Raw genomic sequence first — 72,089 nt, 5'->3', positions numbered from 1 at the left:
TGGGGAGGGGAAGTGGTTTGATGAAAATGTCATTTCTACCCCTTGTACTCTCCCAAAGTAAATTCAATGTTAACATTTTGTTTTTTCTTTTCCTCTTCTTTGATATGTTATTATTATTTTTTTTTCCTTTTATGGGTTCTTTGTCTAACGTTGAACCTTGTTTCTTTTTTCTTTTTCTTTTTTTAATCTTTTTTTGGCTCTTTTTCTTTGGTTTTGTTGAATTTTTTTTTTTTCCTGGGTTCTTTGCTAGTTGCTACTTACATTTAAACTTTCTTTTATCTTCTTCTTTTTTTCTTTTTTTTTTCCTTTATAAAATATTTATATAAAATAAGTTATGTAATAAGGGTATGGAGTAACTTTATACAAACTCTATTTTATATCCCTCCACTTTGCCACCCTCCAACCGAATACAAATAAGGGAAATTAAAATCTCTTCTATCTCTCAACTTTTCTATCCCCTCTCAATTTTCTATCATCTCACTTTTCCATTCGTCCAATAAAACGGACTCTAAGGGTGTTAGGGATTAAGTTGCCTTTTAGAGACCTAATTAGTTAATTTTAAAATGTTTTGGACCTGAGTGGCATTTGCCCAAACTTCGGGGGAGTTTAATGGAATTTATCCTTTTTTTTTTTTATAGAGTTTCAACCTATGGCATCCGCTTTTGATAGTTTTGCTCTTTATTATTAGATCAGGACACCAATCGGTTTTTGGTATAAGCTAAGATTGAACCTCAGATGTTTTATTCAACTATCAGAGATTTTTTCAGTTAAATTAACTGGAACCCACCCTTTATAAAGTACTTTTTTTAGAAAGTTTTATAAAGTATTTAGAAAAAATTAAAGCACAACAAAACATAAATAAATTATTGTTTCTCCATGTAGTTACTAATTACTATAGTATCAAAAATGGAAAGTGACGAAAATGAGGGTAGGGTGGTGTGGTGAAATGCATTTGGCAAAGTATGGGAGAGAATTGATTGAAAAATAAATAGCTTGACCGATTTGTGTATAAGTTATTCAATGGGAGATAATAGGCCATGTTGTTTAGAAATATAATTAAGAAGTAAGGATACTTCAAGAAATCTGGTTTTAAAAACATAGATTATAATTGAGAGTTGAGACTTTGATAGTGTGAATATCAATAAGAAGCAAGGATACGTCATGAAATTTATTAGAAAATATAATAAGTAAAATTCAAGAAATTTAATTGAAATATCCTATTCCCTCTTACAAACTTTCAACATTTCCTTGTTCTAACTTTCAACATTTCCTTCTTTTATTTATTTATTTATTTTTTTTTATATCTATCATTTTCTTCAAAAAGAAGAGAATATGAGTTATAAGCAACTTCTAAACTAGGGTTAGTCAGATATAAACAAACAACTTCAAGACTAGGATAAATGAGATATAAACAACTTTTAGCATGGAGGATGAAATCCTTTAATTTTTTATGACATAAAAAGTATTTTCTGGAATGTAAGACATTTGATAGTCTAGAGTAGCCTCTTTCCTAGATAACTACCAACGAAAGTTGTAATTAGAGATGAACATTCCAACACGATTGGTGGCTTAGTGATTGAGGCCTTAGGTCAACAAGACTCTATTATGCAGCGTGTCTTAACTCTTGGATTCGAGTCACCCTTCCCTCACTAACAGTGTATTAGTTCTTTTATACTTCACGAAAATGAGGTCTTAACCCAAGAGCGATTTGAGACTACTATGGTTGCGTCCAAGTAGAGAAGCCATAAATGTAATGGCAAAGTGAGGAGGTCACATGGATGGGACTTTGGAATGGGAAAAGTGATTTGAAAGGAAAGCTCTTGAAGGTTGTTAGTTTTCATATACCCTAGCATGTTAGTGTATTTATAGAATAACTAATGCTTTTCTTTTTTTAAAAAAAAATTAATAATAATAATATGACCACTTATTTTGAGTATTATATTTAATTCATTATTTTTTATATTTTATTTATCTATAATATTAGTAAATAATAATAATATTTTTATTAATTATATATGTGTGTGTGTCTGGTGCATAATTCCAAAATGATTCACCGATATTAGAATGTTTTGTTTCAATAGTCAATTCGAAATAGAAATCAAAACCTTGATTTTGATAACAAGAAGGAGGAGAAGAAATTGGTTATTCAAATAATTTTCTTGCATTTTTTTTTTTTTGGGAGATAAAGAAAATAAAGTAAGAGTTAATAGCATGTGCTCATCCAAATTATAATGAATAAAAACTATTAACTTAAAAAAAAAAAAATATATATATATATATATATATATATATATATATATATATTTATAGAAGAGCCTCTATACACGCGCGTGCTCAGTGGCTAGTTTAATTCATTGGATTAGATGCACCAATTAGATTTTCCACATTTTAATACATTAGGGTTAATTTTAATTGTTTCAAAATGTGAAATATTTGAGTCCATTACTGTCACGTGACAACATCATTTTAAGCCTCGTGTTTTGTTTTTTATTAACCATTGGGTCCTTAGGCCTACTTCAAACACCCTTGAACCCAACACGCTCGAGGCTCAACCCACCACTCCCATCGTGACTAGAGACTACAAGCCCAACCAATGATTGTTCATATTACTATCATAGTATGGGCCTTAGACTCATCCAAACATTGGACCCTATATATCCAGGATCCTAAACAATCACAACACCAAATTGAAACAAAATGATGTTGCTAAGCAATTTAGCCCATTGTACTTTAGTGTGCATATTTGTTATTATTTAATCAATGCATTGTCTTGTTAATTGTTATCAAAGGATGTTATGGGATGCTTAATACTTTTACCATTAGTAAATGAACACTCAAACCTACTTTAATATGAGTTCCGATTAGCTTAACTAGTAAAGTCTTTTGTCATAGCATAAGAGATTTGGAGTTTGATATACGTCTATACTAAAAAACCAATTGATATCTTGGTCTCATAATAAAGATAAATTATTAAAAGTAGATGTCATAAGTTGAAATTCTCTTTAAAAAAAAGGGGGAAAAAAACTCTACTTCAATAATTCTTCAAATCTTTATTACCCAATTTAGGATAAAATGAGGCCTTAGGCTAATATTAGGATGAATTACGCGTTAGGTAGCAAATCACATTGGAAAGATCCTATTATTGGTGGCGATTCCATTCATTTCTTCAAACTCGAGACTCACTAGGGATTGGCCTAGGATCAAATATCGATATTGGTAATGTCATTTTTATTTTAGAAATTAATAAAAATAAAAATAGGTGGATTAAATTTATAAAAAGTAACAGTATCCACAACATTTAAGAGGTCAATAGAAAAAATTAAAGCATAATAAGCATAAATAAATATTGTGCTTTCATGTTGTTATTGTTAGTATTAGAAATGGAAAGCAACAAAAATGAGGGTGGGGGTTGTGAGAATTTTTTTTTTGAAAACCATTTCATTCAACCAAAGCAAGCTTGTAAGAGCTGGTTTACATCTGAAGAAATCTCAGAGTTTATAATGGGTGGAGTTTCCTCCATCCATGTTACAAAGTCATCAACAAATTGCGCATACTTGGCTAACCCATCTGCTGCCTTGTTTCCTTCCCTTCTTGTGTGGCGAGTTTCAAACTGGCTCAACATTTGCATGTGGTGTATGGTTCTTGCAATAATATTGGCAATAGCTGGGGAGGGATTTGATTCCCCCCGTATAGCTGAGCAAACCGACAGGCTGTCGCTTTCAAAAATTACCTTCTGGAGACTAATATCTTTGGCAAATATGGCAGCTTGCTCCATTGCTTTCGCTTCAATTTCCAAAGGTTTCAATGGGAGCTCCAACTTCTTACTTATGGCAGCAACCACAAGGCCTTGGTCATCTCTTGCTATCACACCAATTCCGCTCCATTTGTGTTTCGAAAAAATAGCCCCATCCACATTCACCTTATACCATCCATTTGGAGGAGGGACCTATCGGTGTTGAGCTGGTTGTGTATTCTGCAGCTGTTGTGGCATCTCTTGGGCTAGTGTATACTCATGTAGTAGTTTGGCTGCCACCCCATAGATTTCCGCAGCTAACATCTTCTTTCCCCCATGTCTCACTTCATTTCTGTTACGCCAAATACTCCAAGCAATCATCAGTATGATGTCCATTAGGCTTGAGGCAGTACCTTGGTTCAGCACACATTGCCACAAAATGTCCATAAAATCCCCTTGACCTTCTACCATATTGCTCAGATTGCAATAGGACTAGACTGCTTTTGCCTTTGTGCAGTGACATAGGGCATGTAGTATAGTTTCTGGACTCAAACCACATTCTTCACAGGTTGGATTGTCAATGACCTTTCTATGGAAAAGGTTCATTTTTGTTGGCAAAATGTTTTGACATGCTCTCCATCCAAAGTTTCTCACCTTACTTGGAATTCTTGCTTTCCACAGCCTTTGCTAGAAACGGTGCATGCCTGAAGGGTCCGAGCTTTCACCACCACCATTTCTATCTCTACTTCTCGCTAAATGGTAAGCACTCTTAACACTGAATTTCCTATTAGCAACTGCTATCCATACCAGTCTGTCAGCTAGTAGTGTTGTGCTTAAGGGGATGCTTAATATGGAGTCTGCTTCATGTTCAAGGAAGACATCCTGAATCATGTTGGTTTTCCATGCTACATTTTCTGTATCGATGACTGACCTTTGTCTCCACGGGTAGGATTCTTTGTGGTGAGGATATACGAAATGTGGTTGGGTTGTTTGTCCATTTGTCCTTCCAAATGTTGATATCTTGCCCATTGCCAACTTGCCATTTGACCCCATCACTAATTAGAGATTGGGCTATCCAAATACTCCTCCAAGCAAAGGATGGATGGTGGCCTTTCCTAGCATGTATAAAATCTTCATCAGGGAAGTATTTGTTTTTAAAAACTCTATAAAAAAAGTGAGTTACCACCTTGCTGCAACCGCCAGCCTTTTTTAGCCAAGAGAGCAATATTGAAGGCCCTTAAGTCTCTAAAGCCCATGCCACCTTCAATCTTCGGTTCACATAGTTTGTCCCACTTCATCCATGCCATTTTTTGTTCATTACCCTTCTGCCCCCACCAGAAATTTCGTACCATGCTTGTCATGTCGTCACATAGGTTCTTTGGCAATAGAAAACAGCTCATGGTGTGTGCTGGAACAGCCTGTGCTACTGCTTTTATAAGTATCTCCTTGCTTGCACTGGATAAGAGCTTCTCCTTCCAACCCAATAATTTGTTAGCCAATCTTTCTTTCAACTGTTGGAATGTGTTCTGCTTCGATCTCCCCACCAATGATGGCAACCCAAGATATTTCTCATGTTGCTTAATAATTTCTACTCCAAACATTTGTTTTATGCTCTCTTGTGTATCCATAGGAGTGTTTCGGCTAAAGAACAGTGAGGTCTTCTCCTTATTGAGTTGTTGGCCTGTAGAAGATTCATATACTTGAATAAGTCGCATGAGTTCATCACAATCATCAGATGTTGCTTGGCAAAACATCAAGCTATCGTCCGCAAAGAACAAGTGAGATAGCTGTGGTCCCCTACGACAAATTGATATGCCAGTAATTTTTTCCTCCAAGGCCGCCTTCCGAATTAGAGATGATAGTCCCTTTGCACACAACAAAAAAAAATAGGGAGAGAGTGGGTCACCTTGGCGTAAGCCTCTTGTTGGAGTTATATGCCCATGGGGGACCCCATTAATCCAAATAGAATAGGTTACAGAAGTGAGGCAATGCATGATAGTGTTAACCCACTTAGAATGAAACCCCATTCTTAACATAATCTGCTTTAAACCTCCCCATTCCACCAGGTCATATGCTTTGCTCATATCCAATTTCAGTGCCATCTCGCCTACCCTACCACCCCGCTTTTGGTTGATGTGGTTCATGACCTCAAAATCCACAAGAATATTATTCGTGATGAGTCTATTGGTCATAAACGCACTCTGGTTCTCGCTTATTATGGATGGTAACACTACTTTGAGTCTGTTGGCTAGGAATTTTGTTACAATTCTAGAGACAACATTACTTAGACTAATGGGGCAGTATTCAAAAATTTTCTTGGGACTTTTTACTTTGGGAATGAGTATGATATGAGAATTGAGTGAAAAATAAATAGCCCAACGATTGGTGTATTAAGATATTCAATGGGAGTCAAGATAATAGGTTTGAGTCTCCATGATGTTCAGGAATATAATTACAAAGTAAGGATACTTCTGGAAATCAGGTTTTTTTTTTTTTTTTTTTTTTTAATTGATTATAATTAAGACTTAGATCATGTGAATATAACTAAGAAGGTATCCTATAATAAGGACAATTCAAGAAAATTAATTGAAGTATCCTATTCCCTCCTTAGTTTCAACATTAGTCCTTGATCTGACATTTTATCTATCTTTATGTTCAAAAGAAGAGACTATTGAGAAACTTCTAGATTGGGGTCAAATGAGATATAAACAACTTCAAGACCTAGCCAAAAAAGAACAACAACTACTAGTCTACTACTACTTCAAGACTAAGGTCAAGGAAATATATGCAACTTCTTGACTAGGGGCAATGAATTATTCAATGAGATATAAACAACTTCTGGCATAGGGAATGAAATCCTTTGAATTTTTATGACTTTAAATGCATTTTCTGGCGATGTGCATGGATCAAGTAATCAGTGACAAAACCAGGATTTTAGTTTAGGGGGCAAAATTTACAAAATCTATCTCAATAAATGTTTGTTTAGAATTTGATACAGACTCATTATCATGCTCACAATTTTCCATAATTTTTATTATGAATTAATTACAAGTATATTTGTTATATCATTAAAATAAAGAAAAAGAAATTATCAATTTATAGTTACTAACAATCAAAGTAAGAGATTAATCTAAATACATTAAATTTAAATATCTAATTTGATTATTTTAAACAAACTGACAAAATAAATCAATCTAAAAGCACTACAATAATGACAATATACCTATGAAGTTGTATACATGCCTCATTGTTTTGATTGCTTTAAAAAATAGCTAGAACTCAACATTTTTTTTTTATTATCTATTTTAAAAAGTATTTTAAATTTAAGTTTATAGCAAAATCCCAAAGTTTAAAATTGAAAAGTTAGAGACAGAGGAGTAAAAAAAGATGTGGATTTAAAAATAAGAAATACTGCTAAAAAAAAAAGATAGTTGGAATTTTATATTTTTCAATAAGGTTGTTAATTATTTTTGTAGAGGTCTTTTTAATATTAAAAGCATGAGATGGAATTTAAGTGATTTACGAGTAATTCTTAAGGACTCTTATTATCTATTTCAAAAAAGGTATTTATTTTAAAAAATATATATTTTTGAAGTACAGAGAATGATGCTTATTTTTTTTACATTTATAATAAGATTCACTTATTAAATTTATAGTAAGACCTATCATAAATATGAAAGGAGAGAGCATCATTTCTTCATATTTACATGATTTATGTGACGACAAATAGGTGAGATGATAAAATTTCTTCCCAAGATATTTTTGTGTTGACTGACAAGTGGTCCATAATCTCCAGTACATCACCGAGTAAGTCTAGTATCCCATCAATTCACTATTTTTGTCACAACAATTTATTTACACGATGAGTTGTAAGTAACGGTGGGTTTGTGGGTTTCTGATTCTACTACTCATGGATCATTACGAGGCAAAGTACCAGAATTACTCTACATCACCCTCTTTCCTTCAGCCGCCTCTCTCTTCCACCCCCTCTCTTCTTCATTCCCAATGATGACCGAACCACCAAGCTCCCATATCTCCTTCCTCATTTCTTTCTTTCTCTCTCTAGGCGAGATCTTCCTGTTAGGGAGGATTATGTCTCCATTGATTCTCCTAGTAGCCAAAACTCCATGAGATTTTGAAGTGGATTAAACCCAAGGTAAAAACCTAAGCTTTTATCTGAATTTCTTCTATGAATTCCTTTGGGTTTTGCTATTTTATGATGATTATGGTGAATAATGGAAGATTAGAGGTAGCAATGGTTTTGTTATAAGTCCGAAAATTTCATTTCATTTGGGAGTTTTTGCTTTGATAAAAGGATTTGGTTGTTTAGTTTTCCAATGGGTATATGAGGGTTGGTTTCCTAGAGCAACCATATGGGTTTTGTTGTTACGTGTGTTGATTTTAAAGTGTGTTTCCTTTGCATTTTGAGTGACTTTGACATATGTGAATGTGAGCATGTGTTTGTTACTTGCCATGTGTTTGGTAAATTGTCTCTGTGAGGTTATGGGTTGCAATCTCAGTTGTTAATGTGTGCTAACACATGTAGCTTTAAGGTTAATGAAGTCTCAAAGCTTCAGGCGTAGTGTTAATATTATAGTAATCTTCTTTGGGGACTCTAAATCTGCGAGGGACAGATTTGAGTCAGCTACACTACAGCACACTTCGTGATTTTTAATAAATTATAGAAAATTTATCTTGAGAGATTGAAACTAATGAGTTCTCTTTCCAGTGAGGGTCATTGTTGCAAAATTTCAGGAAGGTTCCTTTGAGTGTCAAAGGTTCTGGTTTAAGCGAACAAGAAGTTAATGGAGAAAATCATTGTAGAAATATTTAAGGGGTTCTAGAGGGCCTAGGTTATGTAGGTTCTGACCAATTGTAGCTTCTCCTTGATAGTAAATTTTCTAAATCATTGTTTGTGTCCCTGGACTGGCTTTTCCATTGAAGAGGTTTATTCTTTGATTTTCCACTTCCTTACCAAATCTGTGTTAGATTATTTATTGCTTTGATTGATTTGGTTTTTGAAAAACTGTGGTGGAATTATATATCTGGGTGGATTGTTTTACAACTGGTGTGATAGACCTTCAAATTTAATAATTCTGCAGAATTAATCACATTGGGGTCTGAACATAAATTTTTAGTCTACTTAATTTCCATCCCAGCCCTGGTCTACATTCAATCTATCTTTTTTGTCAAATGTAGAAACTCTAGACTAGGGAAGGAACCCCTTCGATATATAATTTTATATAACAATGTGTTTTCTGGGATGTAAGAGTACTCTTCAAAGTCTCTAGAGTGAACTCTATTCTAGAAAACTACCGACCAAAATTGTTCTCACACACAAGCAGGCCAGAACAAGTTATGGGACTTCTTAGCAAGACAAACTTGTCTGTCCTTCGTTGCTTTTGTTTAAACTTAGGTTTTGCCATAGACACCATTAGTTCAATCTTCTCAATCCATCAAAGACCCTGAATACATAATATCCAATGGAGAGTGCTTTCAGACAGGGATTCTTCAGTTCAGCCCTGTAAATTCTACCAATGAGTTACTTGGAATATGGTATAATAACATTTCTGTATTCACTGTCATATGGGTAGCTAACAGATAGAAACCTTAGATGGGTTCTTACTATATCTGACAATGGCAGTCTTGTGGTACTACCTGTTCGTGTTTGGAGAGGAGGGAAGAGAGAGAAGGTTTGGGAATGTCAATTGGGCAGAGAAAGGAAAGGAAAGGATTTTGGAGAGAGTGGGAAAGGAAAGGAAAGGATTTTGGAGAGAGTGGAAGAGTACTCCACTCTGTGTGTGTGTGTGTTTGGAGTTGCGTGGAGGAATTTTACTTAGTGTGTGTTTGGATATCGTTGAAAATTGAAAATTGAAAATTGAAAACACTATAGCAAAATAATTTTTAAATATGTGAATAGTATCGTGAGACCCATTTTAATGAAAAAGTTGCTTAAAAAAGAGGTTTATGGGTCCCATGAACATTGCACGGGACCCACTGAACAGCCAACAACCACAAAAAATCACGGTTCAAAAAAAAAAAAAAAAAGGGAAATGCAGACGCAAAATGCGCTGCTTTTCATCGGTACCCAAACGGTACCTTAATCCTTTTTCTTGTATGGTACTTGATTTTAATCAAGTACTTTGTAAATGTTTTATTTTTATTTTTTAAACAAATTTGATATTATTAGATGGAATTGAGAGACCGAATTGGACCAAATAGACTAAATTAAGCTGAAATGGACCGATGTGAACTAAGGAAATTTTTTATTTATTTTAATTATTGGTTTAATGAGCCATCTCCCCTTTTGGATTTTCTTTTTTGGGTACACTATTTTTTGAGGATTATTATTATTATTATTATTATTATTATTATTATTATTATTATTATGCACATGATAATTACCAAGTGGCATTATTGAAGGAAATTAATGCATTTATATATATAATAATAGGTGATTCTAAATGAAACTCAAATTAGAATTCCAATTTTGCACCATGTGTTTTAAATTATTTATTTTTAAAGAGTTTTATTTCTTAATTTTAGAATCAAATGTGAGACCACATCATAAATATTCATCCAAATGAGTTATTAAGTACAAAAATTAAAGAGTCTAGAATAAATGAATTGTAAAAAAAAAAAAAATTTGTTGCACAATAATAATAAAAATGGACAATTTACATTTTATACCTAATAATATCCTTACAAATTTTTTTAAAAAATGAACAAAATATTAAAATGACTATCAATAGTATTTAAAATGACAATTTATATTTTATTGTATATCTTTAAGTTTATCCATGTATATGTATGGGGTTACAAGTTAGTGTATTATAATGACACTAAATTATTTTTGGTAGTTTTTTTTTTTTAGTTCAATCTCAATTAGTGCATTTTCAACAAAATTATTGAATAAATGTTGGAATGGGAATGGTTAGAAAAATTAATAAGATGCAGATGGTAATCATTTTGGTAAGTTATAAGTGTGCTTTAAACCTCTTCGTTGTCTTACTGAAATTGAAATATTAACCCTACACCAGTACCCTTCCTCCTCATTTATCAACCGGTGCCCACCACAATTCTAAACCAAAAACTGAAATCTCCATGAAAATTAAACCTCGCCTTTCAAACGCTTAAAAGACCAACACTTCAACTCCTCCAACCTCACCATCAAAGTCATTCTTTCACACTAGAAACTTTCTAATTTCAAAAACCACAAAACCAATACTCCAACTAACCCCCCCTAAACGTGGTCTCAAAGAGAAAAGGTGAAAAATCATTGTTTAGCTTTAGACAACCACCTAACGTATGAATTCCTATACAACTAAAATTTTAAGAATGACTTTTTTGAAACATAGATTGAATTTGTCACGAGTCAAAATTCATCATTTTTTTCCCTTCATCTAGCATCTTGTATACACGACACAAAACAAAGAAAGGAAACTATTGATACCCAAAAGTTTTCCCTATTTTCCATAGAAAGCATATTTTAATTTATTGGATTAATTATTCGTAGCAATTAGATTTTCCATATTTTAATACGTTAGGGTTAAATTTTAATTTTTTTTTAAATGTAGAAAGTTTTTTGCTGTCACGTGACAGCAATACAGCATCATTTTATGCCTCGTGTTTTAATCATGGGTCCATATACCTACTTCGAACACCCTTGAACCCAGCACCTTCGAGGCCCAACCCACCGCTCCCATTGAGACTTGAGAATACAAGCCCAGCCCATGATTCTTCAAGTTCAAGTACAGTGTAAGTCCAGTAATATATATACCATTTATCTAATATTTTAGCAATTTACTATCATGGTATGGGCCTTTGACCAATCCAAATATTGGACCCTAGTCTCTGTATATTCAGGCACCGAACAATCAAAAAATCAAACTGATGTGAAAATGATGTTACTAAGCAATTTTGCCCTTTGTACTTTAGTGTGCTTATCTATTATTAGTATTATTTAATCAATAAATTGTCTTACGAATTGTTAAAACTCAGGGATAACTAAAATGTTTTAGCTTTGTTTAAAGAATGTTATGTGATGCTTAATATCTTTACCATTAGTAAATGAACACTCAAACTAATTAGTAAACTAATTATTATTTCAATAAGGGTTTAAGTTAGTTTAATTGGTAAAATCTCTTTCTTCAACTGGTAAAATCTCTTGTCATTGAAAGAGATTTTACCAATTATTCGAGATAATAGGTGAAGAGATTTTACTTAATAAATAGCCCTGTGGTTGTTGTATAAGTTATTCAATTGGCAATAATAGGTTTGAGTCTCCATGTTGTTCAGGAATATGATTAAGAAGTTAAGGATATTTTGGAAGAGAATAAATTCAATAAAGACGTGGGGTAAACATAGGTGTTTATGCCCTCCAATAAAATGATGCCACATCAATTTTTTTTAAATGATTTCATGTAAAAGAGTATTGACTAACACACATGATCACAATCCCCTTGAATATATTCATATATTAATAATAAATCAAAAATGAAAAAATCAAACAAACAAAAATAACTCCGTGCGTAAATTGGCAGCCGACACTGCAAGACTAAAAGACAAGTGGGGTCATCATTGATGATGGTAGAAAAGTTGAATCAAATTTCAGAACCAAAAAAACATGTATAAATTCTCACACATACACATTGAAAGAAACGGAAATATAATAAGGACAGTCCAAGAAATTTCATTGAAATTTCCTATTTGCTCTTTAGTTTCAACATTATTCCTTAACCTAACATTAAGACTTTTGAAAGTCTACAGTGGCGTCTTTCCAAGACGGCTACCAATTTTTTGATAAGAAGACTACCAATTACCAAAGTTGTAATGCGATAGATGAACATGGCCTCCTTGTTCTGCATCCTTACACTCCCACACAAGTTGGTCTGAACAAGTAGTCATGGGATTTCTTAGCAAGAGAAGCTTGTTGGCTGTCTTTTGTTGCTATTGTTTAAACTTAGGCGTTGCATTAGACACCATTAAATCTTCTCAATCCCTCAGAGACCCTGATTTCATAATCTCTCGTGGGAGTTCTTTCAGAATGGGATTTTTCAGCCCTGTAAATTCTACCAACCGCTACCTTGGGATATGGTACAATAAGATTTCGGTAGTCACTTATTTGAGTGTAGTTTGGGTAGCTAACAGAGAGAAACCCCTTAAGGATTCTTCTGGGGTTCTTACTATAGATGAGGATGGAAATCTTGTGGTACTAAATGGACAAGCAGAGATTCTATGGTCATCAAATGTTTCAAATTCTGTACCCAATTCAAGTGCCACTCTGTTGGATTCCGGTAACCTTGTCTTGCAAGGCGACACAACAGGAGCAATAGTATGGGAGAGTTTTCAACATCCTTGTGATACATTCTTGCCAAGGATGAAACTTACTACTAATTTAAGGACAAATCAGAGAGTACAACTGACATCATGGAAGAGCCCTTCTGATCCATCCACTGGAAGATTCTCGATAGGCATTAATCCACAAAACATTCCCCAAGGTTTTGTTTGGAAAGACGGTCATCCATATTGGCGGTATGGTCCATGGAATGGTCAGGTCTTTACTGGAGCACAGAGCTGGGTTCTAGATTATCATAATGGATACACTTTAGTATATGATAAAGAAGAGACAATTTATGAAACCTACGCTTACATGAACGTGTTAGGTTTGTCAAAGCATTTTTTGGATTCACAAGGAAATTCAATGCAGATACATTGGAATGATGAGAAGGAGGATTGGGAGGTTGTTGGGTTCGCTCCGGCAAATGAATGTGATGTTTATGGCACCTGTGGTGCATTTGGAAGCTGTTATGCGCTGAGTTCACCAATCTGCAGTTGTTTGAAAGGGTTTGAGCCAAAGATTGTTGAGGAATGGAATAGAGGTAATTGGATGAGTGGATGTGTGAGGAGGACACCATTGCAGTGTGAAAGGGTGAACAATAGAAGTGAAGGAGCAGGAAAAGCAGATGGGTTTTTGAAATTGGAGATGGTCAAAGTGCCAGACTTTGCAGAGTGGTCATATCGAACTAAAGATGATTGTCGAAAGCAGTGCTTGGAGAACTATTCCTGTGTAGCTTATGCATATGATACTGGCATTGGTTGTATGTCATGGAGTGGAAACCTAATTGACCTGCAAAAATTCTCCATTGGTGGGTTGGATATATATATTCGTTTGTCTTATTTGGAATTTGGTAAGTTCAAATTTTTTCTCTCCCAGTTTTGTATTCTCTTATGCTTATGATCATCCATTAGACTAGAGAGAAGCTTTATTTCATATGATGATAAGTGTTGATCTTTACTGTTTCAACTGCTTTTGAGTGGAGTTGTGGTGTGTCTTTGTGTTAGAACCCCTTTCCCTCTCCCTTATGTGTGTGTTTTTCTAAAAAAAAAAACTCCTCTTTGACTTACCCCCCTTCCCCCCCTCCCCCACTTTTCCCTTATTTATATATATCCTTGTCTGGGTAACACATTGGTCAGATGTTTAGGTATTATAAATTGACAAAACATAAAATCCAACAAGTTTCACGGCCTTTTTTTGTCAAATAGCATTTAAGGAAATATTTAGGAGAAACGTATTTGGCCAAACTTATATATTTATGTTGTACTTTTTTGGAACTTGACTTTGGAACTAAAGTTTGACAAACTTGAGTTTTAAGTAGGGACGAACCCAGGTGGGGGCCCAAAGGGGGTCCCTTGGGTCCAATTTTTATTTTTATTTTTATAGTTATTATATATATATATATATATATATATATTTTTTTTTTTGGTAGTTGGACCCCCTTCTAAAACCTTAGGCCTCTTTCTCCTCATAAGTCTAAAAGCCTCATCGAAATAGCAACTATCCAACTCAAAAACTTAATAAAAACAAAAAATATTCACAATGGTGATTGTATTTTAGCAACAAAAAAAAAAAAAAAAAAACTATTTTACTGCCAAAGAACCAAAAAATCATGTGTTATTGAAGAAGTTAAAGCTAAATTTTTTACAACTATAGTAAACTGGTATAAATACCAGTTGACTGTAGTAATTTATTAAAAATAAAATACAATATTTTATTAAATTATATATCTTCCTTATATTAAAAAAAAAACTCAAATTCTCTTGTTTACTTTATTAATTTAATGAGTTATTTATATTATTTTAAATGAAGTGATAAAAGAATAAAACATTTGATATTGGGTGAATTGTAAAATGAGGTGATAAAATAGATAAAGTAGATTTTTGAGGTATTATAAGCTAAAAATTTTAGCACCACCGCTATGAATGCTCTAAACTCTTAGCCAGCCTAGTATTAAAAAAAGACATTGTTATTATTATTATTATAATAATTATTATTATTATATGTTTTTGTTTTTGTTAGTAAATGATTGCATCTTAATGTATTTAGAAATAATGATTTTTTTAATATTATATGATGCTTATTTGGAGTTTTTTTATTTATTTATACTCTAACCCTTGCTAGCTTAAAATCTTATGTCTGTCCCTAGTTCGAAGTTGTTGGAGGCCTAGTATCAGAGCCAGGTCATGGGTTTCACTCCCTGTTGCACATGTGTAGGTGTTGGTGGTGGGACTGTAGGCGGAGGCCTAGTGGGCTAATTCCAACATCCTACTAGAGGAAGAGGCCAAGTTGGGCAAAGTCTCAGTCAAACTATTGGTGCTAGGATACCACCCTTTAAGGGAATAAATTTGCGCCATTACCTTCAGCTATGGCTTTTAGTGTAGTGGGTAAGCACTTGATTCTAACACAAGTGAAACTCGAGTTTACCAAACTTGAATTCCAAGCATTATATGTTACTTAAGCTTGGCACTTGAGTTTGGTAAACTCGAGTTCCAAAGTGCTACACATGGCCGGATGTGTTTATGTTAAATTTTTTCTAAAATTATGCCATTTGGCAAAATTAGCCCAAGTTTCACACATTAGATTAAACTAGTTGCAACTTCACGCATCAATTGCTTCAAGTATTGTGTGTTTTGTTTTTTAAAGACTTCTACAAGTATTTTTTTTTAATCTTTTTATCTTTATAAATATATCATTATATTATTTTTTGGTGTGTTTGATTAATATTTTTTTAAGGTGTTTCACATTCTTCTAACTTCTATTATAGTGTGTTATATTAGCCTAATATACAACTAAAATTTATAATTTTAAATTTATTATTCAAATTTCTCATCTCTTAAAGAATATGAAGATTATCATGATATTAAAACCCATCACAAAATTACAATGCTATCTTAACTAAAATAAAAATGAAACCAAAGGAATAAAAGATAGACTTTATAATAATTTTTTACTCAAACAATTGGTAGACACATTCAAATTCATAGCTATGTAGGTTGTATTTTGATATAAACTCAAATTCTTATTTCCCAAAAAAACTAAGTATTAACTCAAATCAAAATCCAACCAAAGCCATAAGAGGGAGAAAGAAGACTTATGGATATTTAGAAAAAAAAAAAAAAAAAAACCATCAACCTAAATTAGAGCAATAAGAAAGAACAAAAATCCACCAAGAGAGAGAGTACTCACATTTTTTGTGTGAGAAAAGTATAAATTGAATGGGGGAAATGATATCAAATTTATACAAAATAAGATGGAGAGAAGAAAAGTCAAAATATAAAAAAGAAGAAACGATGAAGGAAGTGTAATGGTAAAGTAAAGAGTAGTAGAGAGATAAAGAAGCAAAATGGGAGAGGAAAAGTTGGAAGAAGTGTAACAATAGTTGTGGACTAACAGGGAGAAGAAATGTTTTAGATTTTGTTTTTGTTTTTTTTTTTTTTTTAAATAATTGGGAGAAGAAAAGTTAAATAAGAGAAAGAAGATGTTGAAAATAAGTGGATGATATGACACAATGATAGAGTAGCAAAATTTATTGCATACATTGAGATTTTTATATTTTTTGATATGATGTGACTCAACAAAAGCTTAGCATTAGTTTTAACTCTTAAATATTATATAGATTTATTTTCAAAAATTTGATAGAATTAGTTGAAACTTGTTCTGATACACAGAAAATGAGAGAAATTTGAAAGTAATCATCACAATTACAATGATTATTGGAGCAATGGCCATTCCTAGCACTGCATACTTCTTATGGAGTTGGATGACCAAAAAAAGAGGTAATATGCCCTATCATTAGCAACGGGAACTAGAAATTGCAAGATGCATAGCTTACTATTAGAATTTGCCACAGAAAAGAAAAATAAAAGCAGGGAGACTGTACCATCCAAAAACCTGAACAATGTTAAACTCCACGAGTTGCCAACTTTTAGTTTGGAAGAATTGGCAACTGCAACAAACAACTTTCATGTAGCTAATGTGCTTGGCCGAGGTGGCTTTGGTACAGTCTATAAGGTAATGGTTGCTCTAGTAGCCTTCATTAGTTCCTCTTTAAATCATACAGATAAGTACTTATATTCATTGTTTTCTTTTGCCAGGGAAAGTTGCGTGATGGACAGGAAATAGCAGTGAAAAGACTGTCAAGATCCTCTGGACAAGGGCTTGAAGAATTTATGAATGAGGTGTTTGTGATCTCTAAGCTGCAACATCGAAATCTTGTAAGACTTCTTGGCTGCTGCATTGAGGGAGAAGAGAATATGTTGGTCTATGAGTACATGTCAAACAAAAGTTTGGACGCAATTGTTTTTGGTCAGTACATTTAAATTCCCTACCTTTTAGGCTCATCAATAGAATAACTCTGAAATCTAGAAATCTGGTTTCTATATACTCAATGTGTTGAACCCATGACCTCTATATACAAATTTACTCTTATCTCTTTGTTATTTCTTTTGGTCACTATTCATTTAGATCCACTCAACCAAAAACACCTTGATTGGAAAAACCGCTTCAACATTATTGAAGGAATTAGTAGAGGCCTGCTCTACCTTCATAGGGATTCTAGATTGAAGATTATTCATAGGGATCTAAAGGCAAGTAATATCTTGTTAGATGAAGAGCTAAATCCAAAAATATCGGACTTTGGAATTGCCAGAATTTTTGGAGGTAGTGAAAATCAAGCCAATACTAAAAGGGTCATCGGGACATAGTAAGAGCTTTGTTGAAATTAAATTTTTAAATAATAGCACCACTATTTGTGCTCAAATGATGAGGATGTGTTTCATTTTTCAAATGCAGCGGATATATGTCTCCTGAATATGTAATGCAAGGCTTTTTCTCAGAGAAATCAGACGTTTTTAGCTTTGGTGTGTTGTTACTTGAGATTGTTAGTGGGAGAAAAACCACTTGCTTTTATGATGATCAGCAGTACTACTTGAGCCTTGTAGGATTTGTAGGTCTATCTGACTCGTTATCCTTTTTCTTTAAAGCTCAGCTAATCAATATGTTAAATTTTTGTCTTTCACACTTGTAATCTTTCAGGCATGGAAATTGTGGAATGATAACAACATAATGGCTTTGGTAGACCCAACAATATGGGATCCTGGCTTTCAAATGGAGATGTTGAGATGCATACATGTGGGACTGCTGTGTGTGCAAGAATTGGCAAGAGACAGGCCAACAGTGTCGACTATAATTTCAATGCTTAATAGTGAGATTCTAGATCTGCCCACTCCAAAGCAACCTGCATTCACCGAAAGGCAGATTGCTTCAAATGAAAAGCCTGTTGAAATGGGCCAGATAAAGTCCTCTAGTTGTAATATCACCATTACAACAGTTTATGCTAGATAGGAAGAAAATGCTTGAGATAGCATTCCCTTTGTTTAGCATCTTTAAGCATGCAAACAGTACTCTCCTTTCAAAGTTCAGATATAACAAAGTTTGAATTCTACATATAACAATTCTATAGAATTTCAGAATTTCTTATAAGCGTTCAAATATTTTGTATAAAAAAAATGAATGTGATTTTAAAAATGGACAACGAAGACATAACAATGAAAGAGCACCATTAAAAGGTCAAAATTGAAGAGTTAAAACTTTCAAAAAATGTCATAATTGAAGAGTCACAACTTTCAATATACTGTTAAAATTGTTACTAGCTTTAGAATCCTCACTTAAGGCACTTTTTTCTGCATAATTTAGCAGACGTTTGAAGCCTCAAACTGAGACACTTGACAAGAAAGAAATCCAATGTCAATTCCAAATGCTAATCATATTGGGGGGGGGGGGTCTACTGATCTTGAGTGTGGTTGAAAAACTCTAGATGAAGATGATTGTGACATGTGACCAGAAAGAAAGCTAATAAAGGCTACTAATTAGAGGTGTGTTCCGAGTCACGTAGGTTGAAGATAATAGAGATGTGTGACAAAAAGAAGTTGATGGGGAGAGGATATCATTCAGTTTGGTTCATGATATTCAACCGTGATGGTTGAGGACACTTGATTAGAAGGAAAGCAAAAGAAAGATGCATATGTCTAGTGAATGTAGTTTAAATAACTAAGATCATCTTGTCATGAAATATCACTTCAGAGAAAGACATAGTACTAATACTAGGTTGTCAAGATGTTGGGAAAATTAAGGCAATATAATGGAAAATAAATAAATAACAAAGTAGGCTTACAAAAGGCACAAAATGGATGTTATCTTTAAGACTATTTGTCTCTACTCGATTGAGACTCGAACTTGGCTAGTTTATAAACAAACAAATATGAATGAACAATATATCGAGCCAAGCAAAATCAATTTATGAACAACTTAGAGTGTGTTTGGATATCGTTTATTTGCTAAAAACTAAAAACTTATTGCTGAAAACGGTAGAAAAATATTTTTTTAATGGGCAAAACACTGTTCACATGTTTTGTGCAAGTTGGCTGGTCCATGTACTGTAGCCATGGGTCCCACTTTTTCAAACGCAAATGCAGACTTGGGGCTGGAAACGCGCAATCCAAATGGAGGCTTAGTTTATTTTTAGCCTACCTGGTTGCAAGAAGCTAGTCAAAATACAAAGAGGATGACTTACCTGGGCCCTGGTGTGACAGAAAGGACAGAGTTGGATGCATTTGGACTTTTGGAGACTGAGACAGAAGCTGATCGTGGATTACTTGCATGTCTGGTTTACAAACTAAACGTGGTGTTGAAGAGAAAGCCTTGATGGTATTGCTGATTGACGCACCCGAAGATGAAAGTGGAACACTTACTAAAGTTACCACTTTTATAGAATTCTAAAGCAAGTGAGCACAACTTTTTCCTTTCAAGAGATTGTTCTTAGGCTTTCCACATCGTGATTATTCTGTGTACTGTGTCACTATCTCTATTGCTTTTGATTTTATTGCATAAACTGTGGTGTGTATACATATATTCTGCTGGGTATATAATTTTTATTTTTTGTGATTAACTGTTAATTCATTTATTTCTGCATAGGGATCTATACTTAATTGTTTAGGATTTTGCAGATTCTATTCCTACGTCTTATTCAGTGTTAATTATTGTACTTTATTCCAGTTGTCTCTTTAATTATTTCCCATCCCTAGTCGCCTAGTCCTTGGTTGAAATTCAACCTGTCCTTTTTGACAAAGGAAGAAACTATCTAGACTAGGGAACAAACCCCTTTGATTTATAATTTAATATCACAAACTTATTTCTCGGGATCAAGGCTTTTGAAAGTCTAGAGTGGCCTTTTTCTTAAAAAAACTACCAGCCAAAGGTTAAACTTTTTTGTTTTTTGTTTTTTTCCCCGAATAAACAAAGTTGTAACTTGCTTTATAAGCAAGGCCTACCTGTTCTGCATTCTCGGACACAAGTAGGCCAGAGAACAAGTTATGGGACTTGAGACAAACTTGTTGTCTGTCCTTTGTTGCTTTTGTTTGAATTTGGGAGTTGCAATAGACACCATTAAACCTTCTCAATCCATCAAAGACCCTGAATATATAATATCCAATGGGAGTGCTTTCAGACTGGGATTCTTCAGCCCTGTAAATTCCACCAATCGCTACTTCAGAATATGGTATAATAACATCTCTGTATTCACTGTCATATGGTAGCTAACAGACAGAAACCTCTCAAGGATTCTTCCGGGGTTCTTTCTATATCTGAGGATGGCAATCTTGTGGTACTAAACGGACAAGAAGAGATTCTTTGGTCATCAAATGTTTCAAATTCTGTAACCAATTCAAGTGCCACTCTTTTGGATTCCGGAAACCTTGTATTGCAAGTTGACACAACAGGAATTATATTATGGGAAAGTTTTCAACATCCATCTGATTCCTTCTTGCCAAGAATGAAACTTAGTACTAATTTAAGGAAAGATGAGAAAGTGCAGCTGACATCATGGAAGAGCCCTTTTGATCCATCCATTGGAAGCTTCTCTGCAGGCATTGACCCATTGAACATTCCTGAAGGTTTTGTTTGGAAAGACAGTCGCCCATATTGGCAGTCTGGTCCATGGAATGGTCAGGTCTTCATTATAATAAAAAACTGGAATCTTGTATATCATAATGGATTTAGTGTAGTAGATGACAAACAAGGAACTGTTTATGCAACTTTTGCTTATATGGACTTGTTACATTTGTCAAAATTTGTTTTGGATTCACAAGGAAATCTAATGCAGACATATTGGGATGATGGGAAGGAGGATTGGAAGGTTGTGGGGTTAGCTCCAAAAGATAAGTGTGATGTTTATGGCACATGCGTTGCAAATGGAAGCTGTGATTCACTGGGTTCATCAATCTATAGCTGTATGAGAGGATTTGATCGAGCCCAAGATTATTAAGGAATGGAACAATGGAAATTGGAGTAGTGGATGTGTGAGGAGGAAACCATTGCAGTGTGAAAGGTTGAACAATAATGTTGAAGAAGGAAAAGCAGATGGGTTTTTCAGGTTGAAGATGGTCAAGGTGCCAGACTTTGCTCAGTGGTCATAAGGGACTAAAGACGATTGTCAAAAGCAGTGCCTACAGAACTTTTTTTGTGTTGCTTACGCATTTGATACAGGCATTGGTCGTATGTCATGGAGGGGAAACCTTGTTGACCTACAACAATTCTTGGTTGGTGGATCAGATATATATATTTGTCTGGCCTATTTGGAATTTGGTAATTTCATTTTGTTTTAAGAGTAAGTTTTTTTTTTTTCCTAATCTTATGCTTCATCCAACAATTATTAGTCCGGTTGTTTGTTTACCTAGTTATTTAGAACAAAAGCAATTGGATTTCAATATTTTTGAATTAAATTTTCATTGTCAAATTTGACTGAAGTAGTTTAAAACTTGTTCCTATACACAGAAAATGAGAGACATTTGAAAGTAATCATCACAACTACTGTCATTATTAGAGTGATTGCTATTGCCTGCACTGCATTCTTCTTATGGAGGTAGATGGCTAAAAAAAGGAGAGGTAATATGCCGATTGATTATCTACAGCGACTAGGAATTGCTAGATGGGCTAACTAATATTATATTTTGCAACAACAATGAAAACAAAAGGCGACGAGAGTTTACTGTTTGACTACCTGAAAGATGTGAAACTACACAAGCTACCAATCTTTAATCTGGAGGAATTGGCAACTGCAACAAACGACTTTCATATGACTAATAAGCTTGGACAAGGTGGCTTTGGTCCAGTCTATAAGATAATGGTTGCTCATTTAGAGTTCATTTGTCTCTCTTAAATAGATATGTGTTGATATTCTTTAATTTTTCTTCTAGGGTAAATTGCATAATGGACAGGAAATAGCAGTGAAAAGACTGTCTAGAGCCTCTGAATGATGTGGGGGTGATTTCTAAACTCTAACATCAGAATCTTGTTAGACTTCTTGGGTGCTGTATTGAGGGAGAAGAGAAGATGTTGATCTATAAGTACATGCCAAACAAAAGTTTGGACGCAATTGTTTTTGGTTAGTTCATACACTTATAAATCTTGCATCAAGTTAGTTAGTGCCTTTAATAAAAAACTCACACAAATTTTAATAATAAGTTCTATTGTGGCAATTTGGTCACTTGAAGCATACTTTTGTGCTAACTTGCCCCAACTTCATTTCTCAACAATTTATCATTTTTTGCATACAAGTTTACTCATACATTTTTATTTATTTATTTGGATTACTATTAATTTAGATCCAGTCCACCAAAACCTCCTTAATTGGAGAAAACGCTTCAACATTATTGAAGGATTTGGTCGAGGCCTACTCTACCTTCATAGGGATTCTAGATTGAAGATTAGTCATAGAGATCTAAAGGCATCTAACATCTTGTTAGATCAAGAGCTTAATCCAAAAATATCAGACTTTAGTACAATGAGAATATTTGGAGCCAATGATGATCAGGCCAAAACTAAAAGGGTTGTTGGGACATAGATATTTGTTGAAATTTAATTTAAGTAGTAGCATCACTTGTACTCAAATTATATGGATCTACTTTGTTGTTTAAATGCAGTGGTTATATGTCTCCTGAATACGCAATGCAAGGCTTGTTTTCAGAGAAATCAGATGTCTTCAGTTTTGGCATATTGTTACTAGAGATTGTAAGTGGGAGAAGAAGCACTAGCTTTTGCAATGATGAGCAATACTTGAGCCTCATTGGATATGTAAGTCTATCTAATTTAGAGCATTCACATTGGGAAAAATTTAGCCAAATTTTACTCAAAATGCCACTTTATCTATTTTATTTAGTCCATGTTTTACATGGTCAATTACCAATAAGATTGAACATTCCATTTTTTGTATCTTTCAGGCATGGAAATTGTGGAATGATGACAACAATATGGGATCCATGCTTTCGAATGGAAATTTTGAGATGCATACATGTGGGACTCCTATGCATGCAAGAATTGGCAAGAGATAGGCCAATTGCGTCTACTATTATTTCTATGCTTAATGGTGAGATTGTGGATCTTCCCACTCCGAAGCAACCTGCATTCATGGAAAGGCGGATTGCTTCAAATACAGAGCTTGCTCAATAGGTCCGATTCTCCATTTACAATGTCACTGTTTCAATAGTTTCTGGCCGATGAAAGGAATATTTTGATATAAATTTATCTTTATTGAATATTTTCTTCAAGGAATCAAGAGTAAGTAATCCCAATACTTTATTTATTATGCATTTTGTCATATTTTCTCAAGAAAACTATCAGGGTTAATGTGTAAGTGTTGGCAAATGCCATGACCTTTGTATGTGTCAAATTTAGTCTGTAATGACTAATTCAAGATTTGATCAAGTTCAAGTTCAAGATTTGAGTTTGTAATGACTTAAATTTGTTCAACTCCTAATCTATCGAAGTTCCTCAGCCCTTTGATCATAGCTCAATCGTCAAAAATCGTGGCTAACGTGTTTTAAAGGTTGGCTATGCTTTGGATGTTGTACCCCCACACTAAATTATTGCCTTTGTAAAGTCGGTTATAAGCTAACCAAGTTGGATTGTTACCTAAAATTGGTCTGTTAGCATTAAAAAACATTGTTCTCATATATTTTCATTGATTTGGTGATGTGAATAATTTATACATGTGCTTAGACAACAACCCCCAAATAAAAAATATGTCTATATCATGGACTTTTAATGCTCGTGTTGGAAAAAATACAATTTATATACAAACTACACATTGTCTAACCAAATCCAATTCTCTCTCGACATTTTCCTCAAAAAATCCGATTCGTGTGGATTCTTCCCCCAACTAAAGAAGAGATCTTGGCGAAATTGCCACATATGAAATTGAACACAATTTTGAAAAGAAACTTGGAAAAAATGAAAGAAAGTGACTTAGACAAATCTTTTATAATGTATAACTTAAATGAAACTTGATTCTATTTCAGCATCTTATCCATACTTTATTTTTATTGTCTCCTTAATTTCCATGCCTAGTACTTGGTTGACACCCAACTTGTTTTTTATTTTTTTTGTTAACAAGTGAGAAAGGAAGACACTAATATTCAGATTAGGAAACTTTTGGTTTATAATTTTATATGACAACATATTTTCTAGGACGTAAGACTTGTGAAAGTCTAGAGTGGCGTCTGTCTTGAAAACTACTAGCCAAAGCTGTAACTTGTTAGATGAGCTAGGCCAACCTGTTCTGCATTCTAAGACACAAGTAGGTCTGAACAAGTTATGGGACTTCTTAGCAAGACAATCTTGTTCTCTGTACTTTTTTGTTTTTGTTTAAACTTAGGCTTTGCCATAGACATCATTAGATCTCCTCAATCCCTCAAAGACCCTGAATACATAATATCTAATGGGAGTACTTTCAGACTGGGATTCTTCAGCCTTGTAAATTCTACCAATCGCTACCTTGGAATATGGTATAATAACATTTCTGTATTCACTGTCGTATGGGTAGCTAACAGACAGAAACCCCTCAAGGATTCTTCTGGGGTTCTTACTATATTTGAGGATGGCAATCTTGTGGTACTAAACAAATAGGAAGAGATTCTTTGGTCATCAAATGTTTCAAATTCTTTGACCAATTCAAGTGCCACACTTTTGGATTCCGGAAACCTTTTATTGCAAGTTGACACTAAAGGAATAATATGGGAAAGTTTTCAACATCCTTCTAATTCATTCTTGCTAGGTATGAAAATCAATACAAATTTTAGGAAAAATCAAAGGGTACAGTTGACACCATGGAAAAGCCCTTCTGATCCATCCATTGGAAGATTCAGTTCAGGCATTGATCAGCTGAACACTCCTGGAGCTTTCATTTGGAAAGATGGTCATCCATTTTGGCGGACTCCATGGAATGGTCAGGCATTCATTGGAATATACAACACAAATCCACAATATCATAATGGATATACTGTAGTAGATGATAAAGAAGGGACAACTTTTGCCACTTTTGCTTATGTGAATGAGTTACCTTTGTCAAAGTTTGTCCTGAATTCACAAGGAAAGCTAGTGCAGAGTTGTTGGAATAATAGGAAGGAGGATTGGGAGGTTTTGGAAATAGCTCCAAAATTTGACTGTGAAGTTTATGAAACTTGTGGTGCTTTTGGAACCTGTCATTCACTGGGTTCATCAATGTGCAGCTGTTTGAGAGGGTTTGAACCGAAGATAATTGATAATGGAATAGACGAAATTGGACTAGTGGGTGTGTTAGGAGGGCAACTTTGCAGTGTGATCGGGTGAACAATAGTGGTGAGGAAGGAAAAGAAGATTGGTTTTTCAAGCTGAAGACAATGAAAGTGCCAGACTTTGCTGAGAGGTCATACGGGGCTAAAGATGATTGTCAAAAGCGGTGCTTGGAGAACTGTTCTTGTGTAGCTTATGTATATGATGTTGGCATTGGTTGTCTGTCATGGAGTGGAAGCCTAATTGACCTATAGAAATTCCCCAGTGGTGGATCAGATATATATATATATATATATATATATATATATATATATATATATATATTCGCCTTGCCTATTTGGAATTTGGTGAGTTCATTGTGTTTTCAGTTATAGTTTTGTTCACCCAGCACTTGGTCCATTTGTTTGCTTGCTTTTTGATTTTCAACAAGTGTATTTGGATTTAATTTTTTTAAAACTTTTTCTTGGGTAACATAGAGACTAAAACATTACTGCTTACATAAGAGCCACTTACCTCGTGATAAGTCTTAGGGCTGTTGATCTCCCCTCCAACTTTGATGAGAAAATAACTTGAATTGCCTTTTATTAAACAATTAGTCGTAAACCCGCACATTGCGCGTGATAATATTATTGTTTTAGTTATTATTGGTTAATAGTTGGTTTTTCATTTTCTTTCAAGTTAATATATTGACTTTTAAAAAATATACAATCTAATATATTAATTCAACAAAAATAATAATAACAATGTTGAATAAAATAATATGAGAAGAAAAAAAATAAAAATAAAAGATATAAAAATAAACACCAAATTAATTATCTCTAAATAAATACCAAATTATTTAAATCATATTATGTAATAATAAAATATTACATATTTATATACTATCTTTAATTCTTTACAATGCAACATGATAAAATTTAACAACCAAAGTATAAAAAAATAAAAATAAAAATAAAACACTTAAAACACAATTAAATTGGATCAACCTAAAGTAGAGTTCTAAAAAACACAAAAATTTCTCAACCTAAAGCAGAGATGCAAATTATATATATATCACCAAAAATTGAGAGAGAAAGAGAAATAAATTTTTTTTTGTGAAGAAAAATTATGCATATAATGGAAAAGAGAATGCCAAATTTATACTAAAAGGATAACAATAAGAAGAAACAAAATAAAGGGAAATATGAAGAGTAATATTAAGAGAGAGGGTAGTGAGGAGATGAAAATGTAAAGAGGAAGAGAAAGGTTGGAGAAAGTATAAATGTTAAAAAAAGTGAGTACAATTTAATTTATTTAAATTTAAATAAAATATTATATGTTTAATTAAAAAAAGAAAAGAAAATATAAATAATTTAATTATATGGAGGATGTGACTGAGTTTAAATATTGAATAAAATAAGATGAAAAGATTAAAAAGTAAAAATATAATATAATATAATACAATATAATATATATATATATATATATATATATAACAATAAACACCAATTTACCCAAATCATGTTATGTAATAGAATAATGTATATTATATTCTTATATATTATCTTTTTTAATTTTTTTATAACGCAATAGTATAATATTTAACAACCAAAGAGAACAAGAAAAAAAAAAAAAAAAAACTTAAAACACAAAACTAAATCGTACCAACCCAACGTAGAGTTATAACAAACAATAAAATTTATCAACTTAAGCAGAGATGCAAGAAAAAAAAATACTCCAAAAATAATTGTGTGTGAGAGAGAGAGAGAGAGAGAGAGAGAGAGAGGAGAGAGAGAGAGAGAGAAACAACCTTTCTGTGATGGAAAACTATGCAAGAAATGGAAGAGAGAATAACAAATTTATAGAAGACGGTGTGAATATGAAGAGACAAAATAAACGAAAATGAATAGAAAGATGAATAGTGACATTAAGGTTGAGGGTAATGGGGAGATGAAAAGGTAAGGGAGGGGAAGATGAAGAGACAAAATAAAGAAAGTTGAAAAGTGATATTAAGGTTAAGGGTAGTGGGGAGATGAAAAGGTAGAGGCATGAGAAAGGTTGTAGAAAGTGCAATTATTAAAAAAAAAGTAAATGTTAAAAAACAATTATAGGAAAATTGAAAAGAAAAAGGATAATGATATGGATGCTGATGTGGCTCAATGTGAGCATAGTAACATTAAACGCTACACTTCAGCTTTTAGTAATATATAGATATAGATAAGCCTAGAGATGAAAAACAAAATCACAGTTGTTTCATAACTGCTAAGGTGATATGTTGTGATTGATACCAGTAAATGTTATTTATCAACAGTGATTTTGATAAAATGTCTATACTCAAATTTGACTGAATTAGTTTAAAATATTTTTTGGTAAACAGAAAAAGAGAGACCTTTGAAAGTAATCATCACAATTACAGTGACCATTGGAGCCATTGCCGTTGTCACCACAACATACTTCTGATGGAGGAGGATGGGAATGACTCACAAACAAGGTAATAAGGCCATTTATTAGATATGGGGACTGGGAATTGTGAGACGGATTACTTACTATTAAAATTTTTAACAGCAAGGAAATATAAAAGTAGGGAGAACTTATTGTTTGACTACCTGAACGATGCTAAATTCCACGAGCTACCGATTTTCAGTTTGGAAGAAGTGGCAACTGCAACAAATAACTTTCATGTAGCTAATATGTTTGGGCGAGGTGGCTTTGGTCCAGTCTATAGGGTAATGCTTGATCTGTCGAGTTCATTAGTCCCTCTTCAAATCAAACCAGTATGTACTCATTCCTTTTTCTGTTTCTTTTTCTTTTTTTGGCAAGGGAAAATTGCATGATGGACAGGAAATAGCAGTGAAAAGATTGTCTAGAACCTCTGGACAAGGTCTTAAAGAATTTATGAATGAGGTGGCTTTGATTTCTAAACTCCAGCATCGAAATCTTGCTAGACTTCTTGGCTACTGTATTGAGGGAGAAGAGAAAATGTTGATCTATGAATACATGCCAAACAAAAGTTTGGATACAATTGTTTTTGGTTAGTTAATTTAAACAACCTTCCTTTTAGTCTCATTGCCAGAGTAACCCCTAAATACAACTTTTTAAAGCTTTACTTTTTTTTTTTTACATATTAACGTACAAGTACATTTTTGCTCACTTAAGTATAAGAGCAGATAAATAGAAAGGTAAACAAGCAATTGTTCATACTTTGGTGCTAACTTTGCCCCAACTTCTTTTCCCAACAGTAAATTTTTTTTCCTTAAATATTTGCTAATACTTTTTAAAAAATTTTTTTTGGTTACTATTCATTTAGATCCACTATACCAAAAACTCCTTGATTGGAGAAAACGCTTCAACATTATTAAAGGCATCAGTCGAGGTCTCCTCTATCTTCATAGGGATTCTAGACTAAAGATTATTTATAGAGATCTAAAGGCAAGTAACATCTTGTTAGATCTAGAACTGAATCCAAAAATATCAAATTTTGGTATGGCTAGAATATTTGGAGGCAATGAAGTTCAAGCCAAAACAAAAAGGGTGGTTGGGACATAGTAAGAGTTTTGTTGAATTTCAATTTTTAAAAGTAATAACACCACTATTTTGTGCTCAAATGAGATGAATGTGTTTCAATGTGCAAATTCAGTGGTTACATGTCCCCTGAATATGCAATGCATGGAGTATTTTCAGAAAAATCAGATGTCTTTAGTTTCGGTGTCTTGTTATTAGAGATTGTTAGTGCCCGTTTGGATTCAGCATTTTCCACTAAATCCTGGGCTGCGTTTTCTGATTTTTTTTTTTTTTCCCAGCCACACTATTTGACCAAGTCAACCGTGAACAGTGCTACATTGTTTACACTGTTTTCAGTTTCAGCAAAAATAAGCTCAATCCAAACAGACCCTTAGTGGGAGAAGAAGCACTAGCTTTGATGATGATGAGCAGCACATGAGCCTTGTAGGATTTGTAAGTCCATCTAAATTATTGTCCATTTATTTACATCTCCAACTAGATCATTGCTAATAAGATCGAATTTGCAATTTATGTCTTTCATAGTTGTATTCATTCAGGCATGGAAATTATGGAAAGATGAGAACAGGATGGCTTTGGTAGACCCAGCAATATGGGATCCAAGCTTTCAATTGGAGATGTTGAGATGCATACATGTCAGACTATTGTGCGTGCAAGATTCAACAAGAGATAGACCAATTGCGTCTACTGTTATTTCAATGCTTAGTAGTGAGATTGCAGATCCGCCCACTCCAAAACAACCCGCATTCATCGAAAGGGAGATGGCTTCATATACAGACCCTGCTCAACAAGGCCAAATTAAATCCTCCATTTACAATGTCACTATTACAACAGTTTATGGCAGATAGGAAGAAAGTTCTTGAGATAAATTTCTCTTTGTTTGTTTATATTTTATCTTATGACTCCGAAGAAACCTATACATTTTTTGGATGATGTATTTTTCATCTTTTTAGGGTCAGTTTGGTTGATGAAAATTTTAAATCTCGAGAATTATATATTCTTAATAGTTTAAACTCACAAGAATTAGAATTTTCACATTTGAAATTATGTTCTACTCAAAATATTTGGAATTTGTCAATTTGAATGTATATCTCAACTAAGACTATCTGGATTCCCAACCAAAGCATATGAGATACATTCTATCTAGCATTTAAGGCTTAAGTACAAGGTAAACTGTATTGCCCAACCAAAACACATGGATTTTAAATGTCTTATGTTGAACCTTTAATAGTGTAATAGTTGCACAAGATCTTTGTAGCTCAATGGTATAACGGTTCAAATCCCCTTGTTGTTCCGTTCATTTGGTCCTATTCTGTCCTGTTTCGTCCTGCTTTATTTGATTCCAGAGTTAGTTACAGTAGTCTTTGAACCAGGACTTCCCTGTTATACTCTTGTCTGTGCTTTATTAAAATCACAGCTATATATATAAATTAAATATTCAATTGAAATTGGGCCAAGCTTTAAAAAAGAAAAGAAAAGAAAAAAAAAAAATGAAACTTTGACAATATGCTCTTGATTTCCCTAGTCTAATTTCTATTGATAAATAAAATTGAGGATAAATTATAATCCAAAAGTTTTCATTTAAACACCTTTTGTTAATTATGCGGATTAATTGACAATGACTTCATATCATTAACACAAGGGCTCCATATCATTAACGCAATATAGCTTTAAATGTATTGTACCAAAAATGATGTGGTCTCCTCATGTAGCCGTTAGATTCCAGAGCCTGATTAGTCATTATCGAAGGTATAGAGTTGATCCACCACAGCCACAGGCAGTCGATTTTGAAATAAAAACAAAAGCACATTACTTGCATAGAGCGTCCTGGCTTCCTAGTATGTGTGGGAAAAGTCTTCAAAAAGTTACTGCAATAAGTGAGTAAAGGCTCCAATAAGAATATTTTCCTTTTAATTTCATTGTAAATAATATTCATCCTGCGTAGCCAAAAAGTACACCAAATTTATTATGGGTTCAATTAGTTTTAACATATTTTGGTCTTTGTTTTATCTCTTTTCTGGAGAAAGAACACATTTCGTCTTTTTAGATAGGAATGAGGTTGTGTGAACTCACCAATTTGTAAAATGTTTTACCAAAAATTTGACAAAGGATTTTCTAGTCAACTTGAAAAGATTTTACAATGAAACAAATATTAAAAAAAATACAAAAAATATTATCTTGAAAGGATTTTACAAGCAAATAAAGTGAGGGTTCCTTTCAACCAAATGGCATCTCCCTTGGTGATGTTTTTTTAAACGGATTGGATCCACCATGGGCTTGAGCCATGAATTGGGCCACCTTTATGAGTTGTTTTAGGTACCCAATTGGTCTCCTCCTCCTCAAGGACATTTACACTCTGGACCTTTTGTTGTCATATTAATTTAACCGCAATAGGCCACACTTGCTTGCAATGAAGTTTGTGGCACTGATGGCCCCTCCTCCTAAAGGACGTTTACACTCTGGGCCTTTATTTAGTAGCTTATGGTTTCTATAAATTATAAATTACATAATTCAATGAGTTTGTGTACAAGTATATGTATATGTATATGTTGATGTTAAAGTTTATGTTTGTTTCTGGGCGCGCATGTGTGTCTATATATATATATATAGAGAGAGAGAGAGAGAGAGAGAATGTGTTTATGGTTTCCACCTTTAACACTGCCTTTCTTTCAAACTAAAAGTAGAAAGACCACACATATGACAATCACCTCGAGAATGTTGTGCCTTTTTTGGAGCCATATTTTGTTTGTAGAAACTACTAATTGATTGTTTAAGCAAACCTAAGAAGCTAAGAAGTAGAATTTATTCTTGCACCTAGATGTCCATAGTCATGGGATTGTTGTGTATGGCACTAGTCATTAGAACGACTCAATTTTTGCACAACTATCTTCCTGATAATAGTCCTTAGATTCAACTCAACAAATTTTTTTTTTTTCTCAATCTTGTTTAACTGTCAAATCAAGTAATTTCATTAAAATAAAACTTTCATCCATTTGTCTTTCAAATTATTTTGAAAATATTTGACTCCATAAAATATACTTTCATCCATTGCAGACCTTTTTGCTAAACAAAATAATGATCTTCCAAACAAATATACCATTAATAGTTATATTAATAAGTTAGTGATAAAAATAGGGCAAATAAGAAATAGAATTTTAAATCAAAGATAAAAATACAAAAAAAAATTATTTAAAAATTACTATTCAAATATCATTAAATTTTTCTTCTTAAATTTTTTATATAAATATTTAAAATTTATTTATTAAAACACATATGAACTTATATAGTTGTTTTTCTCTAATAAATGATTAAATTGCTTATTTAGTATGTGAGTTTGTGTTTATGCTTATGTTAATGTTTATGTTAATGTTCGCTTGTGAGAATATGTATACCCTTTTGACACTGGCCTTTATTTTAAAATAGAAACACACTTACCACTCACATGACAATCACATTGAGAATGTTGGACAACAAAAGTACTTTCCAAATGCATTGAAGAGACGCATAGCTAAGTAATAGTTCCAAAATAGTCCCTAAAGAGAAAATTCCAGCAATTACATTCAACTATATTAGTTTTACAATATGAATTTAAAATACATTATATCCTAAATCACATTCTAAGTGATATTAACTAAGGAATTAATTCCAAAAAAAAAAACACTAAAAGCTCATTTGGTACACTGTAATGGTTATTACAATGTAATAGGAATCAGGATAACAAGAAATGGAAGAAGCTGTAGTGGAATAAGTAATCCTACTCACTGGTTTGGTTACAATAACTTAGTAAGATGATGGGATGACATCATCTATAGTTAAATTTTCTAAAGTACCCTTTCTAGAAAATTATATATTCACCCTTCTTTTTGTTTAAATTGTATAGCATTCATCATTATAATTAGACAAACTGATTAATATTTTCATAAATATTTAAAATGTATGTAAAAAAAATTGGTAACATATTGTACAGGTTAAAAAGTTAATATGGATACTAGCTTGGACGGAGGTAGATTTGGGCATTGGGGGGCAATGGCCCCCCCTAATTTTTTTTTAAAAATGTTAATATATATAGCTACTAATTTTAGAAATTTTGTTTTATAAAATTACACTTTGTCCCCATTAATAATATCAATAATTCTTTTAAAAGTAATGATATAGTCATAAACTCTTGTACAACATTTTTACAAACTGTTGAGGTAGTAAATTCTTATTGGTTTACTTCTAGACCTATCACTTACATCACTTTTTTACTTACCAATAACCACTCACCACATCAACAATTTGTAAGAAAAAATTGTAACTCTAGCATTTTTTTTCTTTCTAAAGGCCATAAAAAAATTTATAGGTACAAGCCCAAAAAAAAAATTAGCTCAACAACAAAAATTACTTATAGTAAAGCTAAAAAAAATTAAGTTCAATCAGTTAATTTTACCCAAAACAAATAACCCAACCTTTTAAAAAATTTTAAATAAAAAAATTTTATCCTTACCCAGCAACAATGCAAACACCAAAAGCACAAAAAAATAATAAATAAAAAAGAGAAAATCTCTTAGCAATTAGTTAAGTAGTAGAGTTGGATGTTAGAACTGCCGCACATAACCAACATCAAAGCCGCCCCCTAAGTCTTGGCTCCGTTCCTGCATACTAGTGTATAGTATATGAATATAAATATAAGGAACAATTTTTCTTTTAAAAGAAAATCCAAATCAAATTGTAAAAATGAAATACATGACATCTAGCATGCAAGTGACGTCTTTTCAATAATGTCCACTGTCATTTTACTGTGCCATCTTTGGGAAAAAAAAAAAAAACCTACAAAGAGTAGAAAACAATGGAGGAAGAACAAAATTGATTAAAAAGGAATTTAAGGCTGAAGTACAAGGTAGAGGACAAGGTAAACGGTATTGCAAATCTGCACAACCAATACACATGAATTTATAATGTCTTTTGTTGACCCTTTAATAGTGTAATAGTCGCCAAAAGCTTTGTAATTCAGTGTTATAACTGTTCAAAACCTCCTTTGTTGTTGTAGTTAGTGAATTATTAAAAAAATATATATTTATGCATAGTGACCTCATTTGTTGTACCATATTCGTATCCAATGAAAAATCTGCTATATGAAGAAAGCAGATTTAGAGAACTTTATACCACTGGCGTTTTTTACTTTTGAAAGTTCAAATAGTGTAAAAATATCCTTGAATGTTTAGACCCTCCAAATTACAACTTAACCAATTCAAGCATTATATCAAACAACTAGTGTGCGGAAAATTAACATAACCTATAATATGGAATTGAAAAAACTATCTAAGCCAAATTAAAATTACAACCCACAGCAGATAATAAAAGGCAAAGATAAAAGGGAAGGAAGATGCAAATACAAAGACAACACGCGATGTGTTATCGAAGAGGAAACTGAATCCCTCGGCGTAAAACCTCTTCGCCGCCCTCCAAGCGGTAAACAATCCACTAGAAAATGTAGTTGGGATACATGGACAGCAATAGACCCTCCAAGCCTAATCTACCCAGTGCACCTAAGCCCTCCAAGCTTCTTGCTCCAACGAGGTTGCGTCGAACCTTTTTCTTTTCTAGCTTCCCAGATTCCGCTACTAGACCATAGCATCAACCAATGAAGATTGGTTCCTTCCTAACTGCTTCCCAGAATACCAAACAGCCCTCTCACAGTAATGGATATGGTGAGAACAAGGTTTTGGTAAAAAGCCTCTCAAGGGTTTGGCAATGGAGAGGAAAAGAGTTGAGGAATTTGAAGAAACACTTATGTAAAGATTGTAGATAAATCAATCTTGTTTTACTCTAGGGTTTCTCTCTCAAAATTCTCTCTGGAAGCTCTCTTTCTTTTGTGGGTATAAGGGTTATATATACTAGGGTGAGAGAGGAATGTGAAACGTCAGGTTTTTCAAAACAGGGCTGGCTCGCGGCTTGGCCTCGCGACTTAACTGAGTCGCGAGATCCAGTCGCGAGATAACTGTATGGCCGGTTGTCCTGTTTTGTCCTGTAGTGCTCCTGCTAGCATAACTGTTCACCTTCTGGCATGCTTGGCACGTGTGCTGCGTCTGGCGGCTTGCAACCACAAGTCACCCGCGAGACCAAGCCGCGAGTCTCTGTTTTCTTGCACACTCTTGAGCAAACTTCACTCTATCTCACTCACTACCCTTACAACAAGCCCACCTAAATACAAGGTTACTAAATGTTGAAATACAAGCAAATTTGGCACGAAATAAAGCCAATTAGATGGTTGAATAAATTCAACATTACAACTTTTAATTTATTTATTTATAACTTTCCTTCCCTAGTGTTTTGGTGGACAAAGAAGCATAATATTTGCAGTAATTACCGTACATTGTAAAAGGACTTGTAAAGCTAAGTCAGAATAATTCAAAAAATCTCTTTCAATCACACAAACACAAACAGACAAAAAGTAAAATCACAAATATCTCCAACACAAACACTCGAGCGATAAAAAAGAGTAAGAAATGTGAATTAAAGAATGGCGAAATTAAGTAGCTATAGAATACCTTAGGACCCATGCTGACTTTCACAGCATCAAGGCTCAGAGAGAGAGGGTGAGACCATTATGTGTTCAGTGTTCAGTCCATTCGGTCTTGCTCAGTCCTTTATTTTTGAATAAAATGGCGACGTTTCTTATCAGGCCTCTCGTGCTGTCATTAAAACACAGACGTGTCCACGTGATAATACTGATACAAACGATGACGTTTTATAAAAGCCTTTTATGTATTTTTTTGATAGGAAGCCTTTTATGTATTGCACACCAAATGGTGTTGTCTCCTAATGTAACTATTAAATTCCAAAGTTAGTTACAGTAGCCCGTGAACCACAACCTCCATGTAATGCTCTTGTCTGTGTTTTATTAAAATCACTGCTATATAAATAAATTAAATTAAAAATTAGGCTAAACTTAAAAAAATATAAAAATAAAATAAAAAACTGAGTCTTTGACAATATGCTCTTGATTAATTCCCTAGTTTAATTTCTATGGCGAAATATAATTGAAGATAAATTATGATTCAAAAGTTTTCACCTAAACACCTTTTTTATGCGGATTAATTAACAATGATTTGATTAGATCAATTTGGTGATCACAATATTAATCAAATTTACCACAGCTACAATATAAACGAAATCTAGAGATTGAAGCAATATAACGCAAGAACACACATAATTAATAATGTAGTGAGAAACCAACTTCAAAGGAAAAAAACACTTTGATGATACATCTACCTCAATAAAGTAATCCACCATATGAATAGAAGTTGTAAAAATTAGTTCAAATTCATGACCCTAGACTATACTCGTTAGTTAAACTTATTGACGTGACATATAATCGCTTCACACTAGCTTTAAACCTTTTGAAATCTTCTGTATGAAATTATGAATACCGTCTTGCAAACTGCATATCTATGATCACAATTAGACCTTGTTGCCGATTCCAAGGACCACCTTGAAGATTTGTGCTTCGCATCAACATACTGGGATTATAGATTCTGTGCCTTCAGCTCTTGTTTACCAAAAGACCAACTTCGTTCTTGAATAAAGATTTATGAGACATAAGTTGATCAAAACTAGGTTTAGGTTTTCTCTCATTGGCACATGAAAATAGTCTCTAAAACTCTTTTCGAAGTTGTGTGATAATAAACCTTTCATATATTTTCATGTAGGGCACAAAAAACAAGGCAATAGCATACTCAATTAAAATACATCAGATTTTGGTTTAATAATTTTGATCAATCTAGTAGTGCTCATAAATCTCATGATAAGTACCCAAAGATTCATAGTGAACTTCGTCATAAATCTCATGATAAGTACCCAAAGATTCATAGTGAACTTCAATAGGAGCTTCTCTTGAAGCAATAACGCGTTGATCTAGTTGCCACTGGAGCCATAAATTACTATCTAAATTGATTCTTTTCTTATAGTAAGCTCCAATTGCATCATAGCAAATACAAAAAAAAATGGGTTCTTTTTCTTTCGTATACTTATAGCTATTGGCATCCATGAAAAAAATTATGATTTATTTATCTCTTTACATATAATGGGTTTTTCTAGACTGATACATGATTTTCTTTTAGTCTTTTTTGGGTCAAGTCTCACTATCGAATATCTATTGAAAATCATCTTTCAATTGAAAGAGCATTGATCAAATGGCTACTAAAATCACAAATTACTCTTGAACAACTATCTTCTTTTGGGTTGCATCTTAAGCCTTTTGAACCTGGACTTTGACACATATTATAAAATCTATAAAAGATATTACAAAATCATGGAATTTGCCAACTTAAATCCGATCACACACATTATGGTACACCCTTCCTTAGGCCAAAGGCTTATAAGGTAAGGGTGGGAGGCATCTCTTCCTGATGTGGGATTGAGCAAATTCGTGCGGGTGGGACGTAGGTCGATCCTTGCCCATCTCAAAGTGAACAATACCTGATTGGGGGCCGAGACGAAAGTCCTCCCACACTAACAATTTCCCCATTTGGCAATTTTGTGACAAAACTAAAAAACCACAAATTGAACCAAGACTAACTGACTTATAAGACTAAAAACTAAATAGAAAACCTATTTTTCAAGAAAACATGAACAAACACATTAAACGCAATGCACCATGCAAAAAGCATAATAGGTTATATCATTAATTGCTAAAAATGACAGGCTTATAAATCCTTTATCAGATAGCAAGATAATATAGTGATGGTTACAAAAATTCAAAGGTACATAATTAAAAGCTAATAAGTCCCCCCAAACATCAGTAGTGGAAGAAGCACGATAAGGGGAAGGACCAGGATCGTCTTCGTCAAAAAGGGTAGCTGCAGAAAAAATAAAGTTTAAGAAAGTTTTTTTAAAACTAAAAGAATAATTTCAAAATTTTATATTCTTTTTAATGATTCACAAAATGTTATAAATAACTTTTATTAAAAAATGAATATTTTCATTAACTTGCCTTTTGAGTTTCTGAAAAAAATTGTATTGTTTTCATTTTGGTACGACAAAATTTATATTTATGATTATTCCTATATTGCATTTATGATGTCTTCAAAATATATATATATATATATATATATATTGCATTTATGATTGTTCCTATAATAAATAAAAATATGATTACAAAATACATTACTCCTTATTAAATTAGTTTACATTGTTAAAAAAGTTAATAAAAACACTATAAAAATAATTATCATGCACAACGCGCGGGTTTGCGGCTAGTAGTAATAATAATAATAATTTATTTATAAATTACTATAATAAATATATATTGATAAGCACTAATATATATATATATATATATATATATATATGTTAGGTTAAGGAATAATGTTGAAACTAAATGTATATTCTCAAAAAGAATATATCCTTAACCTAACATTAATGTATCTTTGTTTCTGAAAAAAAAAAAAAAAAAAAAAAAAAAATTAAAGTATCTCTCTTTTTCTTTAAAGTTAGAGAATAATAGTCACTATCCTGTGCAATGCATGAAAAATCTATTAAATTTGAAATTTAAAAAAAAAAAAAAAATATATATATATATATATATATACATTGTTTACTACATGTAGCAATTATTCAAGATACTATTCAATCATAAAAAATAGCAATAAAATGAATAACAATATACTATACTATCCAACAGACATTGCAATCTTAAATGAACAACATGTAATAAATTGAAAAACAATTTTTTTTTTAATTCTCCATAATTGCAGATAGTGGTGCAAGTTCTGCATTACAGTTTCTGCATAGTTAGAGGAAAACCGATGTACTTTGATGAAGCCAACATAAATCCTATCCGAATAAAAAGTTATATGGGGGGAGGGCTGGCTTTGCAAATTGTAGTGCCTTCACTTGTAGTGGGTCTAAGTGTGTGTTTGGGTAGGAATGAAAAATAAAAATTATTTTATTATTTAGTTTATTTTTGTTACTATTTATGAGCTTTATTATACTTTTTAGCATTATTTATGAGTTTCATTATATTATTGTAACTAACTTTTATATTTATCTACAATACTTTAAGTAATAATTTTTTAGTTTTTAACAAAATAAACAGTATTCTTTTTTTTCTTTTTTTTGAAACAAATAAACAGTATTTAAACGCACTAAAAGATGAGCAAGAATTCCACTTCAACTTGCCTCTTTTATCAGACCATCCACGTGGTTAAAGACCATTCACTTCTTTAGTTCCTTATCTGATGCATTTTGACGAAGCCAACATAAATCCTATCCGAATAAATATTTATACGTGTGTGTGTGGGATGGGGGAGGGCTGGCTTTGCAAATTGCAGTGCCTTTACTTGTAGTGGGTCTAAAAGATGAGCAAGAATTCCACTTCAACACGCCTATTTTATCAGACCATTCAACACGCCTCTTTTATCAAACCATCCATGTGGTTAAAGAACATTCACTTCTTTGTGGTTCCTTATCTCTTAATCTGACCCTTCCTCCTCCTCTACACCTTATTAACTCAATCCTGAAACTAACCATGGCGTACACTTTACTGATCATGGGATGTAAGACGCTAGCTCTTGACTTTCTTTTCTTCACTTCACACACCTCACCTCACTTCACCTCTACATATTTATATATGGGTTACCCTCACTTCACTTTTCACCTCACCTCACCTCATCTCACCTCTACATAAATGATAATTTCCTAAGGAAAAACACTCCCACACAAGTTGGCCTGAACAAGTAGTCATGGGATTTCTTAGCAAGAGAAGCTTGTTGTCTGTCTTTTGTTGCTATTGTTTAAACTTAGGCGTTGCATTAGACACCATTAGTTCTTCTCAATCCATCAAAGATCCCGATTTCATAGTCTCCCGTGGGAGTTCTTTCAGAATGGGATTCTTCAGCCCTGTAAATTCTACCGACCGCTACCTTGGCATATGGTACAATAAGATTTTGGTAGTCACTTATTTCAGTGTCGTTTAGGTAGCTAACAGAGACAGACCCCTTAAGGATTTTTCTGGGGTTCTTACTTGATAAGGGTAAAATTGTGAATGTGAATATTCATGAATATAGTATCATGAAACGACGTTCAAAATAGACTCGTCGGCCTCACTTGTCATAAATGGCAGTCGAACAACTTTAGGACGTCTACAGCTTTAGGAAGACGGGGTTAACTTGTCATAAATGGAAAGCTGACACTACTAAGCTGAAGGGAGTAGTGTCAGCTGATGACCCCGACGAGGGGGTAGGCGAAGCTGACGACCTCGACGAGGGAGTAGGCGAAGCTGACGACCCTGACGAAGGGATAGGCGAAGCTGACGACCCTGACGACCCTAACAAGGGAGTAGGCGAAGCTGACGACCCTAACGAGGCTGACGACCCCGACGAGGGAGTAGGCGAAGCTAACGACCCCAACGAGGGAGTAGGCGAAGCTGACGACCCTGACGAGGCTGACGACCTCGATGAGGGAGTAGGCGAAGCGGACGACCCCGACGAGGGGGTAGGCGAAGCTGACGACCCTGACGAGGCTGACGACCCTAACAAGGGAGTAGGCGAAGCTAACGACCCTAACGAGGCTGACGACCCCGATGAGGGAGTAGGCGAAGCTGACGACCCCGATGAGGGAGTAGGCGAAGCTGACGACCCCGACAAGGGAGTAGGCGAAGCTAACGACCCTAACGAGGCTGACGACCCCGACGAGGGGGTAGGCAAAGCTGACGACCCTGACGTGGCCTTGCTTGGTCTCCACGTTTGCATATATAAAGAAATATCTTGCGCCCCACGCTTGGTGTTAAATAAAAAGACTTCTACAAGGAAATGATCTCGCAAAATACGTCTAAAGAGACTCCTATAAGGAAAAGACTTCTAATCCAATAAGGAGAGGTCAACCCTCTACCACTATAAAAACCCCAATACCCTCACCAACCAAGGTATGCATAATTTACCCTCTCTAACACTTTAGAGTTGTGAGAAGTTCTAACTTGACCTTCAGAGGGTATTGGCCGGCACCACACCGGTGCTCTCTGCGAGGTCTTCTCTTTTTGTGTTGTGCAAGCGTTGTTTCGAGCACGTGAGTGCCGTGTAGCTCACTGACGATTTTTCGGCATCATCATTACTATATATGAGGATGGAAATCTTGTGGTACTAAATGGACAGACAGAGATTCTGTGGTCATCAAATGTTTCAAACTCTGTACCAAATTCAAGTGCCACTTTGTTGGATTCTAGAAACCTTGTTTTGCAAGTTGACACAACAGAAGCAACAGTATGGGAGAGTTTTCAGCATCCTTGTGATACATTCTTGCCAAAGATGAAACTTACTTCTAATTTAAGGACAAATCAGAAAGTACAACTGACATCATGGAAAAGCCCTTCTGATCCATCCACTGGAAGATTCTCGGCAGGCGTTAATCTACAAAACATTCCCCAAGGTTTCGTTTGGAAAGACGGCCATCCATATTGGCGGCCTGGTCCATGGAATGGTCAGTTCTTTACTGGAGCACAGAACTGGGTTCTAGATTATCATAGTGGAGTTACTATAGTATATGATAAAGAAGAGACCGTTTATGCAACCTTCGCTTATGCGAACGTGTTAGAATTGTCAAAACATTTCTTGGATTCACAAGGAAATATAATGCAGATAGATTGGGATGATGAGAAGGAGGATTGGGAGGTTGTTGGGTTCGCTCCGGCAAATGAATGTGATGTTTATGGCACCTGTGGTGCATTTGGAAGCTGTTATGCGCTGAGTTCACCAATCTACAGTTGTTTGAAAGGGTTTGAGCCAAAGATTGTTGAGGAATGGCATAGAGGTAATTGGGTGAGTGGATGTGTGAGGAGGACACCATTGCAGTGTGAAAGGGTTAACAATAGAAGTGAGGGAGGAGGAAAAGCAGATGGGTTTTTGAAATTGGAGATGGTCAAAGTGCCAGACTTTGCAGAGTGGTCATATCGAACTAAAGATGATTGTCAAAAGCAATGCTTGGAGAACTGTTCTTGTGTAGCTTATGCATATGATACTGGCATTGGTTGTATGTCATGGGGTGGAAACCTAATTGACCTGCAAAAATTCTCCATTGGTGGAATTGAGCTACAGAAATCCTCGACTGGTGGGTTGGATATATATATTCGTTTGTCTTATTTGGAATTTGGTAAGTTCATTTTTTCTCTCCCAGTTTTGTATACTCTTATGCTTATGATCATCCATTAGACTAGAGAGAAACTTGACTTAACACAACCCCCTTCCCCCCTCTTTTTATTTTTCTAAGTAACACATTGGTCAGATGTTTAGGCCTTATAAATTGACAAAACATAAAATCCAACAAGTTTCACGGTCTTTTTTTGTCAAAGAGCATAATTTAAGGAAATATTTAGGAGAAACATATTTAGCCAAACTTATTTAATTATGTAGTACTTTTTTCGAACTCGAGTTTGGAACTCAAGTTTCAAGTAGAGACGAACCTAGGTGGGGCCCAAAGGAGCCATGGCCCCCAGTCAAATTTTTTTTTTTTAATTTTTAATTTTATTTTTATAGTTATTATATATTTTATTTTTGTAGTTGGGTCTCCTTCTAAAACCTTAAGCCCTCTTTCTTCTCAATAAGTCTAACAAGTCTCACCCAAACAGCAACTATCCAACCCAAAAACTTAACAAAAATAATAAAAACATTCACAATAGTGATTGTATTTTAGCAACAAAAAAAAAAAAAAAAAAAAACTATTTTACCACTAAAGAACCAAAAAATCATGTGTTATTGAAGAAGTTAAAGATAAATTTTTTGCAACTATAGTAAAAATAAAATACAATATTTTATTAAATTATATCTCTTCCTTCAATTAAAAAAAAAAAACTCAAATTCTCTCCCTTACTTTATTATTTCAAGGAGTTGTTTATATTATTTTAAATGAAGTGATAAAAAAAATAGAATATTTGATATTAGATGTATTGTAAAGTGAGGTAATAAAATAGATAAAGTAGTTTTATGAGGTGCTATAAGCTAAAAATTTTAGCATCACCACTTTGAATGCTCTAACTTCAACAAAATAAAATAAAAACTCCTAGCCAGCCTAATATTAAAAAATACATTATTATTATTATTATTATTATTTTTAATATTTTTGTCTTTGTTGGTAAATGATTGCATCTAGATGTATTTAGAAACAATGATTTTTTTTTTTTTTTTTTATACCATATGGATGCTTATTTGGAGGTTTTTTTTTTTTTTTTTTTTTTTTTTTTTTACTTTGGTCCCCGCTAGCATAAAATCTTGGGTCTGTCCCTGGTTCCAAGTTGTTGGAGGCCTAGTATCAAAGCGAGGTCAAGGTTTTCACTCCCTACTACACATGTGTAGGTGTTGGAGGTGGGACAGTTGGCGGAGGCCCAGTGGGCCAATTCCAACATCCTACTAGAGGCAGAGGCCAAGTTGGGCTAAGTCTCAGTCAACCTGTTAGCGCTAGGCTACCACCCTTTAAGGGAATAAATTTGTGCCCTTACCGTTAGATATGGCTTTTAGTGTAGTGAGTAAGCACTTGGTTCTAACACAAGTGAAACGGAAGTTTACCAAACTTGAATTCCAAGCATTATATGTTACTTAAGCTTGGAACTTGAGTTTCACTTGGAACTCGAGTTTGACAAAATCAAGTTACAAAAAAGTGCTACATAACTAAATAAATTTGGCCGGATGTGTTTTTGCTAATTTTTTCAAAAATTATGCTATTTGGCAAAATTAGCCCAAGTTTCACACATTAGATTAAACTAGTTGCAACTTCACGCATCAATTGCTTCAAGTATTGTTTTTTTTTTTTTTTTTTTAAAGACTTCTACAAGTATTTTTTTTAATCTTTTTATCTTTATAAATATATCATTATATTATTTTTTTGGTGTGTTTGATTAATATTTTTTAAGGTGTTTCACATTCTTCTAACTTCTATTATAATGCGTTATATTAGCCTAATATACAACTAAAATTTGTAATTTTTAAATTTATTATTCAAATTTGTCATCTTTTAAAGATTATGAAGATAATCATGATAATTAAAACCCATCACAAAATTGCAATGTTATCTTAATCAAAATTAAAATGAAACCAAAGGAATAAAAGATAGACTTTACAATAATTTTTTACTCAAACAATTGGTAGACAAATTTAAATTCATAGCTATGTAGATTGTATTTTGATATAAACTCAAATTCCTCTTTCCAAAAAAAAACTAAGCATTAACTCATGATAGGCCAAGAATGTATTGACCCCTTTGATAAATTAAATCAATTAATTAGCCAAACGAATTTATTAGATTCAATTACATACAATAAGTGTGGTAGCACAAACAAATTATCTACTAAAGTTAAATGCGGTTATAAGTAAAATGAATCATAGTACCTTATACCAACCTACAGTTAAACCCTTATCCCAATATCTAATTGGACTTGTAATGTAGTAAAAATCTCTCCTTTCAATGCATAGCTCCAAGTACATGACTAACCAATCGATACACGGATCCCAATACGTGACTAATACACCAACTTGAGAAAGATGTTGGCTGCAAAGTTTTTCAGTTCATCCATACGATGAAGATCAAGAAAATCCTTGGTCAAGTTGCAGCACCTTAGACGGCCCTTAAAATAACCTTTATATATGTCTAGGGTTGTAAGAAAAAAAACCCTACACAAATAACTTAGATATGCGTGAAAACAGATCTGGAAATCTGAATTTCGTAATTCTCGATAGATAGGCATGGTTTTAAAAATGGACCGGACCTTAATCCGGTACGGTTATTAATTAAAACCAAAAATCAAAGAAAAATCGGACAAATAGTACAAACCACTAGTTCAACCAACATAACCGAAAACCGGTACGGTTAAACCGGTTTTAGCACTTCTTCATAAATACTTTAGCTATTGTGTTTTTTAACCCAAAAATAAAAAGAGAGATCTTGTTTCAGATTTAAGAAGAGAGGTTTTGATTTTAAAAATGCTCTCTCAAGTATGAAGTGGTGAAGCCTAAAACACCCACAATAGTGACCCAAAAACATTAGATTTACTTTACTTACCTTTTGCTCTAAAGAAAAGAAAAAAAAAAAAAAAAAAAAAAAAAAAAAAAAAAAAAAAAAAAAAAAGAAAAAAAAAAAAAGAAAAAATTGAGGTTTTTTTTTTTTTTTTTTTTGGGTGTAGTAATCTTAAAGGTTATTGGTCCAAGGCCTTGGGTTCAAACTGCTGCAATGGCGCTTGTGAGAACCACAGGTGCTATTGTCACTGCTGCTGCTGCTATATCCATGGCGGTGCTTTCCTACTTGTTCAGCTCCAAAAAACCCAACTTGGCCCTCTTAAAGAGGCTTTTTTTTTTTTTTTCTTCTGCTGCTTTTTAATGATCTGTTGCTTTAGATAAGTAGATTTTTTTTTTTTTTTCTGTTGCTTCATTTTTAATGATCTGCACATGCTCATATTCATGAGAGAGAGAGAGAGAGAGAGTATTGAAGAGAGATATGAAAAGCAAGAAGTGAGATGGGAAAATGTAAAAAAGTATTGTTGAAACTTGAACCAAACGTGTGGCAGTGGTTGTATAGATTTCAAAATGTGTGGTTGTTGGGATATTAAGTATTAACATGTAGAATGTGTAGAGGGAAAAAAAATATCAAGTGGGCAATGATATTACTACCCATTAGTGCACTTAATTTTTGTTATTTGAAAGGTTAAAAAATAACTAAAATATTTAATAGTGGGTTGTGGGTTCTTGTATATGCTTTTTTGTTTTTGTTTTGATTGAATTGTGTTGAGTGGTGCCTAAAAGTTGGTAAGCTAAAGTTTAATGTTTACTATTATTTAATTTTTTAGTTAAAATGACCAGGTATAAAATTATTTACTTATTTATTTTTATAATTATTAATTTTATAATATTAATTAAATTATTTATGACGTCTGGTCGAACCTCGGTTCAACTAGAAAACCGGTAATCAGTCCTTTTTCTGGTTCTTTCACTGTACCGATTTTTAAAACCATGTAGATAGGTTATCTGTCGAGTTGCTGTCAAGCTTTAAAATATAGCACTTCTTCACTTGTTTCTTGAACAGATTTGCATGGCTTCAATACTAAACTTGACCTCTTGTTCCTTGAAGTATTAAACACATCCTAGATCTACCCAATTACAGATAGAGTACGTTTTGTCAAAGGATTAGTCAATTCTACATGACATATGTTCTAACAAGTTCCACATATGTCCTAACAATCTCCCCCTTTGGCAATCCATGACAAAACCACAACAAACAAATGAAGTATAAAAGAAGTCATAAATCACTAAACTCATAATCATTTGTTAAATACAATAAAATCTAATCCTAACACAAACTCTTGAAAAATTTTGCAAGAAAAGAATTCATGGCATGATAGATTTTGATAACCTGTCTTTCTGAAACACTTTAAACAAAACTCATCAAGGCATCTTAGTGTGAAACAGAAATAGAAGATTGCATACATAAGATTCATGTGTATAAAGAGAAAAAAGAAACAACATGTGGAGAGATAGGTGAAAAATGATAACAACATCATATATATATATATATATATATATATATATATATAAGAGAAAAAGAAATACAATGTTTGCTATCACTAAGTGGTCACAATATCGATGTACAAAAAGATAATGTATCCAAAAAGAAAAGAAAGACAAGATACATAAATCTTCACTACATCTCTCAAAAGATATATACACTCTCCCTAACAAAAATGACACTCTCCCTAAGTACATGACTACTCTCAACCCAAAACCACTCCCTCTTTTTGTCACGAATGACAAAGGGTAAGTCATTGAGAACCAGTCATCTCGTCATCGCTGGAAGAGTTAGCATCCTCATCCTCATCCTCATCCTCATCATCAGTGCCATCCTCGCCAAAAGCCTCGGGTGAAGGAGAAGGAGAAGGTATGAAGCCACCCATTTGAGCCTGCCATCGAGCAATACAGCCAACATGAGTGTTCACCTGATACAACTCATCACTAAGAGTGTCAAGGTGAGCATCCATATGCTCAAGCTGAGCTATGATGGCCTTAAGAGTCACACCACCACCACTCCAAGAAGAAGGAGCAAAGGTGGATGGAATGAAGGAGGCTAGAGGAGTCGCCGTCTCAGTCTGTGACCGCTTCGGTCGAAGCTGGGTCTCGCTCCTACAAACAGACGCCGCGCTTAAAGCACCCATGAAGGAAAAGTGAACGGGCTTCGGATAGGAGACAGAGGAATGGCGAATGATCCTCGTGATAGTAGAAAGAAAGATAAGCTTATCATGGGTCGCCATATCCTTATAGACATCTATATGGGAGAGAATGAAGTGAGAGGGAAAGTTTATAGTAAGGTCCTCAATGAGGGAAAGTAAAAGGCGAGCACGAGGCTCGGTAATGGAGTTATAGTGAGACAAGGGATAGAGAACAAATGTCATCACCATATTAAACAACCTCGGACCTTTTGTAAAGCCCGAGCATGAGGTTTTTTACGATCACCCTATGAAGAAGGTGTCTCACAAAAGAGAGACAGAATTTCGTCTTTGGACACAGTCCTCGGACGTGGACATCCGAGGTAATTAGGATGCGATGCCCTCGGAACATGTAGCACTTCGGAGATAAGCTCCGGAGTAACTACTATACGTATACCTCGTACATGAGTAATAAAGCAAGGCACAAAAGAATCAAAATCGTGCATATTGGAGTAGAACTCCTCTATGATCACGGAGGGACAACTCATGAGTATCTTACATAAAGATTCCCGTCCCTGACTGTGTATGACAGTTGGTAGAGTAGTATTGGAAAAGTCCAATAGAATCATGTGGTGTTCCGAATGAATGACACATTTAGAGAAGTTCTCCGAAAAGTCCTGACGGGCCTTCTCATCACGGAACCAAACATGAAGAGGAGTAGGATCAAAAAATGATGCCCCGGAATGAAGAGGGTTCCGGGATGGAGTGGATTTGTGCTTGGGTGCCATGCGCAGACTGTCTAAGAGTGAGAAATAGAAAAGCACCATCAACAGAGAGTACCAAAAAAAAGGAAAAGGTACGTATGCATGAAATGTCCATGAGCAGGTGACTTGCAAAAAAAAATTGCATCATGAGTTCAACCCAATCCAATCCTATCCACACACAAGTTCCAACATACAAACACTCATCTATAATGCATGAAACATTGTGAAAATGCAAATGTAATGCAATGCACGAGCATATAACATCATAAACACAACACCCAACCCAAAAATTTCACAAAATACTCAACAATTTTCAAAAACCCAAAAAAAAAAAAAATCAAGAAAACCCAAAACCTAGGTCTAAATGCGTGAAATGCATGAAGAATGAAGGATTAAGGGAGCATACCAGAGGAGAAATGCTCAAACAAGGTTCAAATCCAAGAGGGTAGGAGGTTTTGAGTGAGAAGAAGGTGTTTGGGAGGTGAAAAAACAGTTTTTGTCGAGAGAGAACGAGAGAAATGAAGTCTGATTTCACGTTGAATCTATTTAAGGAAAACGCGTCTCGATGGATTGAGGATCTATCGAGATTCTGTCGAGCACTAATTCTCGACAGATAAATCTGTCGAGGTGCTGTCGAGAATCTGTTGATGGCAGAATTAACTCGATGGATCGAACAGCTGTCAAGAAGCTATCGGCCGAATAGAAACTTTCTCGATGGATCGAGAATCTATTGACAAATTCTAAATAGCTCGATGGATCGAAAATGAGATAGAATCTGTCAAGAAAAGAAGTCCAAGGGTCTTGATAGATAGCTATTTGTCGAGAAGCTGTCAGGCTTGATACAAAGCAGTTTTTCAGAGAGAGGAAAAACACAAAGAGATGAATGCAACCAAGCAAGCTACTCAACATAGATCCAAACAACATATTAATCTTCAAACACATCTCTCAACAAGAAAAAATGTAAAGCATTCATGATCCAAAACACACACACATACTAAACAAGTTTAACCAATTTTATATTTCAAAAACAAGTTAAGACAGTTTAGTGAGCATATATTAACACATGTATCTCTTGTGATGGCCAAATCACATTGTACCTGCACATGTATCAAAAGTAGTAAAGAATTTGCGTGTTGTGTGTGAAAACATCACAATATTGCATAAGTGTCTCATGTTATGATGATTTAAGATATGAGAAAATCAATTTAACTCACACACAATCATAATTGTTTGATGAGGACTATCATCTTCGAGGTAAATCTTATAACTCCCACATCTCCTAGAAACACGCTTGCAACCATATTTAAAAGTATTTTGATTATTTTTGCTTTTAGTTTTCTTTGCATATTTTTTTCTTTTGAGCATATCATGCATGGACATATAAGAGAGAAAAAAGAAATACCCAATTATGTTAAGTTTTAAACATCACAATTTTGCTATACCAAAGCACATAGATGTTATTCATGATTAGCGGACTTTAGTGGTAAGATGGTTATTTACGTCTTTCTCTTAGGATTTTCTAGTCTTTCCCATCAAAAAGAGTGATATGAGTGTTAAGTACAAGAGATTACTTAATCTTACTCATTACAAACATGAGCCATAAAGCTCACTTGCTTAGTTGTGCATTGAGATGCTCATCTAAGCTACAAACGATATAAAGTTTAGAAAACTTTGTTTCAATGGCCATCCAAGGTACAAAAGTAAAAATGTACACAAAACACACACTGTTTTTGTATTTTTTTATTTTTCAATTTTTACTTTTATTTTTATGAAAAACAAAATAAAGCAAAAACTAAAAACAAACAAACAAAAACATGTTAAACAAAGCATAGCATAAAACTACACTAACTCAAACACTAGAAAGCAAAACACACAAGTAATGCAACATCACAAAGAGGGAGAGAGACAAAAGTGACTAAATCACTTTGAGCCTTTTTCCTTCCACACCTTGGAAGAACCTTTCTGTTTGACGAATCCTTGATTCGATGATGAGGGGGAAGAATTGAAACCGTTCAAGTTCGAAAGGAACATAAGGGCCTTAAGATCTCCAAGAGTAGCAAAAGAGGATGGAAACTGATTCTGGTTTCTAGACGAGATCATGCTATTGCTCTATTGAGTGGCTAGCCACTTGTAGCAATTTGGACGAGTATACCCTGAAGCTCCACAATGATGATAAATATGCTGCTTCTTCTGTTTAGACTTTTGGTTATTTCCCTTCTTAGTCCTAGGGTTTCTAGTCTCTCTCTGTTCAAGTTTTGGAGGTGCTCCTAAGATAGATTTTCCTTTGTCTATATTCTCATTAGCTAAAACAGTTTTAACATCATTGTTGTCAGAATTAACATTATTAGTAGGTGAGACAAACACAGCAGTACTAGAAGAAACAAAATTAGGAGAAGAGAAATCATACCCTAAACCTGTTCTATCATAAGCAAATTTCTAAAAGCTAAGCATCTCATCAAGCTTTGCACTGGAAGTCCTCTCCAATTGAGCTCTAACCTGTGACAATTCTACTTCGAGCTTCTTGGTTCTTTTAGCAAGGAAGTTGTTCTCAAATCCGAGTGCTCCAATGGTTTGATTAGCTTCATCAAATTTTGTGAAGAGCTCTTCTCGATCAAGTTCCACTTCACTTAGCTTCTTGGTGGCCAGCCTATACAATTTCTCATGCTTTTCGGAGACCTTGTACAACTTTGCATAGATTGTATGGATGTCATCCTGTTCATCCATTTTCTCAAATTTAGACTCCACTAAGTCCTCTTCTTCATCTACCTCTTCAACAATCCCCTCAGTAGAATTCATTGTGGTAGTGAAGGCATTTAAGATTCCCTCATCATCACTATTATCTGACTCAGTGTCAGGTTCGATGTCACTTAAGGTAGCAACAAGGGCTTTGCTTTTCCTAATGATCTTGAGATAAGTTGGACATTCTTGTTTCATATGTCCAAAACCTTGACATCCAAAGCACTTTGGTCTGGAGGGAATAGTGTACTAACCGCCTTCCTTAGCATCCTTCTTTCCTCTGTCTTGGTTCTTGAACTGAGACGAACTGGACTACTTACAGTCTTTATCAAATCCTTTAGCATTAGCATTCTTCATGAACTTTTTGAACTGCCTTGTGATATAGGATTTCATCTTAGAATTTTTATCATCAGAAGACTCATCAATATCACTACTTTTGACCTTCAATGCCATACTTTTGCTCTTGCTTGATTTCCCGATCCTGGTCAAACCCAATTCATAGGTTTGCAAGTTGCCAACTAGCTCTGTCAAAGGAATTTGGACAATGTCCTTTGATTCCTCAATGGCGGTGATCTTGGCATGGAATCTCTCCGAAAGAGATCTAAGCACCTTTATTACAATCTTGGGTTCTGGAATGGTTTCCCTAAGATTAAATGTAGAGTTCACTATGTCCTTCAGCTTGGCATAGAACTCATCAAATGACTTACCTTGCTCCATCTTAATTTCTTCAAAGCTCGTGGTAAGCCTTTGAAACTTTGAATCCTTGATAGCCTTAGTCCCTTCATAGGTTGTCTGGAAGATAGTCCATGCTTCCTTTGCAGTTTCAGTAGAGGATATCTTCTTGAATTCCTCATTTGTGACCGCACTGAATAACGCGTTCAATGCTCTACTGTTGAAGTTCATCGCTTTAATCTTGGCATCATCCCAATCTACCGGCGCTTCCTTTGACTTCCACAGCTTGCCACACCTTCTTATCTAAGGACTGCAAGAAAACTCTCATGTGTACTTTCCAGTATGCATAGTTAGTGCCATAAAATAAAAGAAGTATAATGAGAGATTGTCCTCTATCCATGGCAAACAGGGGTCAATGGATCACATAGTAAAGATTAACCCTAATCAAAGTGTGCCCGCTCTGATACCACTTGATAGGCCAAGAATGTATTGACCCCTTTGGTAAATTAAATCAATTAATTAGCCAAGTGAATTAATTAGATTTAATTACATGTAATAGGCATGGTAGCACAAACAAATCACCAACTAAAGTTAAATGCAGCGGAAAATAAATTTGACATAGGTGATTTGATTACGAATGGGGAAAACCACCGAAGCAAAACCCCACCGGATGAATTTAAGGTCATCACTCCCGAGAATCCACTATTATCAAAACAAGCAGTTACAAGTAAAAGGAATTCCAATATCTTATATCAACCTACAGTTGAACCCTTACCCTAATACCCAATTGGACTTGTAATGTAGTGATAATCTCTCCTTTCAATGCACAGCTCCAAGTATGTGACTAACCAATCAATGCACGGATCCCGGTATGTGATTAACATACTAACTTGAAAAAGATGTTGGCTGCAAAGTTCTTCAGTTCATCCACACAATGAAGATCAAGGAGCTCTTTGGTTACAAAACTCTTAGCGCACAAACGCAGTAGCTTCTACAATGAAAGATGAACTAGAGCAAATTGTCTTCGGTCACAATTTGAGTGAATAATCATTTTGCATTAAGTTGCAGCACCTTAGATGGCTCTTAAAATAATCCTTATATATGTCTAGGGTTGTGAGAAAAGAAACCCTACACAAATAACTTGGATATGCATGAAAAATAGATCTAGAAATCTGAATTTCGTAATTCTTGATAAATAGGTTATCTGTCGAGCTGCTGTCAAGCATCGGGCTGAAGTTCCCTTCTAAACCTCGATAGATACAATCTATCAAGCTGCTGTCAAGCTTTAAAATACAACATTTCTTCACTAGTTTCTTGAACAGATTTGCATGGTTTCAATACTAAACTTGAACTCTTGTTCCTTGAAGTATTAAACACATCTTAGATCTACCCAATAATAAGTAAAGTGTGTTTTGTTAAAGGATTAGCCAATTCTTCATGACATATGTTCTAACAAGTTCCACATATGTGCTAACAACTCAAATCAAAATCCAACCAAAGCTATAAAAGGGAGAAAGAAGACTTATGGATGGGGAAAGAAAAAAAAAAACCAGCAGCCTAAATTAGAGCAATAAGAAAGAACAAAAATCTACCGAGAGAGAGTACTCACATTTTTGGTGTGAGAAAAATATAAATTGAATGAGGGAAATGATATCAAATTTATACAAAATAAGATGGAGAGAAGAAAAGTCAAAATATAAGAAAGAAGAAATGATGAAGGATGTGTAATGGTAAGTAAAGAGTAGTAGGGAGATAAAGAAGCAAAATGGGAGAGGAAAAGTTGGAAGAAGTTTAACAATAGTGGTGGACTAACAGGGAGAAGAAAAGTTTTTGTTTTTGTTTTGTTTTGTTTTTTAAATAATAGGGAGACGAAAAGTTTAAAAAGAGAAAGAAGATGTTGAAAATAAGTGGATGATATGGTACAATGATAGAGTAGTAGAATTTATTGCATACATTAACATTTTTATATTTTTTTGATATGATGTGACTCAACAAAAGCTTAGCATTAGCTTTAACTCTTAGATATTATATAGATTTATTTTCAAAAATTTGACAGAATTAGTTGAAACTTGTTCTAATACACAGAAAACGAGAGAAATTTGAAAGTAATCATCACAATTACAGTGATTATTGGAGCAATGGCTATTCCCAGCACCGCATACTTCTTATGGAGATGGATGACCAAAAAAAGAGGTAATATGCCCTATCATTAGCAATGGGAACTAGAAATTGCTAGATGCATAGCTTACTATTAAAATTTGCCATAGCAAGGGAAAATAAAAGCAGGGAGAGTTTACCATCCAAAAACCTGAACGATGTTAAACTCCACGAGCTACCAACTTTTAGTTTGGAAGAATTGGCAACTGCAACAAACAACTTTCATGTAGCTAATATGCTTGGCCCTGGTGTGACAGAAAGGACAGAGTTGGATGCATTCGGACTTTTGGAGACTCAGACAGAACCTAATCGTTGATTACTTGCATGTCTGGTTTACAAACTAAATGTGGTGTTGAAGAGAAAGCCTTGATGGTATTGCTAATTGAAGCACCCGAAGATGAAAGTGGAACACTTACTAAAGTTACCACTTTTATAGAATTCTAAAGCAAGCGAGCACAACTTTTTCCTTTCAAGAGATTGTTCTTAGGCTTTCAACACCGTGATTAATCTGTGTACTATGTCACAATCTCTATTGCTTTTGATTTTATTACATAAACTGTGGTGTGTATACATATATTCTGCTGGGTATATAATTTTTATTTTTTGTGATTAACTGTTAATTCATTTATTTCTGCATAGGGATCTATACTTAATTGTTTAGGATTCTGCAAATTCTATTCCTGCGTCTTATTCAATGTTAATTATTGTACTTTATTCCAATTGTCTCTTTAATTATTGCCCATCCCTAGTCGCCTAGGAAAAAACTATCTAGACTAGGGAACAAACCCCTTTGATTTATAATTTAATATGACAAACTTATTTCTCGGGATCAAGGCTTTTGAAAGTCTAGAGTAGCCTTTTTCTTAAAAAACTACCAGCCAAAGGTTAAACTTTTTGTTTTTTGTTTTTTTCCCGGATAAACAAAGCTGTAACTTGTTTTATGAGCAAGGCCTACCTGTTCTGCATTCTCGGACACAAGTAGGCCAGAGAACAAGTTATTGGACTTAAGACAAACTTGTTGTTTGTCCTTTGTTGCTTTTGTTTGAATTTGGGAGTTGCAATAGACACCATTAAATCTTCTCAATCCATCAAAGACCCTGAATGCATAATATCCAATGGGAGTGCTTTCAGACTGGGTTCTTCAGCCCTGTAAATTCCACCAATCACTACTTCGGAATATGGTATAATAACATCTCTGTATTCACTGTCATATGGTAGCTAACAAACAGAAACCTCTCAAGTATTCTTCCAGGGTTATTTCTATATCTGAGGATGGCAATCTTGTGGTACTAAACGGACAGGAAGAGATTCTTTGGTCATCAAATGTTTCAAATTCTGTAACCAATTCAAGTGCCACTCTTTTGGATTCTGGAAACCTTGTATTGCAAGTTGATACAACAGGAATTATATTATGGGAAAGTTTTCAACATCCATCTGATTCCTTCTTGCCAAGAATGAAACTTAGTACTAATTTAAGGAAAGATGAGAAAGTGCAGCTGATATTATGGAAAAGCCCTTCTGATCCATCCATTGGAAGCTTCTCTACAGGCATTGATCCACTGAACATTCCTGAAGGTTTTGTTTGGAAAGACAGTCGCTCATATTGGCAAACTGGTCCATGGAATGGTCAGGTCTTCATTGGAATAAAAAACTGGAATCCTGTATATCATAATGGATTTAGTGTAGTTGATGACAAACAAGGAATTGTTTATGCAACTTTTGCTTATATGGACTTGTTACATTTGTCAAAATTTGTTTTGGATTCACAAGGAAATCTAGTGCAGACATATTAGGATGATGGGAAGGAGGATTGGAAGGTTGTGGGGTTAGCTCCAAAAGATAAATGTGATGTTTAGGGCACATGCGGTGCAAATGGAAGCTGTGATTCACTGGGTTCATCAATCTGCAGCTGTATGAGAGGATTTGAGCCCAAGATTATTGAGGAATGGAACAGTGGAAATTGGAGTAGTGGATGTGTGACAAGGAAACCATTGTAGTGTGAAAGGTTGAACAATAATGTTAAAGAAGGAAAAGCAGATGGGTTTTTCAGGTTGAAGATGGTCAAGGTGCTAGACTTTGCTCAGTGGTCATAAGGGACTAAAGACAATTGTCAAAAGCAGTGTTTGCAAAACTGTTTTGCATTGCTTACGCATATGATACAAGCATTGGTCGTATGTCATGGAGGAGAAACCTTGTTGACCTACAACAATTCTCGGTTGGTGAATCAGATATATATATTCATCTGGCCTATTTGGAATTTGGTAAGTTCATTTTGTTTTAAGAGTTAGTTTTTTTTTTCTTTCCTAATCTTATGCTTCATCCAGCAATTATTAGTCCGATTGTTTGTTTACCTAGTTATTTAGAACAAAAGCAATTGGATTTCAATATTTTTGAATTAAATTTCCATTGTCAGATTTGACTGAAGTAGTTTAAAACTTGTTCCTATACACACAAAAGGAGAGACATTTGAAAGTAATCATCACAACTACTGTGATTATTGGAGTGATTGCTATTGCCAGCACTGCATACTTATGGAGGTGGATGGCTAAAAAAAGGAGAGGTAATATGCCAATTAATTATCTACAGCGACTAGGAATTGCTAGATGGGTTAACTAATATTACATTTTGCAACAGCAATGAAAACAAAAGGCGACGAGAGTTTACTGTTTGACTACCTGAAAGATGTGAAACTACACGAGCTACCAACCTTTAATCTGGAAGAATTGGCAACTGCAACAAACAACTTTCATATGGCTAATAAGCTTGGACAAGGTGGCTTTGGTCCAGTCTATAAGGTAATGGTTGCTCATGTAGAGTTCATTTGTCTCTCTTAAATAGATATGTGTTGATATTCTTTAATTTTTCTTTTAGGGTAAATTGCATAATGGACAGGAAATAGCAGTGAAAAGACTATCTAGAGCCTTTGAATGAGGTAGGGGTGATTTCTAAACTCCAACATCGGTATCTTATTAGACTTCTTGGGTGCTGTATTGAGGGAGAAGTGAAGATGTTTATCTATGAGTACATGCCAAACAAAAGTTTGGAAGCAATTGTTTTTTGTTAGTTCATACACTTATAAATCTTGCATCAAGTTAGTTAGTGCCTTTAATAAAAAACTCACACAAATTTTAATAATAAGTTCTATTGTGCCAATTAGGTCACTTGAAGCATACTGTTGTGCTAACTTGCTCCAACTTCATTTCTCAACAATTTATCTTTTTTTGCATACAAGTTTACTCATACATTTTTATTTATTTATTTGGGTTACTATTAATTTAGATCTAGTCCACCAAAACCTCCTTAATTGGAGAAAACACTTCAACATTATTGAAGGAATTGGTCAAGGCCTACTAATCCAAAAATAGAGATCTAAAGGCATCTAACATCTTGTTAGATCAAGAGCTTAATCCAAAAATATCAGACTTTGGTACAACGAGAATATTTGGAGCCAATGATGATCAGACCAAAACTAAAAGGGTTGTCGGGACATAGATATTTGTTGAAATTTAATTTAAGTAATAGCATCACTTGTACTCAAATTATATGGATCTACTTTGTTGTTTAAATGCAATGGTTATATGTCTCTTGAGTACGCAATGCAAGGCTTGTTTTTAGAGAAATCAGATGTCTTCAGTTTTGTCATATTGTTACTAGAGATTGTAAGTGGGAGAAGAAGCACTAGCTTTTGCAATGATGAGCAATACTTGAGCCTCATTGGATATGTAAGTCTATCTAATTTAGAGCATTCACATTGGGAAAATTTTAGCCAAATTTTACTCAAAATTCCACTTTATCTATTTTATTTAGTCCATGTTTTACATGGTCAATTACCAATAAGATTGAACATTCTAGTTTTTGTATCTTTCAGGCATGGAAATTGTGGAAGGATGACAACAGTATGGCTTTGGTAGACCCAGCAATATGGGATCCATGCTTTCGAATGGAAATTTTGAGATGCATACATGTAGGACTCCTGTGCATGCAAGAATTGGCAAGAGATAGGCCAATTGTGTCTACTATTATTTCTATGCTTAATGGTGAGATTGTGGATCTTCCCACTCCGAAGCAACCTGCATTCATGGAAAGGCAGATTGCTTCAAATACAAAGCTTCCTCAACAGGACTGATTCTCTAATTACAAGGCCATAATAACACTCATGCCTTATTCAACACTCATGCTTGCACCTAGCGCTTATAAGGCATGAGTGAGGCATATCTCTTGCCGATGTGAGACTGCACTCAAAGTCTTCCCATACTTGGTACTGAGAACAAAACCGTGCGGGCTTGGCTCCCCAAAGTGGATAAACAGGTTGTGCGGCGGGTGAAAAATCTCCCCATAATAGGAATGTGGAGCCTTGAAGGATTTGGAGTCCAACTTAAGTGATCAGGGAAAGAGAGAAAAAGAAATCAAGCAAAGAGAGAGAGAGAGAGAGAGAAATATGACCACATAAAATGAGAAATTTAAAATAAGAATCCTGAGTTCAATCAATCGATCAATAGGGATAGTAACACTTTCATGACAAGTTTCCATCGATCGAAGGTTAATTAATACGGTACCACTTTCATGAAAAATAGAAAATCTCTATGAATTTTTTTATCAATTGAGAGTTAATCAAAAGCAATCAAAAAAAGAAAAAAATTCTGAAAAATATTCTGATTGATCAAAGAGCAATCAAGAATGTGCAAATTAGAAAAACGTAAAGTAGAATATGCACAAAAAAAAAAAAAAAAAAAAAAAGAACACAACAACAACAAAAACAAAAACAAACAAAATGCACATGTACCCGATATAGATTTCAATATGTTGAATATGCACATGTGAGTGAAGTCTCAAACTATTAAAAAATTTCATAATCATCTTCCTAACAATGGTTTTAGGAATCTACTCAAAAAAGTTTTCTCCTTGACCTTGCACAAGTTAATGATTCCATTTTTTCTAAATCTAAAATCATTATGCTAATACTTTCATCCATTTACCTTTCAAATTATTATTATCATTATGTTAAATTCAATGAGTTTTTAAGAAAGGAATATTCGACGCACTCTTCTCCAAATGCTTTATTAATTGCCTCAAGCTTGTTGCACAAGTAAATGAAGCCATTTCATTAGAATCCATAATTGTTACGAATTATACTTTCATCCATTTTCCTTTCCAATTATTTTGGAAAATTTTTAATAAGTTTATTTCTAATTTTTTAGCCCACCATAATTTCTTTCAAACTATTTTATTAGTTCCTCTACTTTATCCTTCTTCCATTGCACACAATTTATTGCTTCTCCAATTTAGTTAGGGTTTTTTCCCTTTGCAATTTTGGGATTTTGCCAACTAAGGTATTGACCTTCCACATTGATATACAACTAATAGTTATATTAATAAGTTAGTGAGATAAAAAAAAGATAAATAAGTAATATTTTAAATCACATAAAAAAAATATGAGATAAATTTTGAATTACCTTTCAAAACTCATTAAATTTGTTGTTCTTTGTGAGCTTTTATATATAAATATTAAATTAAATTTATTGAAATATATACACACACATATACACAAACTAGCTTATAACCCCATGTATATGCATGGATACACTCAAAGATATACAATAAGACGTATAATATAATTCTTATATATATAATTTAAATACTATTGATAGTCATATTTATATTTTATTAACTCTTTAAAAAAATTTGTAAGGATATTATTAGGTATAAAATGTGAATTGTCCATTTTTTTTAAATTATTGTGAAGCACTTTTTTATTTTTATGTTTCATTTATTTTAGACTCTTTGGTTTTTGTACTTAATAACTCACTTTGATGAATATTTATGATATGGTCCCACATTTGATTCTAAAATTAAGAAATAAAACTCTTTAAGAATAAATAATTTAGGACACATGGCACAAAATTGGAACTCTAATTTAGAATTCTAATTTGAGTTTTTCTCAACTTCACATATTATTATATAGATATGTATTCACTTATTAGCTTATAGTTTCTGTGGGGGTTTTTTCCCCGCACACTCGGCTCATTGCCCTCTTTGGGGAGTCAAGCCCACAAGGATTTGTCCTCGTCCCCGAGTGTGGTCTTTGGGATTTTCACCTCTTTGAGGCTTGACACCCTTAGTCCCACATCGGTTAAAGAAGCGCCCCACACATGCCTTATAAGCCCTTGGAGTAAGGCATGGTGTACCACTCAGCCACACCTTTAGCATTGCCTTTCTTTTAACTAGAAGCACAAAGACCACACATATGACAATCACCTTGAGAATGTTGCACCACCTTTTGTTTGTAGTATCAACTAATTGATTGCTTACACAAAGTAAAGGAATAGAAATTTAGAACCCTCAAAGTATAACTTTATTAAATTAATATGAAAGAGTTACTACAAGGTTATTGCAGTAGCACAAAATCAGCCTAGTGATTCTTTTCTCGATCTTGTTGAACAAGCAAATCATGTAATTTCCTTAAAATTATACTTTAATCCATTTGTTTTTCAAATTATTTTGAAAAAAAATTGACTCCATATTTTATCTTTCTTTCATTACACACATATTTTTGCTAGCTAAAATAGGGAGCTTCCACACAGATACACCATTAATAGTTATATAAATTAGTTAGTGGGAAAAATTGGGTAAATAAGAAGTAGAATTTTAAACCAAAGATAATAAAATTAATTTTAAATTACTATTCAAATATCATTAAATTTTTCTTTATAAATGTTTGTATAAAAAATTTTAAATTTAGTTATTAAAATATATAAAAATTCATCTAGTTGTTTTTCTCTAATAAATTATTAAATTTCTAAATTCAGTGTGAATTTTTGTGTTTATGCTTATGTTAATGTGCATTTGTGAGATAGATATATAGAGATATATATATATATATATATATATTCACACACTTTTGGCCTTGGCTTTTATTTTAAGCTAGTCGCAAACCTGTAACAACAAGCGTGTTTCGTAAGTATGAGGACACGATTCGTAACGACCCGTAATAGTGTTGGGTTCGCACGTAAAAAGGCTCAAACTATATCATTTATAGAGCGTGGGTTTGAAAGGCTAGGCCTCAGTCACAAGACGGTGGTTTTCCGTGATGTTCGCACATAATTAAATCGTGATCGCCATAGGAGTCTTTCTCCTGGAGGCGGGCTAGGAGGCTCTGGTTTTTGGCCATTTTTCCCTGCCTCTACTCTGGATCGCTTACTTTTCCTTTTATACTAGCATGTGTTCCTTATCCTTCGTCCACGTGTAGGATCGACTTTTTCAAGACTGATACTTGTCCCATCAGCCCCTATCTAGAGTGGTTCGGGGTGGTTGTAAAAGCTGGAGAGTATGGCTCTGTCAGGTGCAGAGTATTGAATGGCAGTAAGGGCAGCTTTCCCTGGTCGTTCTACTTTCCAAGTATCCTTCTCTATTGACCTAGATATTTTAGATTTTTTTTCAAGCTGTTCCTATACCGTTTTTGCCCTTCCTTCCAGTGAGACCTCGGACATGCCGAGGACTGAATCGTCCTGGGCTGTGTCCCAAGACTATTTTGCACTTGTATTCCCGATCCTGGGCTATAACCTTCCTCGGCTCGGGCCTTGAGCCCCAATGAATAAATGGGCCAGGGCCACAAATTATTGGGCCCCACAATAGCCCCTCAAAATCCTGCTGTCCGACCTCTTAGTCGGAGAGGAGGGTTTTGGTAATGCCAAGCCTTTATTACGGCTCGTTTAACTCTGTCCTTCATTAATGTTGGTGTCTCTTCATCTACCCAGGAAACATACCGAGCTATGAGACATTCCTCTGAATTCATTCACAATGCGTTCCTGCCATTTGATTATCCAAAACGTGCCTTTAATGATTTCCCTTTACGAGACCATTTAAATTCGACGGTTATTGGCGGTGTAGGGAAGTGGAACGGGTATATTCTCGTTTACAGATTTTCTTGGAAATCTGGACAGATTAAATACCTTCCGTTTTGCCCTTCATATAAGAAGAAAAGCAAGAGGTTATTTCTCTTGTACAGAGACCCTTTTAATCCTTCTGAAATCTGAAAACCCTTAGCCTCCTCCAGAATTTACTTTATCCGCTAGTTACACCTTAAATTGTGATACGTTCGAGATAGGAGTAAGTAATGAAGGAACCATACCCTTCCCAGAAATATCATGTTCTTATGAAGCTCAAGATGGCTCGGTCAGGGCAGGGATGGCAGAGACTCAAGATCCTTCTTACCCCCCTTTCAGCCAAAATCCGAAGCAGGGGCTCGTCGCGTCAAACTCTTGGCGCGACTGAGCTGGGGTCACCCATTATCAGTACCAGCCGCTCTTTTATGAGCATAGCTAACATGGCACTAGCGTGTTAGGAGTCAGGACTGACGCAGGGGCAAAGTATCCCTGCTTCTTCCTCTCTTCTTTCACTGGTGCCTCCTTTTGCCTCTCTTTCTTCTTCTTTCCACCACCAGATCCATCTTGGTGCTTTTCCTTCTTCCTCTTCTTCTCCTCTCCCACCAAGGAAGGTCCTCCTCTCAATATGGATGCTAATGGAGCAGAGTTTGGAAAGACTTGGGAGTAGAGCTTAAAAAGATTTCTGGCTGTTCGTTTGTTTTTTTGTTTTTTTTGTTTTAGTAACTCGTTTTCTATATAGGCTTGTTTAAGCCCTTCTTTGTACACTGTAATACCCCTTTATATTAATAAAAATCATCATTGCTTTATTTCGTATGTTCTATCTCTTCTTTTTGGAATGAATATGTAGTAAATAGACGCGCTACTTTGCGACTTCTTTATTATTTCTATATTTTGAATGATGCTTAGGGCCAAAATCCCAGTTAATAAAAAGATCTTGCTCTGTGCTTATTGAAACTATCCGACTTAATAATACTGAATCGAACAAATGATACTTAGGGCTGAAATCCTTATTAAGAAGAAAAAGGAAAGATATTATGATGAGCTTATTAGGGCTGTCTGGCACAATAACGCCGACCTGAGAAAACAATACTTAGGGCCGAAATCCCTTACCATGAAAAAAGACGTTATCATAAACTTACGAGAACTATTCTGCACAATAATGCCAACTTGAACAAATGGCACTTAGGGTCAAAACCCTTGCTAAGGAAAAGATGTTATTATGAACTTAATAGAGTTGTTTGGCACAATAATGCCGACCTGAGAAAACAATACTTACCTCAAAATAGCCGAGATGACAGCTGAGTGCTCGGTGCGGTGTAGGAGGTAATCATCCAAGGACATATAACCCAAAAATCAACAGCCCCTACAGGTTGCTGAGTAATAAGGTGTTTCATCATCTTCCTAATAACTTTCATAACTTTAACCTCTTCTGGTATTTGATCCGAGGATTCAGCAACTTAGAATTTTTATTAAGTAGTTGACCTTTCCATAGGTTTGAGTCCGAGGACCATGCAATACCTTGGTTCTGTCCAAAACTTGATAGATATTGATAAGTAGTTGGTTTCCCCATAGGTTTGAGTCTGAGGACCATGCAATACCTTGGTTCTGTCCAAAACTTGATAGATATTGATAAGTAGTTGGTTTCTCCATAGGTTTGAGTCCGAGGACCATGCAATACATTGGTTCTGTCCAAAACTTGATAGATATTGATAAGTAGTTGGTTTCCCCATAGGTTTGAGTCCGAGGACCATGCAATACCTTGGTTCTGTCCAAAACTTGATAGATATTGATAAGTAGTTGATTTCCCCATAGGTTTGAGTCCGAGGACCATGCAATACCTTGGTTCTGTCCAAAACTTGATAGATATTGATAAGTAGTTGGTTTCCCCATAGGTTTGAGTCTGAGGACCATGCAATACCTTGGTTCTGTCCAAAACTCAGTTTTTCTTCTAAGTAGTTGGTTTCCCCATAGGTTTGAGTCCGAAGACCATACAATACCTTGGTTCTGTCCAAAACTCAGTTTTTCTTCTAAGTAGTTGGTTTCCCCATAGGTTGAGTCCGAGGACCATACAATACCTTGGTTCTGTCCAAAACTCAATTTTTCTTCTAAATAGTTGGTTTCCCCATAGGTTTGAGTCCGAGGACCATGCAATACCTTGGTTCTGTCCAAAACTCAGTTTTTCTTCTAAGTAGTTGGTTTCCCCATAGGTTTGAGTCCGAGGACCATGCAATACCTTGGTTCTGTCCAAAACTCAGTTTTTCTTCTAAGTAGTTGGTTTCCCCATAAGTTTGAGTCCGAGGACCATGCAATACCTTGGTTCTGTTCAAAACTTGATATTTAATAAGTAGTTGGGGGAATTAACCCCTTGGCTATGGCATGAGACCTTGGTTTTAAGGGAATTAGCTCCTCGGCCAAGCTCCTAGAACCATCCGTGCGGCTGACGCTACGAAGCGTAGCCCCTAGTAAAGAAACATAGCCCCTAGTGGAACTTTATGCTAGAACACTACAACCGGCTGTTAGAAATGACAAGGGAACTGTCTCGACCTACCGCCTATACCAACACACAAGCCTTCCCACAGACGGCGCCAATTGTGAGGACACGATTCGTAACGACCCGTAACAGTGTTGGGTTCGCACGTAAAAAGGCCCAAACAATATCATTTATAGAGCGTGGGTTTGAAAGGCTAGGCCTCAGTCACAAGACGGTGGTTTTCCGTGGTGTTCGCACATAATTAAATCGTGGTCGCCATAGGAGTCTTTCTCCTGGAGGCGGGCTCGGAGGCTCTGGTTTTTGGCCATTTTTCCCCGCCTCTGCTCTGGATCGCTTACTTTTCCTTTTATACTAGCATGTGTTCCTTATCCTTCGTCTACGTGTAGGATCGACTTTTCCAAGACTGATACTTGTCCCATCAGCCCATATCCAGAGTGGTTGGGGGTGGTTGTAAAAGCTGGAGAGTATGGCTCTGTCAGGTGCAGAGTATTGAATAGCAGTAAGGGCAGCTTTCCCTGGTCGATATACTTTCTAGGTATCCTTCTCTATTGACCTAGATATTTTAGATTTTTTTCCAAGCTGTTCCTGTACCGTTTTTGCCCTTCCTTCCAGTGAGACCTCAGACATGCCGAGGACTGAATCGTCCTGGACTGTGTCCCAAGACTATTTTGCACTTGTATTCCCTATCCTGGGCTATAACCTTCCTCGGCTCGGGCCTTGGGCCCCAATGAATAAATGGGCCAGGGCCACAAATTATTGGGCCCCACAATAAGTATATGTGATTATTTTGTAAGGAAATAATAATAATATATATAATTTATTTTCTAAAATATTCGTAAAATCATATATTAGGATTAGAATTAGTCATCTGTAACAAAGTGTTTTTCTCATAAGAAAATTTTATTTTAAATGTATTAACCTATTAATTAAGAAATATTCATTTTATATATTCCTCTTTACCAAACCAACAGTGGGCAGTGATTTTTTTTTTTTTTTTTTAATAAACAATGTCATATAGCTTTCTTTTTTAAGTAATGAAATTTTGTGTTCTCTATAAATAAAAAATTATATATATTTTTTACTTTCTCTTAAATTAAAATTTTCATCTACTCTTATTATGATCCAATTCACTAGTGATAGAATATCCTGGGGATTTCCAATTATGATAGTAATGAGAAAATTAGAGTTTTCCCACCATTGAAAAAACTTCAACTTGTAGCCTTCTATTTTAATGTTAATTTTAATCCCAAACCAATCTATCTTTTTGAAGTATACAAAGTATGATCAAATCTTTTCTTGAATACATTATTTATCTCAATAAATTCATAAATATATACCAAATCAAAACATACCCAAATGAAGATGCTTTGTAAACAAACAAAATATCATATCAAGTGTCACTTAACAACGATTAATTTGACCAATTAGGAAAAATTTTGTTGTTGATAATCTATTGAGATTATTTACTCTATAGAAACCACAAATTCATCCACCCAAAAAGATACTCTAATAAACAATTATTAGTAAAATATCATAATTAAGTTTCTATATACATCATAACTAGTCTCTAAGCATGCGCTTAAGTGTGTACTTAGAGGCTCTTCTATTTTCTAAATATAAATAATATTTATTTATCATAATTTAGGGTTACTACATTTTTCAATCACCAAAATACCCAGGAGTGTGATGAGATTTATATACGAAAAAATTATTTCACCCAAAAACGCATGTGTAAACACATGCTTAAAGGCTAGTATTCCTAACATCTCTCATTTATTAGAGCAGATCATAAATTCATTTCAAAAAAGTACAACTGTTCGATAATCATGTTATTTGGACTTACCATTTCTTGAAATACATAAATTTAAAACTTATGGATATAACAAAATTTCACAATAATTTGTTAAGCCTAGTCAATGAATTGAACACCCACTTCTAATATAAAAGTTTATTAATTGTGATGACCTGACACCTTCACATATTATCATATTTTGTTGTGCGCTTAAAACAACTGTGACATTTAAAAAAATTTAATACAATATTTTAGCTAGTGTTGTAAAACTATAATATAATTGTATAAAATATATTCTTTCACTAGTGTAGCTTAATTGATCCCCAAGTATTGATATAGAGTATTAATTCTTTTTATTGGCTCTTACGTTTTCGTGTGTTCTTTATGGGACTTATCTAGTTATTTATACATATATTTAATATTGTAAAAAAAATTATGAATAAAAAATAAGTAAGAAAAATAATGATTATGTGACTAATGATGTGGTAAATAAGGTGGTCCAACAGGAACTTAACAACAATAAAATATTAATATATACACACTAGAAGTTGACCACTCACATGATCATCATATTGAGAATATTGGGCAACAAAAGTTCTTTCCAAATGTGTTCAAGAGAGGCATGGCCGAGTAAAAGTTCCAATTCCAAAATAGTCCCTAATGGTAAATTCCAGCAACTGTACCGGATACTCTAGGTAAAGGAACAATCCTCTTCATTTCATTATAGAAACAGTAGCCTTGCCTTCGGAACCTTAAAATTAGCTTGGGACTTTTTTTCTGATGAAAAAAAAAGAGTGAAGTTCCCCCAAAAAGTTATAGCAAATAAAAACAATATAATATAACACAAATATTTGTCTCCAATGTCAAAGCAAATGCAATGTAAAATTCGTCCAAAATTATACTCCAAAAAAATTATGGACTTTATGAAGATATATTGATGCCTGTTAATCATGTTAAGAGAAACTTTATTACCACACAAATTTTCTGGGTCAAAATAAATTATGATATAGCAATTAGACCAAATTTCTCATTGGCAACAGCAGTTTGTAGAAATGACAAAGGTGAAGTACTGTTTGGACACTCGTCTTTTAGCCCTGAAACTTTCTGTCCAGCAAAATTTCACTTATGTTCAATATGAAGGTGATTCGTTGGCAGTAACAGAAGCTCTAGCTCCAAAATACTGCTTCTGCTACCTCTACACCAAATTTTGAATATTGTAAATGAATCTTTAAGATGTCTCTCTTGGTGGGATTTTTGATTGCGAAATGTTAACGAATAATCTAAGGGCATTTGTTAATGAACTAATTTAGAAAAGTTTTTATGAAAAAAAAATAATAATATTTTGACAGATTTTTTTATTTCTCATAAAAATAATATCATAACACAGCCTATTTGTTTTGTACTCGGAACCTGGATTTTTGGGCTCACAATGTTGCTTATTGGACATCCTTTTTGCAATATGGATGGGCCTTTAACGACCCCCAACCTCCTTGCTTGGGTTTTCTGCCCAAATGGTAAAAATGGTTTAGAGGCCCCACTTTCTTCGTAATGCAAGTATTCTTCATTTAAAATATAAAAAAAGGGGTAATAATCGCCTTTATAACTCAAACCTACTAGTCACTAAAAGTATCAACAAATTGGATTTTCTAAAGCTGGTTGATATTTTCAGAAGAACCAAAAGAGAAAATTTATTGAAGAATATTTAACCATTGATTGCCATAATACATGCAAACAATTTTCCTGAAAAGAAAACACAATTGCACCGCCCCAACCCCTACAGAGGGGGAAAAAGGCATGAAAAAAAAAAAATAAAACCATTGTTGTCTTATTAAGGTCATTTTCGTAACGGTTATTCCAGAAATATTTTATTATGTCGACTTTAAATGGAGATAACATTGTGGCTTTCCATCTATTTCAGGCAAATATTTTATATTTCATATGACTTTTCAGAAATAAAAGCAGGCCCTTATCGACAAACTCTATGCCTACCATGTAATTTTATCATATGTTGCGCTAATTGATAAACTCTATGCCTACCATGTAATTTTACCAAACCGAAGTTTTATATTATTACCCCCCCCCCCCCCCCCAAAAAAAAAAAAAAGATTAATATTTAGCTAAAAAAAAATTCTAGCTCATTTAGCATAGGAAATTAAGGACAATATATTTGAAATTTGTCAAAAATGAACCTAATTTCCTGTCAAATTTTTCTAACGATTCCAAATTTCCGATGCAAATTAGTATTGATTGGATCGGTATGGTGGGTTACGATGTCAATATAGATAGGAGTTAGCTTGGAGTAGGTGTCAAGGGAGAAAAAGAAAAGAAAAACTATATATTTTGTTTCGACGTGCTAAAATGACATTTATGTTAATTTTAATGTTTCATTTTCAATTGGATTTCAATTAGTTTAAATATTAAATTTTTTTTTTTTGTTACTGTCCAATGGTAATGCTAGGGTGATATTACAAGTTTTATTACATTAAGCTTACAAATTGATTTGAAACCAATTTAAAGAAACAATTCAAACCTCGCATAGTTTGAAGTTTGAACCTTGCATAGGTTGTTAAAGCCCACAACACATTTATTGCAACATTAGTTTGCAAATTTTATATAGCAAAACTATATAACTTGTAGTACCTTTAGTAGTATATTTTATTATTGAATAAAAGATCTAAGATTCAAACCTTGTATATACCAAAAATTGATTTTTTTTTTTTTTTTTTTTTTTTTTTTTTTTTTTTTTTTTTTTTTTTTTTAAGAAACCAGACCAATGAACATCACAAAAAACAAGGGGAGCAATGTCGGCAGGTAGGTCTTCCAACCACACCTAAAGCCCCAAACAAGAACTAGCTTTCTTTGCTAAAGCATGAGCAACAGAATTACACACACAACTAACATGAGTAAAATCAATACACTGAAAAGTAGAGGCTTGAACATGAATATCATCTAGATAATAAAAAATAATAAAAATTGATTGATATATTTGTTTGATGATAAAAAATAATCACTATAAAATTGGTACTATAAGTTAAAATTCTATCATATCCCAAATAAATAAATAAAACCTTACTTTCCTTTTTGAATTCGTTTATTTTTTTTGGTTGGAGTTCAAGCTCAGTATGATAGTAAAAGTAATAATGATTTGTGGTTCTTTTATAAACTACCACTTATCTCTAAAACTTAACTATATGTTTCTCACATTGAATTCTAACATCTTGAACTTCTGAATAGGACATAGGACAAAAAAAGTATTGATAAATTTCCACCTACCCTAAAAATGTATGCTTATGAAAAATAATGAATTTAGACACTTTAACTATATTTTCAAAGTGGGTGCAACTGCTGGAATTTCGGAAGTTGCAAGTTGCGACCCACGCTAAACTTACAATCGGAGCTACCGACCAATGGGAAAAAGAGGGGAAACTACATTGGAGCACAAAAGAAAAACAAGAGAGTAGCTAGGCATCTCTATTGCAGTCAAAGTAAAGAGACAAAAGTCTTTGGTTGATTTATCAAGTGGCCCTCAGTCCTCTCATCGCATTGGTTGTGAAGTCACGACAAGGAAATAGGAAGTGGGAACTAATCAAAAAAATCACATTTTTCAATTAGAAAGTACCTACTCAATAATCACCATCTTCCTCAACGAGTAAAGCAAGTGTTGCAGCAATATGGCTGTATCTGTTTAGGAATAATTTATTAAGTTTTTTGTTAAATTTTTTTTACTGAAAGTGTGTAACAGTGTACTAAACTAAAGTATACTTATATTTCGAAAAATTAAAAAAAAATTAAAAAATTGTAAATAAAAATTAAAAGTTAAAAACTAAGTTTATAAGTTCTAGCTAAACTGATTATATAATATATATATATATATATATATATTTTTTTTTTTTTTTGAGAAAGATATATATATATATATATATATTTGATTAATTTGAACCCCCATCTACAAAATAGAACCTTGCTATTTATTTAATTGACTTCACTTCCCTCATCTTCATCACCTATTGCTTTGATCTTGCATAGCTATTGCTTACTAACATTAAAAACTCATAAAATTGCATGTGTGTCTCGTTTATTTCTTATATCTCTATTGTTGAATTGAGAGGCAAGTCAAATATGCTAGTCTTTAAGTAATACTTTTCTTTTGTACTTTCCTATTCATTCGCATCTCAAATCCCAACCCATATGAAGCATGTTGGAGACCCACATGATGGGAGTCTCCTAACTACTACTTTTTGGTTCTTCCTAATTAAGCAGGAAGCCGTGTTGTTGTATGTCGGCAATACGGGGTGTCCTATGCATATTTATTTGATTGGACACTAGCTATCAAATGGGATCAACCTATTATTTATTTAACGAGAAATGTCATGTCTATAATATTTTTATCACTGTAATATTTTTACGACACTTTCTAAGTAGCAGATTGTTATTGGTTATAATTTGTGAATAAAAAATAAATTTTGATAATGGGTTTAAATTTTAAATTTGAACCAATAACAATTTACCATGTAGAATATATTGTAAAAAAGTTATAAGAATATTATGAACGTAATACTTCTCTTATTATTTAATTGACGTCGTTGTCTTTACCACCCAATTGCTTAGATATTGGATAGCTTGCTTGTTAACATAAATAAAAATAAAAAATAATTGTGTAACTCATTTATTTCTTATATATCTATTCTTGAATATAGATCTAGAAACAAGTCAATATGCAAGTCTTTAAGTAATACGTTTCTTAAACCTAACCCATATGAAGCATGTTGAAGACCCAACATTGAAGTCTCCTCTTCAAAGCCGTGTTATTGTATGTTGGCATGTTCCACCATTAATTAGAACCCTATGGTTTATACTTGAAAGCTTTGTTTAAGAGTTTAGATGTAATATGCGAGTTAATTAACAATAAAATAGTGGGTTTAGGACACCTGATGAGTAGTAATGCAGTGAAGTGCACCTACTGCTATTTCCTTTTCTCATACTTTCTTTTTATGGTGGGAATGATAAAAAAAGCAAGTGGGTAGATGAAAAATGAAAGAATGGAAAATGACATTTTTCTCAAAAGAAATATAGTATAATAAATAAATATTTCTTTCTTTTGTTTGTAAGAAGAGAGAGATGAGATGACATGAAAAGTGTTCTACATTGAATTACCATTTCACTTTTAAGTATATATTAAAAGATAAATGGGTATAAAGTAATCATGATTTAGTTTATTTTTACAATGGGAGGATGGTATTTGAATTTAGACGTCTCCATTAGAATACTAAAAAGTGTCATTTGAGTTACAAAACTCTTAGCAACATGATTTATTTCTCAATACTCATTGTTTTCAAAACAGTACTCCAATATTAGTAACTATCGAAATATTTTGTTCTTCCAACAAAAATTATAAAATATTTCAAATTAATACTAACAACAACTTTGTCGACTAGCATTTCGGAGGTAGCACAAGACTATTAGCTTACTCCTAACTTAATATGTTATTGACTCAACTCATTTCCTTACTTTGATCATTTGATCTCACAACATTCCACCCCTAGTCTTGAAGGGCATAAAACAATTTACACGCCTGCAAACCATTTTTTCATGGTCAAACCGAGAATTTTAATTGAGACAAACACTTGAAAATTCAAAAAATTTATTACAGCAATTCAAACATAGACGGCATAATTGCTAATTTCTTTATACATTATTCTTTTCTTTTATTACAACCCTGCAACCAAATAAGAGAATGAGCATCTACTCTCCTCTCCTAACTTTTACATTATTAAAACATCCAAACAAAAAGAAGAAATGTCTATGACCATTTTCCGCTCCTCTAACTTCCCCTTATTCCTTTTCCCTTTCTCCAACCTAGTTTTTTTTTTGCGAAAAGCACCTTTTAGTCCCTACATTTTTAGGCTATTCCCATGTTAGTCCCTACATTTTATTTTTACCGCTTTTAGTCCCTATCTTGAAAAACGCTTCTTGTTTTGGTCCCTGCCGTTACATTAGAAACGGAAAAATCTGACGTGGCAAACAGTAGAAATAAATAATAATAAATTAATATCCACGTGGCCTAAATTAATAATAAAAAATGTTTTTTGACATTAAAAAATGTCACGTCAGCATCTAAATTAAAAAAATTAATTTATTAATTTTAACTAAATAAAAAAAATTAAAAACAGAATTAAAAACTAAAAATCATATAAATTGAGATTGAAGGGTGTTTTGAACAAGAACAATAAGAACACAAACCCAGAAATTTAAAATTAAAAAAAAAA

The 72,089-nt window shown here is 33.9% G+C and overlaps 2 protein-coding genes and 1 pseudogene across 2 annotated transcripts; all 3 read left to right on the top strand.

Annotated features, from left to right (window-relative positions):
- The first annotated feature begins 11,868 nt into the window (after positions 1-11,868).
- On the top strand, positions 11,869-18,518 carry LOC115991645 (G-type lectin S-receptor-like serine/threonine-protein kinase At1g11330). Its single transcript, XM_031115491.1, has 7 exons — positions 11,869-13,923; positions 16,742-16,849; positions 16,912-17,084; positions 17,168-17,378; positions 17,538-17,775; positions 17,865-18,018; positions 18,108-18,518. The coding sequence occupies exons 1-7, from the start codon at positions 12,639-12,641 to the stop codon at positions 18,414-18,416; spliced, it is 2,478 nt and encodes an 825-aa protein (XP_030971351.1). The 5' UTR covers positions 11,869-12,638; the 3' UTR covers positions 18,417-18,518.
- Positions 18,519-20,443: 1,925 nt separating this feature from the next.
- LOC115991236 lies at positions 20,444-30,022 on the top strand (annotated as a pseudogene).
- Positions 30,023-41,267: 11,245 nt separating this feature from the next.
- Positions 41,268-53,973, top strand: LOC115991235 (G-type lectin S-receptor-like serine/threonine-protein kinase At1g11330). The gene is made up of 3 exons (XM_031114966.1): positions 41,268-42,299; positions 53,586-53,693; positions 53,768-53,973. The coding sequence occupies exons 1-3, from the start codon at positions 41,459-41,461 to the stop codon at positions 53,971-53,973; spliced, it is 1,155 nt and encodes a 384-aa protein (XP_030970826.1). The 5' UTR covers positions 41,268-41,458.
- Positions 53,974-72,089: the final 18,116 nt, after the last annotated feature.

The sequence above is a fragment of the Quercus lobata genome, chromosome 5 (assembly GCF_001633185.2).
Source record: "Quercus lobata isolate SW786 chromosome 5, ValleyOak3.0 Primary Assembly, whole genome shotgun sequence".
NCBI lineage: Eukaryota > Viridiplantae > Streptophyta > Magnoliopsida > Fagales > Fagaceae > Quercus > Quercus lobata.
The sequence above is the reverse complement of the archived record's forward strand: the minus strand, read 5'-3'. Positions and strand labels throughout refer to the sequence as shown.

What these genes read in the sequence shown, in the direction of transcription:
- LOC115991645 (XM_031115491.1), top strand. Translation starts at nt 12,639, where the DNA reads ATGGGATTTCTTAGCAAGAGAAGCTTGTTGGCTGTCTTTTGTTGCTAT. An exon ending in TTGGATGACCAAAAAAAGAG is followed by an intron (nt 16,850 to 16,911) that starts GTAATATGCCCT and finishes GCTTACTATTAG; the next exon opens with AATTTGCCACAGAAAAGAAA. An exon ending in ACTTGAGCCTTGTAGGATTT is followed by an intron (nt 18,019 to 18,107) that starts GTAGGTCTATCT and finishes GTAATCTTTCAG; the next exon opens with GCATGGAAATTGTGGAATGA.
- LOC115991235 (XM_031114966.1), top strand. Translation starts at nt 41,459, where the DNA reads ATGAAACTTACTTCTAATTTAAGGACAAATCAGAAAGTACAACTGACA. An exon ending in TTTGTCTTATTTGGAATTTG is followed by an intron (nt 42,300 to 53,585) that starts GTAAGTTCATTT and finishes TCTAATACACAG; the next exon opens with AAAACGAGAGAAATTTGAAA. An exon ending in ATGGATGACCAAAAAAAGAG is followed by an intron (nt 53,694 to 53,767) that starts GTAATATGCCCT and finishes AATTTGCCATAG; the next exon opens with CAAGGGAAAATAAAAGCAGG.